The following is a 72089-nucleotide window of genomic DNA, read 5'->3' on the forward strand; positions in this document are numbered from 1 at the left end:
TGAGAAATTCAACAGGGACACGTTGTTGACTTGATCAATGCAAATCTTTGAAGTCCTTGAATGATATTGCTTACTCATTTCCTAGCAATAGTTATATCTAAATAAAATATTGCAATGTTAGCTTACAGGGCTAAGTATCACAATGAGGAAAATTAAAATTGTCAGTTTTTCCTGACAAGGACATATAAAACATATTTTAAACGGTCCCTGCTTATAGTTACATACCCCCACCCCTGGAACACCTAGGGGAGGCCTGGGGGTGCCTAATATGTAAACATAAGGTAGAAGATCACTTTTTAAGTGTCCATACCACCAAAATCTACTTTGCACACAATTTACTTTTAAAGACAGTCTGCAAAGGCAGGCACTCAGTAGTGCACACATGCAAGTGCAGGAAATCTGTTAGCCTCTAAACTTCCATGCCCTATTACATATTAGGGACTTATAGGTAGGTTGAACCCTCTAGCCTTATTATGTACTAGGAACTTATATCAAGACCGGAGGCTCCTATCAGCTGGTTCTCGTGCATTCCGCCCTACGTGCCTCATTTTTCTGCTGTGTCTCTGTGTTGGGGCTCTGTCTTCTTTGCCCTCCTTTGCACCGCTTGCATCCCGCCCCTAGGGGAGTGATATCCTTTGTTTTCCAGTGCCATATTACCCTCACGCCCAGGGGTGGTCCTCAGCTTTTGGTTTAGCTAACCCTTTGCTCATACACTCTCTGCCTAATTAGTTTTAAGATGGAAATTGACAGCTCTCCAGGCTCAGACATGCAAAATGATGAATGAGAAGCATTTAAGAATGATTTTAATGTCTTTAATAATTCCTCTGTGGAGCATGCTGTTGAAGCTTCCATGGAAAACTCTATGCTTTCTCTGATGTCCAAAGTTTTGGCCCATTTTGTGGGGATAGCAGAAAGAGGAAATAGGTACCTCCAGCACTAAATATGATATTTCTGATGCGTCACATATGATTAGAAAGGCTTTCTCATGTAAGATTTAGGACGTGGTGCCTCCCAGGCCTCTTCTAAGGAGGGGATTTCTAATTTGGATGGTAAACGTAAGGATAAGTAAAAAATGCAGACATACCAAAAAAACTGGTAATTTCCCAGATTTTGGACACAGACAATGTTTTTGGGGACACCAATGATTTGGTTGACCTTTTTGACATCAATGACCCTTCTTCCCCTTCACCTAAGAAATCGAAAGCTGATTCTTCTTCCTCCAGGCCCATTTTGGGAAGGAGGGTACTTCCATGTTTGACTTTTCTTCTATTCGCCATCCAATTTCCACGGAGTGGTTCCCTATTTCTCATGTGGCAACTATATTTCAGCTAGACTTCGTCTACCTTTGGAAAAGACCACCAGGTCCAAACTCAAGTCAGAATACCCTAAACCTTCCCTTGCTTCCAATATTCCGGTTGCTCTGTCCATTGACCAACTTTATTAACCTTATTTTCCAACTTTGGTAAAGATTCCCGTAAAGGGGTGGATAAGGCTTGGTCTACTTGTCAAGACACGTTATTGGACATGGTAGGGCCCTTAACTCGCATTTTTTACATGGCAGAATCTATTCGTTTGGATGGCGCTGATTTGGATCCTCAGGATATTTCCTTAAGAGCTTTTTGTCTCCTCGGTAATGGCAATTCTGCAATTATCCATGAACGCAGCAAAGGTCTCCATATTAAATTGGATCCCAAGTTGGCTAACTTGGCTGCCCTTGACCCTGTTATTAAGGCCAATGGACTTTTGTTTGGTGACTCTTTAGTAAGTTCATCACCATGTTTGCTTCCCTTGACAAAGCTCAATCCATAAAGAAAGTTTTTTCTCAATGGGTTTTTGGATGGTCCGGTAGAGGCAGGAGTCGCTTTACCAACCGTTTATACCACAACCAAGGCTCCAGAGGATCTTTCAATTCCAACACCAACTTTCAAGACTTCAAGCCCCAATTCTACCCTCAAAGGGGTCGAGGTTTCAGAGTTTGTGAACAAAAGAATTTCAAGAGCAATTCCCAACAAGGTAAGTCCCTCAGACCCTCCCCCTGTAGGGGGTCGCTTAAGTCTATTTGTTCCGAAATAGCGAACTCTGACTGCAGATCCTTGGGTTCTAAACTCTATCTAAGTTTATATTATAGAGTGTTACGCTCCACCTTTCCGAACAGTTTTCCCTCCTCCTCTTGTCTTCTCAACCGACATGTCAAATCTCTTTTCAATAGAGGTTCAATCCCTTCTCCAAAAACAAGCAATTCAAATTGCACCTCTAGATCCTTCAGGGTTCTCCAGCTCCATCTTTCTTGTTCGCAAGTAGAACAAGAAAATGCGTCCGGTCATAAATCTCAAATGGTTCAAATAATTTGTGGTTTATCTCCACTTCAAAATGGAAACCATTATTCATCTCAGGGATTCTCTTCTTTTAAACGATTGGATGATCAGAATAGATTTACAGGACTCCCTATTCCTATTCATCGTGCTCACAGAGCATTTCTCCAATTTCAATGGCTAGGAGTAACCTATCAGTTTTGCTCCCTCCCCTTCAGTCTGTTGTCAGCACCATGGTGTTTTATGAAGATAATGAAACCGGTTGTGACAGAGCTGAGGTCTCTTGGAGTCAGATTAATAATCTATCTTGGCGACATCTTGATAATTAATTTAGACAAACAAACTCTGTTGTCCCCTTTGAACATCACTCGATCTCTCCTTTCAGAACTGCGTTTCCTTTTAGACCTCGAAAAATCCATGCAAATCAGCTTCTTAGGTTTTCTGGTGAAGTCTTCCACTGCATCTCTTCATCTTCCTCAGTCAAAAGTCTCAGCTATAAAATCAGAAATCTCCCAAGTGCTTTGGACCTCCTTGGTCTCCCTCAGATCTCTTGCAAGAATTGTAGGTCTGTTGTCCACCTCCATTCAGGCAATCTTTCCAGGGCCTCTTCACTATCGGACCCTCCAGCGCCTAAAAATACGACATATGCATCAAGGCCTGGCTTATTCTTATCTGATTTCCTTAGATCAGGAATCTTGTCTAGAGCTCCATTGGTGGATAGACCATTTAGATGTGTGGAACAGGAGAACAATCTTCGCCTCAGCCCCAGATCTTGTGCTAGAATCCGATGCAAGTCTGTCGGGTTGGGGCGCCTATTCTGGTACAATGTCAACTGGAGCTACATAGTCTCTCGAGGAGTCGAGATTGCACATAAACTGTTTAGCGATGCTGGCAGGCTCCTTTGCAATCAGATGTCTCGCAAAGGACAAAGTTCGCTGTTCAATCCTTCTTCGCATGGACAATGTTTCTGCGGCCTGCTACATAAACGATCTAGGTGGCACCAAATCCAAACCCCTTGCGGAGTTAGCAAAGAGCCTTTGGGAATTTAGCCTTCTCAACAAGATCTCTCTCAGAGCAGAATACCTCCCAGGCAATTTCAACTCCATAGTAGACAGGACTCCAGTGATTGGAAGCTCCTTCATCCGTCTTTCAATTTCAGTTTAAAAAATGGGGCCCTTTGCACATCGATCTCTTTGCATCTCGCCTCAATTCCCAACTTCCAAAATTCTTCAGTTGGAGTCCGTATCCTTTGGTTCTTGTCACAGATGCTTTCCTCCAGGATTGGTCTCCTCATCCCAAATAGACCTTTCCTCCTTTTATCATGATCAACAGGGTTCTGGCCCAGACCAGATGCCAGTTAGCCTCCCGGGTGATAGTGGTCCGCTTTTGGGAATCACAGATTTGGTTCCCCTCTCTGCTGGAGATGCCGGTGGATTTTTTTGGTTCTCCTTCCTTCTTGCACCAATCTTCTTTTAGATCCCTTGGGTCAGCAACACAATCTCATTCCGGACACCTCGTGAATTCTGTCCACTAGGAAGGTTTCGTGTATATGCAACCTGACCTCCTCATTTTGCAGGAAGCTTCTCTCTTTATTAGCAGAGTCTGGGCTCCAAAGTTTACAAATCAGCATGGTCTTCATGGGCAGGCTCGTGTTTGGGAAACAAATCAATCCCTTTTCAGCACATTTAAACTAAATTGTCAATTTTCTAACTTCTAAAGCTAGCTAAGGTAAGTCTTACAGAATGGTTAATCTGTACAGATCTGCAATTTCTCTTAAACACAATGCTATTGATGGCAAACCAGTGGGTAAACACCCCCTAATTTGTCACCTACTTAGAGGTGTGAAGTTCTCTGAACCTGCTTTGGCAAAGTACTCTAAGTTATGGGACGTGAATTTGGAACTCAAACTTTTTATCTGATAGGCCAGATAATGCAGTACTTTTTTTGAAAATGCTTTCAGCCAAACTGTGCTTTTGTGCTTGGTTTCTATAAAACGTGTTTCTGATGTCAAAGCTGTGGATGTTTCCTCTCGTTAGATTAACCCTTCAGGTGTGGTTTCACATTAATAAGCGTACAAAAACTAATTTGATCCCTGTCTTTTATCCGTATTTTCCCTCTCAAACTAAATTATGTGTGGGTCAATGCCTCAAGGTGTACGAACAATGGACCTTCGATCTCAGAACGTACTACCATTACCAACTTCTCATTTGTTTCCGTAAACCTCACAACATACCCATTTCTTCTGCCACTTTAGTATGTTGGGTTCGCTGGGTTATGTCCCTCCCACCAGGGTAGCCATGGCCTTCAAAGCTTTTTGGGCAGGCTCCAGATTGGAGGACATTCTGAGATCGGCTTATTGGTCTAATGACAATGTGCTTCGAATGTTTTGGTGCAATCCTACTATAACTGCTGCTTCTTTAGTTGTTGATATGCTTTGAACAAGCATAATAGGAGCCTCCAGTTGTGACATAAAATTTAGATTTTCCTAGTAATTTATGACGGAAAGTCATATTAAAGACACGGAGGCGAGTATTATTCCACTGCAACACCTTTTAATATGTGTTCTTCTCCCTCCCTATAGTGACTCAAGCTCTCCCACCAGTTTCTTCCTGATCGGTGCCATCGCCTGCAAAAGGACTCTGTTCTCCAACGTCCTGTTTCATCGTTCAACACTGATTCTCCGTTCCTCATTCTGACTGCAAGAATGACCTTTTTGGACTTTAGTCAAGAGTTTTTTGTTTGGACTCTAGCATTTTGTATTGTTCTCTCTATTTTTCCTTTGTTTATGGACAGTATCTAACATGCTCGTCGAAGAAAAGAGGGCTGTTCGCAGTCAGGACAAGCGTTATTCATTGTTTATTGGTTCTAGATTCCATATTTCCCCATTGGTCAATCTTTCGCTTGGCCTTCTGGGCACTGTAGTTTTATTGTTTATCTCGGCTGCTATTGGAATAAAGCAAGATTAGAAAGCATAATACTCGCCTTCGTGTCTTTAATAAAATTAAGATTTTCCGTCATAAATTACAAGGAAAATCTACATTGTGAGAATTTACTTTTAAAGGCAGGCTGCAAGGCAGGACTGCCTTTAAAAGCACAACATGCACACAGAAATGTACTCATGCAAGAACAGGAAATGTTCTTGGCCTCTAAGCTTCCACGCCCCATTATATACTATGGATTTCTAAGTAGATTGCACCCCCTGGCCCTATTATCTACTAAGGACTTATAGGGTCTTTCATTGCCAACTGTAAGCATACCCTAGCACTGGCCTTGGGCCAGGTCAGCAGAACCCAGGGTACAGTCCGCGTCAGTTAACACCTAATTCAATCAGCAAAAAATGGGGGTGAACAGGACAAAAGGATGCCCATCGTGTTGTCACTTTCTTTGCAAAATTTGTAGCGAAAAGCATGCAGATTTGCAAGTAAAGCCAATCTTGCACGATATTTTATATGACAAACATTCTGGACTGTTTGCTAATTCATGATGAGCATTCCGTACCATGTCTAAAAATTACAACTGCGTAGAGAAAGTGCAGATAAAAATATATTTAAATAGATTTTACCATATAAGTAAGCTGAGCATTGTGTAATAGTCGTGACCATGCTGTTTAAACAGCTCGTTTGAACGCTGGAGTTCCGCTTTTGTTTACTGCGCTATTACTATATCTTTTATTTCTCTGACGCTGCCCAAACTCTGTACCCAGGAACACATTTGCCAAAAAGGGTGAACCGCATAAGCACGCGTAAGCATATTAAAAAAAACGAAATCCAAACTTGAGCTGCTTCTGTTGGAGTTCCATAGCACTGAGACTGGTTATTATGACTTCGTGTCGCGTGGGTTTGTGACGTCAGATGTCTCGAGCCCAGCATTCTCTCCCATGGGTCAGGACTGGCGCGAGAGCAGGAATATCTCCGTTTTCCTCAGAGAGGTGATTTTCAACCGAACAAACCGCAGTACACAAGTCTGACGTTGCTTCCCTTGCAAGTTGTCCCCTTAAAAAGATTGTTTCTTCTACTCTTTTTTTTTTACCAGTTGTTATAGAGGTTAATAGTGCATGTTTATTTTATTGCAGCGTTAAACTCTCCCAATTTTTTTTACATTGGGAGATTATAACACCTATTTCTTCTATCATGTAAGGATTGTCATGGAAGCGCGTTCTTTAGTTAAATAATACTGGGTCCAGTACGTAATCTTACTATGAAGAACATTTAATGAACTTCAAAGTGCAATCCCTATACTCCAAATAGAGCAGATTTTATATTTTGTATTTTATTAGCATAAGAGTCTGCCATCGGTGAACCCCAGAGCCCAAGCCACACTGTAAATATAATTTGAACTGAGGTAACGTAGCTAACTAATTTCTCTATTTTTCCTTCGCTTGTTAGTGATGCTATGTTTATTGAGCACTATATTTACACAAAGGTAGGAGAGACATAGCAACTGAAATGTTCATGAGGAGTTAATATTTGGAGTGTTTTGTAGGAGCACTATGAACTGCTTCATCCTTTGTGGTGAGTGGGTATAAACCGTTTAGAATTTGCCCCGCTTCGGTTTTCGTCCTTTAGTAACGCCACAGTCTTCTTGTGTGTATGTGCTTGGATGCAGGTGTCGTGTTTGTGAGCTAGGAATTTGGTTTGGAGTTCTTTGGGGCGACTGTGTGGATTGCTTGTACCTAGGTTCTTGAAAATGCATTTATATCTTGAGTGGGGCCGTTTTTGTAGGTCGTCTTCTCCCCCCCCACGCTGTCATTGCATACACTAATATTAAGGCCATTGCTCCGGTTGTAAAAAGCTCGATTGTGTGTTCAGATCCGTTTTGCAGAGTGTAGGTAAGGGATGTTGCAATTGTGGGTGTGTAGACAATGTAGCAGTCTCATGGGATATGGGTGTGACAAACTAGAGAAGACTTAGCAAAGCAGAGCCAATGTGTTGGTTTGTATACGGAGCCTGAAAGGTGGCATGGGGGTCACACCGCAGTTTCTGATTTATGTGAGTCAGTATTGATTCAACAGAAGCTAAACACTTACATTAGCAACATTCTTTGTCCACAGAGAAATCAGATACTACCAGAGGAAGCAGGAATACTGGACCCAATACCCCTGGTTATTCCTCATTTTACGCTAGTTATTTATCAAAGGATTTAAGTTGCTTTCAGTAGCATACATTTCCATGTGGAAATTGCACCAGATCAGTGACCCAATTTCTGATGGTGATTGTAACTCCAGCTACCATCGTCATCAGAAGTACAGGAAACCACGCAATGAGTGAGACCCATGGTAGGAATAAGGGCTCCAGTATCTTGGACATAATTTTAAAGAATTGTTGCTGTGTTAAATATTTGAATATAATCTTGTAGTGGGGGTTCTTCAAATAAGGGATGACACTTCAAGGTGGTGAACTGAAGTCTTCTTTATTCAGTTACACAAACAACACAGTCCCGAAACCTCAGTCTGTTTTGAAGGTCTCCGGAAAAGTGCCAGACCCCCGAGCCCTCAGCTGGCACCCCCGTACATTCCAGCCAGCATTCCAGTTGTCATAGAAATGACAACACAACACATCTTTCCCCTTAAAACCAAAAATAAATGAAACATGACCTCTGCTAAAACAAAATCAAAAAGCAATAAAAGAAAAAAATACAAAGAAGCAAAACATAGCTAAACACGAGATAGAACAATAGAGGAACTATTGCAAAATATAGTTTATCAAATAATAAGGAGCACATACCCTTCTCCTACTTTCTTCAGATCTTACTCCTGAGGCACAGCCGGGAGCACTCTGATGATAAAGTAGCGCTTTGTTTTTAAAATTGTGTGTTCAAATTGTTTTTAAAAACCCACCTCCCTCCCTTGCCTGAAACTCTGAATGGAGCATTATTCCTACCTTTCTTCAGCCGCGCAGCCGAGCTAAACGCTGCAGCGGGATCGCCAAGTCCATTTCCGCCATCAGCGAGTGAGCCGGTCTGTGGCCACGCCCACTCGCTTGAGGCCACGCCCCCACCGCCTACTTAAACCTAGCTGAATGCGAGCTCTTGTTAGATCTTACTCCTGAGGCACAGCCGGGAGCACTCTGATGATAAAGTAGCGCTTTGTTTTTAAAAATTGTGTGTTCGAATTGTTTTTAAAAACCCACCTCCCTCCCTTGCCTGAAACTCTGATTGGGGCATTATTCCTACCTTTCTTCAGCCGCGCAGCCGAGCTAAACGCTGCAGCGGGATCGCCAAGTCCATTTCCGCCATCAGCGAGTGAGCCGGTCTTGTGGCCATGCCCACTCGCTCGAGGCCACGCCCCCACCACCTACTTAAACCGAGCTGAATGCGAGCTCTTGTTAGATCTTACTCCTGAGGCACAGCCGGGAGCACTCTGATGATAAAGTAGCGCTTTGTTTTTAAAATTGTGTGTTTGAATTGTTTTTAAAAACCCACCTCCCTCCCTTGCCTGAAACTCTGATTGGGGCATTATTCCTACCTTTCTTCAGCCGCGCACCGAGCTAAACGCTGCAGCGGGATCGCCAAGTCCATTTCCGCCATCAGCGAGTGAGCCGGTCTTGTGGCCACGCCCACTCGCTTGAGGCCACGCCCCCACCGCCTACTTAAACAGAGCTGAATGCGAGAGGCACAGCCGGGAGCACTCTGATGATAAAGTAACGCTTTGTTTTTAAAAATTGTGTGTTCGAATTGTTTTTAAAAACCCACCTCCCTCCCTTGCCTGAAACTCTGATTGGGGCATTATTCCTACCTTTCTTCAGCCGCGCAGCCGAGCTAAACGCTGCAGCGGGATCGCCAAGTCCATTTCCGCCATCAGCGAGTGAGCCGGTCTTGTGGCCACGCCCACTCGCTTGAGGCCACGCCCCCACCACCTACTTAAACCGAGCTGAATGCGAGCTCTTGTTAGATCTTACTCCTGAGGCACAGCCGAGAGCACTCTGATGATAAAGTAGCGCTTTGTTTTTAAAAATTGTGTGTTCGAATTGTTTTTAAAAACCCACCTCCCTCCCTTGCCTGAAACTCTGATTGGGGCATTATTCCTACCTTTCTTCAGCCGCACAGCCGAGCTAAACGCTGCAGCGGGATCGCCAAGTCCATTTCCGCCATCAGCGAGTGAGCCGGTCTTGTGGCCACGCCCACTCGCTCGAGGCCACGCCCCCACCGCCTATAAAAAAATGTGCACTTCACGTACGCACAGCGGACGGGCGCAGCAGGCCTAAGGCAAGCCCGTCTGGGCCCGTCTGGGCCCGTCCGGGCCCAGCCGGACCCAGGCCCAGGGACTCTGCCCGTTTCATCAGAAGACCGTTTGGTATACACGAGTGACATGCTCCGGGCTCTCCACCCGGAAAAAAATCAGGAGTGTCGCTACATCTATGTAGAAAGTAAACCCTATATTAACTGCGAACGTTGTAACCCAGACGCTATGACCGCTGGCAATCCTGGACTACAGATGGGCCTTCTTATTTGTCGGTCCCTCCCTAAGCATGCTCATGAAACTAACCTGCTGATACAGGACCAAGGTTTGGACGTGCTGTTTCTTAGAGAAACTTGGCTCTCTGCTTGGTCAGATTCTGATATTGTCAACGCCCTACCCCCTGGATACCTTATTCAAACTCTTCATAGACCTCGGGGCAGAGGGGGTGGCCTTGCGATAATCCACAGAGAACACCTTGTCTGTAGAACTAGTAATGCCAACATTGAAGACTGTGAAAGCTGCCACTTCACTCTTCAAATATCCCCTGCACACTCCCTCTCAGGGCTGTTGATCTACCGCCCACCGGGAACACCAGGGAAATTCCTCAGTGCTCTTGTTGACACTGTGTCACAGATAGCTACCTCCTCCCCCAACTTCCTCCTCGTGGGTGACCTCAATCTTCACCTAGCAGACCCTACAGATCTAACTGCATCTGAACTCCTTCTTGACCTTATGTCGTTTAATATTCGGCTAGTCAATACAGGACCTACCCACGACAAGGGGCACCTTCTGGATCCTGTCCTCACCAACATCACGGACATTACCACTGCCCCCCCCCCCCCTTCCCCTCCCTTAGACAGACCACTTTTTAATCCCCATCTCTTGGTATTTCCTCATATCACCTACCCAACATCCCAAAACCCGGGTCACCGACCGGCGCTGGCACAAACTTGTGCCAGGCGAATGGACCACCATTCTCAGGGACGCTATCCCTGCCTTTACCACCGATCCAGTCAACACCGATAAACAGTTCAACTCTTGGCTTACATCTTCATTGGACAAACTCCTCCCCAAAACTACTACCCTCAAGCATACCAAAAGAGTGAGCCCTGCCCCTTGGTACACTCCGGAGCTCAATCTTTTACGGAAGGAATGTAAAAGAACGGAGCGCTCCTGGAGGAAGGATAAGTCAATTGTTAAGAAGGATGCCTACCATACCTCATTAAAAAATTACAAGATCGCTCTTCGCAAGACAAAAAGTATATTCTTCCAACAAAGGATAGAAAACTCCTCTTGCTCCAGCAAGGAATCTTTTATCATTTTAAAAGAACTTCTTAAGGTCCCAGATTCTGGACTTAGAACTCCTCCAGACCCCAAAGCAGATGAGGAAAAATGCCTTAAACTGGCCAACTTCTTCGAGGAGAAGATCCAGAAAATCCTTGCCTCCATCCCATCCACTAACTGGAGCGAGGAAAAAGAAATCAACACTACTCCCATCTCTCCCTGTCTAACTTCCTGGGGATCAGTGACTGTCGAAGAGGTCGAAAGCACGCTAGATACCATCAAAAGCGGATCTCCCAGGGACCCTGTTCCGCTACGTATCCTTAAGAAAGTAGCCCCCACCATCGTCCCCCCCTTACCCATCTCATTAACGCCTCACTGCTACAGGGAATTGTTCCCTCCAGTTGTCAAGGCGCTATTGAAAAAACCCTCCCTGGACCCCTCGGACCTGGCCAACTACAGGCCAATCTCCCTTCTCCCCGGAACCAGTAAGATTGCTGAAAAGCTCGTGAATAAAAAACTTTCACGTTATCTGGAAACCAACAATCTGCTTAAAAGCTCGCAGACTGGATTCCGCCCAGGGCAGGGCACTGACATCGCCCTTCTCGCAGCGGTGGAGGAGGCCAGAGCACTTCTGGACGCGGGAGGATCAGTGGCAGTGATCCTCCTGGACCTCAGTGCGGCCTTCGACACCGTTAACCATCGGCTCCTTATTCACCGATTTAGGAATATCGGTGTGGAGGGAACTGCGCTGACCTGGCTTAATTCCTTCCTGGGCCAACGCTCCTTTCAGGTCTGGGAGAACGACACCCGCTCCCCCGAAACACCCCTCCAATGTGGCGTGCCTCAGGGTTCTTCCCTGAGCCCGACATTATTCAATGTCTACATTTCCCCATTGGAGGAGGTTGTCAACCCGTTCGGAGTGAGTATCGTCAGCTATGCTGATGATACTCAATTAGTGGTGTCCTTTCTCACCCAAGTCAAGAACCAGCGGACTTATACAACTGTCTGACGCAAATACAAGGATGGATGAATAAATAGCTCGTCCTTGAAACTTAACGGGTCAAAGACAGATATTCTCCTCCTTGGCCAGAAGGGGCTGTCCCTTTCACAGAACATCTGGCCCCCCTGCCTGGGTGAACCCCCTGATCCGAAGCCCGAGATTAAAAGCCTGGGTATTTGGCTCGAAAAAGATCTGTCTTTCAAGACGCAAGCCAAAAAAGTTGCTGGGACGTGCTTTGGGCTTCCCAAATCGATCAGGAAGATTCTGCCTTTACTTCCTCCTACCTCCAAAAAACTGTTAATCCAAGGCCTTATTTTATCAAGGTTGGATTACAGTAACACCATCTACCTAGGGGCTCCTGAGGCAACCTTGGACAAATTACAAAGGATCCAGGATTCCGCGGCCCGGATCCTCACCAATACCCCGGCCAGAGCTTCGGCCAAACCAGCCCTGAAGCTCCTCCACTGGCTCCCAGTGAGAGAGCGAGTGACGTTCAAGGCCCTATGTCTGGCTCACAGACTTCTACAAGACAAAGGCCCCCCTATTTTAAGAAAATTTATCAGACCCTACAAAGCCCCAAGATCCTTACGATCCGATCAGGAATATCTTATCACCATCCCTAGAGTTAAGAAGGTGCGTACGGGTGGAAGGCGCTTCTCTGTCCACACTGCCCGTCTTTGGAACTCGCTACCCCGCGACCTTAGAGCAGAACCAGACTATCTCTGATTCAGGAAGCGGCTGAAAACGCACCTTTTTCCCTAAATTTGACTCCCCCCTTCGCCCCACTGACCTTCAGATGTATGATTCTTAGCACTGGGATACTCACAGGTGACTACGCGCTTTATAACATTTAATAATAATAATAATAATAATAACTTTCACTTGGTACCGAAACTACATCTCAAAGGGTAGAACTGCCTGGAGCAGCATCTGCGCCATTACAAACTCTTCCTTCCCTTTCCAACAAACAGGGATCAGTTTGATCATGCTCAAATAAGGAACAATTGTCATTTAGACTGTCTAGACAAGGCATGGCATCACCGCTACCAGTACTGTGATTAATGATTTAATTTGATTGATTGTTAGTTGTAACATCAGGTAAAGACAGATTAGAGGAATTTGATGCATATTAGATACTTGGAAATCAGAGCCCACACGCAAATTGTTCTTCACCAACACAACATTCCTTTTTTTTTAAATGTATTTATTAAACAGCATCACATATAGATTCACAGTCATGAATATAACATAATCATCCATATAAGCATCTTCAAGTTTATACAGAACAGAAAGCGTAAGGAGATAATAAAAAAGAAAAGAAACTAATCAGAAGGCTGTAAAACACATCTTCTATACTTGACAATTTTACCTATATGCTCAACTTGGTTAGGTAAGTTTCTTTCTAAACAATATAACTGACGGTTAGGTAATTCACCCCTTAGTCCCATTCATCCATCTTTCAACCGGTTCCAAAATTTTCTGACCCCGCGTTCGAGACCGCGATCCTTTAGCTGCGTGTATTGCTGTTTCTTGATTATAAATAGGCAAAAATCTTGCCAGCCACATTTGGTAGGTTGGGGGATTTGCATCCTTCCAACTAGCTGCTAATAAAATTTTATATACAGTTACACCAATGCATAAACATGATTCTTGAATTTTATTCAATCCCAATGTATTATCAGAGCCCAACATGAATAGCATAGCTGACACCAGAAGCTGTTGTCCAAATAGTTCTTCCCAGAATTTAATCAAATCATTTTTAAGTGGAGTTAACACCCGGCATCCATAAAACATATTAATTAAATCAGCGGGCCCCTGCGCGCATCTTGGACAGAGATCATCAGATCTTTTACCCCATTTAAACAATTTTGCTGGAGTGAAATATAAATTGAAAATCGTTTTATAAGTCTGAGCTTTTAAGTTTGAAGACATAATTATCTTAGATGTTAATAACAAACTATAGCCAATATCAACATTTGGATCATTTAGTCTAGATGCCCATGATGATTCCGTATGTTCTATATCATCTTTTATTTTTTCTAGGAGTAAATCATATATTTTCCCTATTTTTACTGTTTTAATAGTCAATATATTCAAAATAGGTATTGTATCAAATCAAATGATATCTCAGGAATTTTTGCTTTCAGGATCACTTTGATCTGATAAAATTTAAATTGGTGACTATTGGGAATATTATATTTCACCTGAATATAAGAAAACTGAAGGTCTACAGTATTCTCGCATAGATCCGATATTGTGCTTATACCAGCTCTGTTCCATTTCTTGGCCATATCATCATTTACCAACCGGGGAAGAAGGAAGGAGTCCCAAAGAGGAATATATATATTATGTCTCAGATTGATAAGAATTTCGAGATCTTTACCCAAACTTTCCAAAAACTCATAATTATTCAAAATTTTATTTTTTTGAAATAGCTTGATTCTATCTGTTTCAATAGAAGACCTTGGTGTTTATTCCCAAGAAGTAATTCATATATGGAGGGTACTACTGGTGTTATCGTTCTGGAATCTAGCGTTTTTGATGAAGCATGGGAGCCATTTGTTGGAGAAAAACCGCCCATTGATACAGCAGAATATTAGGAAGGGCTAAGCCTCCTCTATGCTGTGGTAATGATAGATATTTAAGAGACCTCCTGATTTTCCCATATTGCCACATAAAAGATTAAATTAGTGAGTCTATTGCTTTGAGAGTACTGTCCTCTACTGCTAATGGTATTGCTCGAAATAAATACAAAAGTTTTGGGAAAATATTCATTTTTACAAAATTACCCCTGCCAATAATCGATAAATGTAAACTGTCTACTCTCTTGAGATCTTTTCCTATAGTTTTAATTAATGGATTAAAATTCAAATTATTAATCATTTCAACTTTCGGTGTTAAGCATATCCCTAAATATATGGCCTTTTCTGCTCTCCTAGGATCATTATATTGGGAGTAGTAACATCAGGTAAAGACAGATTAGAGGAATTGTGATGCATATTAGATACTTGGAAATCAGAGCCCACACGCAAATTGTTCTTCACCAACACAACATTCCTTTTGCTCCACCACTCACCATTTTCCACCAACACTGCGTGTTTAGAAATTCTAATAACATGTGTCATAGGGGGAAAAAAAATGTATTATGGCTTTTGACTCCGATTGGTCTTTTCACCTTGACAAAATTGCCAACAAGGAGTTGAACATCTTTCACCTTCTTATTCGTGTCATAGTTCAATTTGAATGTCACTTGTGCCTTTTCCATAGTATTACCTACCTGATTAAAATCAGGAATCTTCTTAGAACACTTGGTTTGCTCCAACACCCAATTGAGACTAAGTTTGGAAGAACCATAACGTCCTTTTAAAAGCACAAAATGAGGGATACCAGTCACGGAGTGAGGAGTATTGTGGAAACTCCACAATCTTTCTTGGACATCATGGTAAACAGACTCCTCCTGACTAGAAGCAAACTGAATAGTCTCCTTTAACATCCTGTTCACTCTCTCAACCATGCCATTACCTTGTAGACTATAAAGAACCCCAGTTAAATGTTTGACTTCCATGGTTCTTAGGAAGTTTAGCATAGAACGTGATTTAAATTATGCCCAATTGTCTGGGACAAAAACTTTGTGGTCATCTTCTCGTCGAAACAAGTCACTGAGCATTTGAACTAGAGCAGCGGTAGAAGGTTCAGACAAAAATCTACACTCCACCCATTTTGAAAAATAATCAACAATAACTGGAGCGAATCTCATGTTGGCTTTGAGATTGTACATGGGACCAATGAAATCTATCCCCAGTTTTTCTCAAGAGCCATTGGGAAAAGCAACTGGATAAAGTGGAGTATTACCTACTTTCACTGATTTGTCAGCCATGGAGCAGCTAGAGCAACGTCCCACAAAACTTTCCACCTCAACATCCATCCCTGGCCACCAATAGAAAAGTTGCAGACTTTTTTTTGTGCCGGTCATGCCAAGGTGACCTTGTTGGGCAAAGTTGATCAATCTTAACCTGAGGGCTCCCAGAGGAATCAGTAAACTCCCTCTCATGATAAAATTATTTTCCATAGTAAGATCATCTTTCACCTTATGAAAAAGGAGTAAACCTTCATTCATATTCCTTTCATCAGGCCACCCTTTGGTGATGAAACCCTTAATAACTTCTTGTGATTCATCGCTTTTTGAACAATCCAACCATTCTGAACTGCTGATGGCACCTTCCAAAATAACCAAACCATCAACCAAACCAACAACACATTCAAGCTCATTATCAACAGAAGGGTTGGAGTTTACGTCATATAGAGGACACCTTGAAAGAAAACACGCACAGGCATTTTTCCTTCCAGGAATGTGCTTAATGACAACATTAAATTCAAACATCCGGGAGAGAAGTCTAAACAGTCTAGGGCTGACCTTGTTGTGATCATTTGTTGACAACAGGAAAACAAGAGGTTTATGATTGGTGACTAGAACAAACTTTCTGCCCCATAGAAATATTTCAAAATGTTTGGTTGCCCAAACACAGCCCAAAGCCTCCCTTTCAATGGTGCTGCAGAGGCGTTCTAGGTGAGAAAGAGATCTGGAAGCAAAACCTACAATAAGTTCTGAACCTTAACCGAGTGAGGACAGCACCTAACCCAACACCACTAGCATCAACTGTGACAATGGATTGGACATCATCTCTGAAGGGATGTAGGAGCTTTCATAATGAGACTTTTTAAATTGCTAAAGGCTGATGACTGAGTCTCTTCCCAAATGAACTGTTCACCCTTCCTGAGGAGTTTCCTTAATGGTTCAGTTTAGAGGCCAAAACTGTAAAGGAATCGTGAATAGTATTCCCATAACCCGAGAAAAGATAGCAGCTGATCTTTATTCTCAGGAGGAGGGCTGTCAGAAATTGCCTTGAAAATGTCAGACTTAGGCTTAATGCCACATTCAGCAATGCGGTGACCTAAATAATCGATATTACTAACCAAAAATTTGCATTTTTCTTTTTTTACTGTAAAACCATTTGATTCCAAAATTTGTAGCATATCACTCAAAATTGCTAAATGCTCTTCAGTATTTGCTCTTAAGTAAGAATGTTTTTGCATTCCCCAAATAATTTAAACATTAGCTTTTGAAAAACAGAAGCGGCCGATGCTAGGCCGAAAGGCATTCTTAAAATTCTGACAGCACCAAAAGGGGTGTTAAACGCCCTAAGGGAGCACAAATCTTCAGCAAGCTCCACTTGATGGTAGGCAGGACTTAAGTCAATACAGGAGAAGACTTTAGTGTCTCCAAGATGAGCTAGCATTTCTTGAATTTTTGGGAGAGGGAAGCAATCAACTACAATATTTTTATTCAGAGACCTCAAATCGACTCAGAGTCTAATGTCTTTTAAACCCTTCTTTGCAACGACAATCGGAGAAATCCACTCTGACGAATTGATCGGTTCTATGATCTTACCAGTGCATAAATTGTCCAAATGCTGCTTCATTTATTTATTTATTTTTTTTATTGACAGATTTTTCCCACGTTTTTACATACATACAGGGCACGACAATAGCTTTTGCATTACAGATATCTAAACATGTTAACAGAAGAAAAAAGAAATACAATGTTTTTTAGTTTCCATACAAATCAAACAATCAAACAATATTAACATATTCTATCCGAATCCTTCTAAACCAACAAATACTTAAATCATATCTTTCATTCCAATCTCTCTTCCTTCCACCGAGTAATAGGGCCCCAGATCTGCCTACCAGTTTTCCTACCCTTTTTCCCTTTCTTGCATAGATCTCTATCTCCAAATTATATATTGAGAGTAGTTTAGCCAGCCATTGGTAGTATGTCGGAGTTTTAGGATCTAACCATGACGATGCAATAGTGAGTCTTAATACTGCCATAGCCAAAAATAGGAAATATTCCCATCTCTCATCTACCCTGATGTTGCTCTGTTGCTGTTCATCCCCTTCTTCTTTTACCCCCAAAAGAATAATTGACGGAGTGAGAATCGCATCTATTGCTAAACCTTGATTTATAAAACCCTCAATATCTTTTATCAATGGCTGCAGGTGAGGGCATGTTGCAAATATATGTATTAAATCTGCTTCACAGTCCCCACATCTAAAGCAATTAATTCCAGTTGTACCACCCCATTGAGCTATTTTAGCAGGCGTATGATATAAGTGATATAATGTTTTGTAATGTTGTGCCTGTAAAGGCGCTGAGCATAACAATGTATATCCCATTTCTAAGGATATATCAAAACTTTTCTCACTAATTTCCAGGCTATGTTTCCACTTAGTTGCCCATTTCTCTATATCATCCTCTTTTGAGGTCAGCAATTCTGCATAAAATCTCTTAATGGTGCAATCCTCCCCTGCTTGTATCACTTCCATAATTGCATTTTTGTTAAACCCTGATGGACCACCTTTCTTATTATATAGTAAACTCCTAATTTGTAAATACTTGATATAGCATTTTTTATTTCTTCCTCCAAGAAAATCTCCTCTAAACTATCTGCCTCCTCTCCCGTGAATCTAGCCACCGGAATATCCTGTAAATAGTCCCTGATTTTCCCGGGATCAGTCCTTATCGGCTCCTCATATAACTCTTCATAAAAAGATCTGAAAACTTCCCTTATTTTCTCAGTCTCTGTATGTATCCTGCCAGAAGAATCCTTAATCTCCCTTACAGTGCCTAGTGCTTCTTGTTGTCTTGTGCGGACTGCTAAAGTTCTTCCCACTGTTTCGCTAAACTCGTGACATTTTTCTCTTTTACTAGTATAAAGTTTTGCAGCCTTTCTAGCAATATCCCCTTCAGCTTCACCCTTCACTTTTAATAGTTTCAAATACACATTTTCTGCAGGGGCTCCACTCAAAATACATTCCTCTAAATCCTCCTCAGCCTTAAGTACTGCCTCGGCTATTTCCACATTTTTCCTTTGTTCCTGTTTTCTCTTATACGAACTAAAACTCAGAGTCTCTCCCCGTACCCCCGCATCCCAAACCACCCCCACAGAAGTGCTATCTCTATTGTTCTCAAAAAATTCTTTAATCCATAACTTCATGTGCTCCACGTATTTTTCTTCCAATAATAGTGCCCTTTCAAAAGTCCATTGCCTTTGCTGTTTGGTATTTATTGATTTTCTCACTGTGAGAGTTAGGGGGTTGTGATCGCTTAAAATTTGCGGGAGTCTATCTATCCTGGATTCTATTAATATTTCATTTGAAACAAAGAAATAATCCAATCTCACGCATATTTTGTGTGGGGCAGAGTAGTATGTATAGCCCTTATTCCCTGGCATTCTTTTCCCCCAAACATCATTTAAAACATTATTAGTCGCTAATTCTTGTAAAGCACGACACATTCGTTTTTTTCTGCCACAATATTTGCCAAATGAGCATAAACCTAGCCCATCAGCACCATTAATATTCAAATCTCCTGCCATTATAATTCTCGGAGCCCAAGTGGCTAATTCCACATCTAGGTATTGAAAAATCTCCGGGTCATCCTCGGTTGACCGATATACACTTATCAATGTTGTCCACTCCCCATCAATCCTTCATTCAACCATTGCCCATCTTCCCCATTGGTCGTGTGCCTTTTTTCTCAAACAGATGTTTTTATCTCTGGATAATATATCAACTCCTCTTTTTTTACCATTTTGCTGTGAAGCTACCAATACTTGAAAACCCAATTGTTTCAAAAAGAAATCTTGTGAACTCATGACATGCGTTTCCTGAATAAAAATAAAATCTACATTTATTTGCCTTAATAACAGTGATACCTTAAGTCTTTTTTGGGCCTCGTTTAACCCACATACATTCCATGTCACATACTTCGTTCCCATAAGTGTTTCTTTGTATATCTATTGTGTACCCAGCTATACTTGTATTCATACTCATACTCATGCTTTATCACTCTATGTCTTTTTTTCCCCCTTCATCTTATCAATTATGTTTCTCCTTCTTCTTTTCAACCTCATACCTCTTATCTTATATCTTATTTTATCTCCTTTTCCTCTCACTCCTGTCCTTGCTTTCATCAAAAACTCTATCTTTTTCTGCCTTTTCTGCCTTGTCGTGCCCTGTCCCTCCCCACCCTCCCCCTCCCCTGGACCCCATCCCTCCCCCCCCTCCCTACTGGCAAAGAGGTCAATATTGACCTCTGCCTGACAGCCGATTCTCCCCAGAGGACCTCTCCGCTCCCACCCTCCCGAAGTATCATTTTGTACAGTCTGTATCATTAGTGCTATTTACCCATACTGCTCCACCCTTGATATTTTATTTTCTTCTTATTACATTTCATTTTTTCTTTTTTTGTGTCACATACTCGGTTTGTCTTATGGCTAACGCTCTCTCATTTTGTGTCTTCCCATCTCTTTGTGCTTTCACTTCTTTTAAGTAGTTCAGGTACTCCTGCGCTACTACTTCTGAAAAGAAAACCCTGAATTGGCCGTTATGGCCAACTTTGAGACGGCAAGGAAACATTAGATATACATCACATCCCAGATTCTGAAAGGGCGTTATTAGTTGCCTCATTCGCCACCTTCTCTCCACAGTCGTGTGGCAAAAATCTGGGCGGGTAAAAAATGTTACATCCTTATATGAACGCTTAGTCATAGGTTTTGCCTTTTTGATTATTTCCTCTCTCAACAAGAAATTCCCGATATATACTAAAATAGCCCTTGCTTTCGGATTTGTGGTTTTCTTTTGCATTAAGGGAAACCTATGTGCGCGCTGCACATCTTTGTCCCAATCCCATTTATCAAGCTCTGGAAAAGCCCCCTTCAACAATTCCACAACAAAAGCCCGTGTGTCCGACCCTTCCTTCTCTTCATCAACGCCCAGTATTCTTATATTATTGCGTCTCTGTCTGTTTTCAAAGTCTTCAAGTTTCCACAAGACATCGGATGATGTTTTTTCTTGTTCATCCCTGAACTCCTGTAACTTTACCATTTCATCCTCAACTTTGCCTGTCCTCTCCTCAACTTCCGCCAATCGCTCAGCCATTTCTGTATACAATTTGTCAACCTTGCGGAGAGACCCTTGTATTTTTTTGTTCGCCTGCTCAGCTCTTTGACTCTCCTGGCGGGCCTCTCCCTGGATCTGTTTTAAAGTTGAGAACAAGAGTTCAAAGTTTGCTGCGTTGCTATTTTCCTGTGTCTGTGGGCATATCCGCGCCTGGTTTCGCGATTTATTTGGTCGCTCACAGCCTCCGACTGCGCCCTCTTGATACATCTGTGAAGTGGCTGCATAGTCCCAATCCAGTTCTTTCGCCACCCCAGATTGTATTACACTCCCTCTTTTCTTTGTTCTTCTACAGGTCCTTCCCTTAGCTCCCTTTTTTCTGCTTAACTTAGACACCAAATTTCGTTTTAGTATAGTATTATGTTCAGGGTTTGACTCAGTCTCTAATTCTGATATATCTGTCTCCGAGGTCTCTGAATCACTTTCCGTAGTTGTTGGTGTATCTTCCTTATCGGAGGATAAATTATGATTGGAAGTCGTCTCTTCCGGCTCCTCAGAGTCAATTTCTTCCTTATCATCATCGTTACCAGTGAAGAAACAATCATCACTAGGTGAACCAGTAGCTGCTGGGAGGTAATCAGCATTTCTGTCAACATGTTGCTTATCTACCCCCCTGTTAATTCCTTGGGAGCCATCCAGTATGTCCTCTGAACATGCTAGTGGCATTATTATTATTAATTCCATCTTTTTTGTGCGCAAGAGTGACTAAGGGATTTTCTTTTGGTGAAGCAGAGTCAATCATGGATGTTGTTCCCTTATTACTATCAAGCTGTACAGAGATCTCAAGAAGTTCAGGAGTGCTCTCAGTTAGATAGGATCCCGCCTCTTGCTCCTTACCTAATTCAGCTGCCGGGAGAAATACGGGCTCTGCTGCCTCTCCAGTATCTGTTTTACCATATGCGTCGGTTTCACCCGTTTCACCCTTTCCCCCGCTAACAGAGGTCTGGTGCTCTATAATCACGTTCGGCTGTGTGATCACATTTTCCAAGCCTGGGTAGGTTCTTCCCAAATGCCCTTCCTTGGGCATTGTTGGCGACTCACTCTGCTCGGCATTTTTAATTAAACTATTTTCATTTGTCCCTCGCTGTGCACTTTGAATACTCCCCGGTGCATCGTCCCGTTCTTCCGCCTGACTCTGGGCGGCTGCTCGTTCAGAGAGCTCTGTGCTCCTTCCTTCAATAGCATCTTCCGCCGACTTCATTCCGGCCTCTGAATGGTCAGCTTCTTCTATAAGCCTCGCACCAGGGAGCTGCTCTGTAATCTCGTTCAGTCCGTCACCGCCACTCAAGCTGCTAACATCAGGTATGTCAGGGGCGCCCTCGGTTCTCAGCCCCGGAAAGGATTGAAACAATGTCTGCTGTCTGAGGGAGGCTTCCTTTGATGTTTCGGAGCCTGCTTCTATATTCCTGGTAGAGCCTTTTTTTATTGTTTCTTTCTTTTTCTTTTTCTCTATGTCTTTATCCTGTTTACTTCTCTCTGCTACTGATATTCTCAATTCCTCGCGTCCTTTAGCAGCCTCCCTTCTTAGCTGGGCTCTGTGTCTTGTCTTCACTCTCAACTTCACCGACGGGTTCTCGGTCTCGCTAGTCAGTGGATCCTCTTCCTCTGACCTGACCATATCCTTAGCTGCTCTTGCTGTTTTTGAGGCCATGTACTGCCTTCTTACTTGCCACGTATCCTGGACTCGTTGTAGAGCTTCTTCTATCGATGCTCAAAATAACTGCCACAGACTCCGGGGTTCTTTCTCCAAATTGGCGAGTGCTTGTAATGCGGACCACTTTGCAAACTTAACCCAGGTCGTTAGAGTCTTAATCATGCTCCCGCAATATCAAATGTCGAATTTCTGTTTGCTTTCTCTTCTTAGCAATGCCGGTCGCTCCCTTCTTTCCCTGTTCTCCACAAATGCTGGGTGTTGCAGTTTATTTGCAGTTTATTTCCAAAATTCACTTCATTCTCCAAAGTTTCAACATTCACCTCGGGAGAGTGGACAGGAGCTGCTACCTCCTACGGTCCATCGGCGGCCATCTTGCCTCCCAAATGCTGCTTCAACTGGTCTCTGATACACAATGGCACATTCATAACTTTATGGATAACAGGTACAGCATCCTTTTATAAATGATTTTGTGTTCAAAACCATGCACTAGACCTAATTTCTCATTGAATAGGGCACTGTGTTTGAGTAATAACTGTTGTAAAGTAGGATTGGCTTCAGCAATGTCGACTAAAGAAATAGGACAAGCAGTGCCAGGTCTTAGTACCATGCCAAATTTTCCTTGATCTTTCCACTCTAGGATGTTGAAACCTTTGTTCGCCACATACATTTTGGTAGAAATAACTATATCTTGAAATTTAATATGTTTAGAGAAAAAACCCAACATATCAATGTTGTGACCACCAAAGGCGATGGTATGAATATCCAGTGATGATAATTGGAGAGAGTTCCAATGTTTGTAGAATAGCTCATCAGTAACAAAGGTAACAGGCGAACCAGAGTCCACGGTCACTTAGAGATCCACATCACCAATAGTGACGTTGCACAAAGGACCACCATTATTCACATCCCAATCAATAGAAAGTAACATTTTCCTAAAACCTCTGATGGTACAAATGTTAGGATCCGGGTTGTCTTCTACATTTTCAATTGTGGCTTTCTTGTAAATGAATTTTGCACATACAAGAAAAATGACCGACCTTCTTACAATTAGCACAGGGTTTGCCTAGGGCTGGACAATTTTTAGCATTATCATTTAGCACACACTCTGCTTTACCTGTACTTGAGTTTTATTATATGCAGTTTTGGGCTTGGTACCAATAGCATTGACAGAATCAGTTACAGGATCAGGTTTAAACTTGCTTAATTCTTTTTGTGCAACAATTGATCTCTAGATGCCTCTAGCTATCTCAAGAGTTTCGTTGTTCGTTAAAGAAGGATTTCTACAAAAGAGCAACCTTCTTGAACAGTTAACAATTAGCTGATCTCTTAAGTATGAGTCAATTTAGCCATCAAACTCACAAGTGGCAATTAAAACTCTCAAAACAGCTGGAAAAGTGTCGACAGATTCAAATTCATATTGTTTTCTGGTATAGAACTTGTGACTCTCCACTATTACACTGGTGTCATCCCTAACGTGATTAGAAAGCCTGCAAATGGCTTCCTTAGAAAACATCCCAATCATTTTCATCAGGTTGAGTGACTACTGGCAAGTGGTCAAAAATGTGTTGGCCTACCGATCCTTAATTATTATAAAGCAGAGCCAATTTTCTGACGGGCTCAAATTTGGACACATCCAAGGCTATTGCGTAACTGGCAAAGCCTTTAAACCATTGCTTCCATTTTGTTTTGAGTACTCCGGGTTCTGGTAAAAAATGTGGAGGACATGTTATCTTTTGCATTGTAAATAAATAAGAAATAGGCAAAATGTACATTAAAAATTCAGCAACTACTTCAAAAACGTGTGTGCATTAGACAAGAGGTTTGCACTTCACCGTGAGATGATAATGACAGTAAGTTGTAAACTTGAATAATTATAAAGAGCGCACGTAAGGAAGGCAAGGAGGTGTGTGCATCACTGAATGTAATAAATAAATGTGCACTCAGCTGGATATTTTAACATAAATAAGGCAAGGAGGTGTGCGCATCACCGAATGTAAAAAAAAACAATGAGCGCTCGGCTAGAGACATTTAAACAGCTGACTTCAAAGGGTGTGCGCATCACCGCGCTGAAATAACGAGTAGGGTTGTTTAAATGGCGCTCTTAAAGAAAGCAAGGAGGTGTGCCCTTCATCGAGCATAAAGAAAATGAAGTGCGCTCAGCTGGAGATTTGGAAACAGCTGATTTCAAAGGGTGTGCACGTCACCGCGCTGAGTATCGTTGGTGCCTGACAAGATGGTGGCATTGGCATCCACCGCTACATTCCAGCCAGCATTCCAGTTGTCATAGAAATGACAACACAACAAATCCCTTGTCCATTTTTTTGCGGGTAGCATTATAAATGCCACATCATGTTCAGTTATGTAGTGATTTAGATTTAACCCTAAATACACTATAATATGCAGCTTTCGTGTGTAACTACTGCACTGCTGGCTGCCTTTGAAATGTCAGCAGAGTTTTATGTGCTATTTGTAGTCTGCCCTAAAAAGAGGTCTCAGAAATAAAATCAGGGATTAAAAATTTCCTCTGACTCAGGGGACAGGGGCAGGTGAGCTAGGCTGGGCTGAGAATGACACACAAGGGACGCACAGGGGACGCTCAAGGGGAAAAAGCCCCCCACCAGTTCCGCCTGAGGGCTGAACCAACGCAGAGGCCCGTAAACACGGCCCGGATGACAACAGGCAGCTCAGCCCGAGACGCCGATACCAAGGGACAGCAAGGACGCCTTCCCCTGAGGAGTGACATAGAACGGTGCCTTTCTGGAGGACGTGGATTACTCACTGGGGAGCCGTTCTCCTACCTCGAGACGTGGCCAGGCTATGATCACTGGGGACGCCGGACCCCGGCGCCGGGACACCAGGAACGCGCATGATGGGCAAAAACGATGCCCCCCGGCCGCCACGCCAGGTGCCACTGGAACGTTTTGCCACGACGCAGGCCAACACCGAGACTGCTCCCCCGGACCCCACGACGGACATGGAGAACTTGATGGAAGCCATACAAGCCTCTAGGGAGGACATACCAGCGTCGCGGGCGGCCCTTGAAGGCAAGATTGGTGAGGTGGGCTCGGAGGTCTCCTTGCTTCGCCGAGACTTTCGCAACCTCAAGGAGCGGGTGACCACGGCCGAGACACGGCTGGCCGAGGCAGAGGACTCCATTACCACCCTCAGGAGGGATATGGCGGAACTGCAGGCCACCCACCACCAGCTCCAGTGGAAAGTGAACGATGCGGAAAATAGGGCACACCGCAACAACCTCCGCTTCGTGGGATTTAGGGAAGGAATTGAGGGGAGCAACATGGCGATGTTCCTGCACTCCTGGTTAAAGAAAACCTTCCCAGCGGCGGAGTTCTCCAATTGCTTCCTGATAGAACGGGCACACAGTGCACTGTTGGCTAAACCACCAGAAGGGGCCCGACCGAGACCAGTTACTGCACGCTTCCTGAACTTTGCAGACAGTGACGTGATCCTGAGGGAAGCCAGTAAAATGGGATACATTAAATTGGAAAACACCCACATAATGATATTCCCAGACAATAGCCAGGAAATGCAAAAACAGCGATGCTCTTTTGACCAGGAAAAAGCAAAACTACGAGACTTGCATATCCAGTCCATGCTGCTATTCCCAGCGAAATTGAAAGTGCTGTACAAAGGAGAGACGCTTTTCTTTACTCACCCAGAGGATGCGTGGCAGTGGTTCGAGGAGCGCCCGGCCTTCCGGGGAGCATTGGAGGGGCGGAGAGATGTGGTACCCTCGGAGCCAGGCGGAGGGTCGCAATAGAGCCTGCCTGAGACACAGAGACGACGAAGGTCGAGAGGCGGACGGAGGGTTCAAACGACGCCATATCCCCAACGTAATGCGACGGGCCGGCAGAGGGGAAATTCAGCCTCCCCCACCACAAGAGACACGGCGGGTTCTAGATTTCGGTGCCTGGAGAGGAAGGTGCGCTCAGAGGGAGAGGACGGCCCGGGGAGTCAATAGTCCGCGGAAGAGGAGCCGGTCGCCCAGTCATTACACCCTCTAGTCACAGCTATCCGGGAGATGGAGCAGGACGCGGATAAGCAGACAGGGGACTCTCAAGTTGCCACCCAGGACTCCCACTCATGACCTGAGACGGATCGGGTCGAGATGATTCCAGCTCATAACCGGACAGCACGCAAGTCATATTCACCCCACTATTTATTGTGTATTATTGTTGTACCAACCTGCTGTGTTGCTAATACTAGGGGGACGGCTGTGTTCTATGCTTCATACATAAGTTCTTGAGGGGACTTTGTGGGGGGGTTCCAGAGGGGGGGCGACAGACCTTTCTTCACCAGGAAGTCCTAGAGGCGGATTGGGTGGCTGATGGGACTGGAAGGGGAGGGCGGTGGGGTGGGGGGAAGTTGGGGAGATGACTACATTTGTTGGGAGAGGGGCGGGGGGAGGAGGGCGGAGGGAGATTTGTTCTACCATGTCATGTCGAGCACGCATACTCATATTCTAACAACTTCCATCACAGGGCACGAGATACCATCAGGCCTCCTTCCAAGATAAGCTTATGGGCAACCCAGAAAGATAAATTATGTCTAGAGAGGGTTTTAAGGTACTGACCTGGAACGTAAACGGCCTGGGCTGTAAGATCAAACGAGGACTGGTTAACAACTATGTGAAGCGATCCGGGGCAGATGTAATACTCCTCCAGGAAACGCATCTACAGGGTACTAAATGTGCTTTCCTGGAGAGGGGGCAATATAGAGTCCTGGCTCATGCAGGGTTTACCTCGGGCTCCAGAGGGGTGGCAATATTGATTAAAAAACATCCACCTATGAAAATAGCGCAGGTATGGACAGACCCACAGGGAACATACGTAGGGGTATGCGGACAGTGGGTAGTTCTTTGGGAGGCACCTAAAGTGGTACTCCGAGATAGGGCACAGTGTAGACTGGCGGAAGATAGGAAAAAAGCCAAGGCTGAGATCCAGGAAATGGAAACACAGATACTGGCACTTGAAAACTGACTACCAGGGACCCGGGGAAACTTCAACGTCTCTCCAATCTGTATTTGTATTTGTATTTGTATGTGGGTATTTGTAAAGCGCAACCTGTCGCTCCGGAAGGGGCATCCCGGTGCTGTGCATGTGTATATTAGTGGGTAGAGCTCTAGATTGCCGCCATTACAAAGCTGTCGGATAGCTGGTAGATCCATGTTTTAAGATGTTTCCTGAAGATGCTCTCCTTGTCAATCAGTCTAAGATCTATAGGCATGATGTTCCACGCCCTTGATGCTAGGACCGTAAATGTTTTGCCTCCCTTGGTTTTGTATTTGTACCTCGGGATCCTGGTTAGGTTACCTCCCAAGGACCTCAGGCAACGTGATGGGTCATAGCGAACAAAACGCTTAACGAGGTACTTTGGACCTATGTTGTTTAAAGCTCTGAAAGCAGTCAATAAGAGCTTGTATAGAATCCTCTTGTGAAGGGGCAGCCAATGTAGGGTTTGTAGTGACGCAGAAGCAGAGGATTTTCTTGGCAGTTTGAGAACTAATCTTGCAGCAGCGTGTTGTACGCTCTGCAATTTTCTGCAAGTCCAATATAAGCAATTAGTAACAGGGGATGCTAAGTCACAGGCGCTGGCGACTCTGCATTGTCTCTACGGTGTGGGGGACAAATCAGGGAGGCTGTTGGCATGGCTAAGCAGGAAGGAGAGAGACGACCGATGGGTGGAAAAGGTGAAGGATGTTCAAGGGGGATGACCCGCACAGATGTCAGGATAGCGGATACATCCGCTGAGTTCTATAAAGCATTCTATGATGCACGAGAACTAGGGACGAAGGAAGATGCACTGCAATACATGGCAAACATCAACCTCCCGAAGCTTGAGGAGTTGGATCAAAAAGACTTAGAGGCAGATATAACGGATGAAGAAATTAGGGTGGCACTGACCAGGCTCCGCTCAGGGAAGGCCCCGGGCCCCAACGGCTTCCCGGCGGAGTTTTTTTTTAAAACGGCAGATTTCTTGACCCGCCACCTACTGGGCCTCTTTATGGATGCTGAGGCGGAGGGACATGAAGAACTGAAATCTTCATTCTCAGGGGTCTCACTAATACAAAAGAACTTGGCACAGAAGCTGAAATATCAAAAGACATCTTTATTAAATTTAACAGGTGAGGCCACGTCACCCAACTGCCTTAGCAATTGAATGAGGTAGTCTAAAGAATACAGAACACAGAGGTCTTTTATATGTTTTAAAGTTACAAGCTCAGCATCAAAGAAAGGGGCAGTCCTAGCTTCTGCAAGCATACAAAATACCTAATATGGACATACAAGATCTGCAAAATAGTAGCCAATAGAAAAACATCATGTAACCAGAATGTCCCCCTTACGTCGTGTTTCTGCCCAATCCATAAGTCAATCAATTACAGCACTTATAAGTCAATCAGTAATGGCAGAACATGTCTGTATGCAGTTAGGCCAGCTAGTGTCTAAGATTGCTCTCAAAGCAAGGACAGAGGGGGTTTTTCTACATGTTGCAGTCCAAAGGGCAGAAATACTTCATGAATAGAGCAGTCTGTGTAAAGGCAACACAAATTGATGACAAATATAAGATGGAGTCAAAATTAAAGAACCTCAGACAGTTACCATTGGACCTCAGACAGGCCACCATCATCCCAATTCACAAGCAGGGGAAGCCAGCGGATGATTGCTTGTCCTACCGCCCCATCTCCCTCCTGAACGTGGAGGCGAAACTATATGCAACAATTATGGCTCTCCGCTTGCGACGGGTCATAACGGGGCTGATCCACCTTGACCAAACAGGATTCCTCCCGGAAAGGGCAACCAGATATAACCTGTGGTGGACTCATAACTGGCTCAGGGAGGTAGGAAGCAGATCAGATCCTCATTGGTTCTTATCCCTAGACGCAGAAAAGGCGTTTGATGCTGTCCACTGGCCTTTTCTGGAAGGAGTACTAGTGCGCCTGGGATTTGGACCCAAATACAAGCGTAAAATTGGTCTACTATACACAAACCCTAGTGCTAGAGTTAGGGTTAATGGGACAATATCGGGGGCCTTTCCTATACTTCGGGGCACCAGGCAGGGATGCCCCCTGTCTCCCCTTTTGTTTGCCCTCTCTATTGAAGTAATGGCTTGCGCGATTAGACAGAACGTAGGGATTACGGGCGTTCGGATAGGGCAAGCTGATAAAAACAATGAAAAACTGTCCCTATACGCGGACGATGTCTGCTCTATATTACACAGCCGGAAGTTACTATAAGGGCACTGTTTGCCGAACTAGATCGATACGGGGCCAAGTCTGGGTACAAGATTAATTGGCACAAGTCGACGCTCTACGACCCCCAAGGAGGGGATGAGTGGCCCGCGTTGCCCGAGAGACTGCAGACAACTAGAGAGGGATTTATGTACCTGGGGATATTCGTCACGACTGATGTAATCTTTCCTACGAACAAAATATTAGCCGCGTTATATGTAATTTTACAGAGGACGCAAGCAGATGGCAATCGCTCCCCCTGACGATACTTGGGCGGGCAGCAATGTTTAAAATTATCTCACTCCCAAGATTCTTATATGCCTTCCAGAATGAATACTTCCCCATACAGTGTAGGGTCTTCCGAGACATCCATGCGGAACTGAGGTCCTATTTTTGACTGGGAAAGCAAACTAGAATAGCGCTATCGACCCTACAGAGACACCAATATGATGGAGGGATTTCACTGCCCGACCTAGAGGCCTACTACTGGGCGGAACACCTGGCCCCCATTAATGAATGGATACATGCACCCGCCACACACCCCACCTATGCACTGGAAAGGCGCACCATGGGCACCCACACATGTATATACTACCTATATGGAGGAAGGGGGCAGGCCAGACTACTGCCAGCTACTAAAATCACGCTGGGAGCATGGAAAAGGGCGACAAAGGCAATTAAGTGGGAACACAAACCAACGGAGCAAACTCCACTGTGGAACTGCACTTGGCTGAAGGAACTTAGCAAGTTGAGTGGGTTTCTGGGATGGGACGCCATAGGCATCCCTACTCTAGGAGACGTGACTAAAAATGGGGCGCTGCAGTCCTTCCCATCATTGCAAAAAGAATTTGGGCTCCACCGCTCCCAATTTTTTAAACATATGCAATTGCGACATGCATGGAGGGCAGAAGGGGCATCGATGGAAGCACTCCCCGAATACACTTCATTGGACGGCCGCCTTTTACAGGAACGGATACCCGGGAAGGCAGTATCCCTGACATAAAACTATCATGAATAGTAGACCGAACAAATTAGAGGGCCTCAGGAACACATGGGAACGGGAAGTGGGGGACATGGATGACGTGGACTGTGGTATGGTACTGATGCACCCTAGGGAAGTAGCGATTAAATCATGCCTCCGTTTGATCCAGTTTAAGATCCTACATAGGTCCTTTTTCGATAGAGTGCGGTTGCATACATTGGGTAGAGTACCCGACCCCTGCTGTCTGCGCTGCGGCCACGATAGAGGAGATTTCCTGCACACGATTTGGTCATGCCCGCGCATTCAAACATACTGGGTGGAGGTCCTTACCAAACTGGGAGAGGTGTTAGAGATGGCCATTCCATCGGACCCGAAGCTAGTACTCCTGGGGATGACCAATGATGTTTACTTGGCCCGCCCATTGCTGATTTTTCTGGTACTAGCCCTGATAGTGGCCAAAAGAGACGTAGCCAGGAAATGGGGGCGCCAGACATACCACAGCTGGAGGAATGGAGGAGGGGTATGGACCTCAACATGGCAGCCGAGAGGGTCACATACAAAGTGAGAGGGTGCCCAAAGAAGTTTCGCAGAGTGTGGGGCAAATAGCGACACTACCATGGATAAGATGGAGGGCTCTGATGGGTCGCAAAAACTTAAATGTATATTTTTTCACCTCTAGATCCGTATCCCCGTTATGTGACCAAACTGGCACCAGAGATTATGGCCAAACACCTAACCACTATGTTCAATCTGATTTTCAAAACAGGCCAGTTCCCAAAGCATGGAAGGTGGCTACCATGCTGCTTTTAATAAAAAAAAAAGAGCTTAAGCCCTCTGTATCCTAACAACTTTCCCTATATTTCACATCTTCCAATGCATGCCAAGCTAGAAAAAAAGCCATGAATACTCAGCTATCTGTCTTCATTCAGGCTAATCAGCTGTTGATCTACGTGTAGTACCGCTTCAGAAGTGATCTTAGTACTGAATCTTTTCTGATCAAAGCTTCCAAAGAGATCAGAGAGGCCCTGGATGCTGGAGGCAAAGCTGCCTTGATCCTGTTGGACCTTTCAGCAGCATTTGATGGTCAATCATGACCTGCTGATTGACTGTCTCAACAAGATCGGAGTGAAACAGACAGCATATGATATAGCTGCGTTCCTTTCTTTTGGAACGTAAGCAATCTGTAGCACTTGCCTCGTTTGACTCTGAACCCTTTTTATTGCCCTGTTGGGTCCCGAGGGGCACTTGCTTAAGCCAACATTGTTTAACATATATTTATGGCATCTCTGACCTTGCTGATAAGATCCTATGGTTTTTCACTTACTTCCTAAGCAGATGACACACAAATTGTTGTGTCATTAGCTAATTAAGATACAGACACAGGATGTAGAGTCCATGACTGTATGTTGGCCATTAGTAAATGGATGGGCAGAAACTGCTTCAAACTAAATTCAAGGAAGACAGTAGTCATCCTTTTTGGAAACCAGAGTTTCTTCTAGACACCATCTTGGTGGCCGGAGGAATTAGGCATCCTTCCTATACCTGTGCGGAAAGCCTAAAACATAAGCATCCAGAAGGACAGTAAACTCACCTTTGGTGATCAGGTTAATCCCCACTTTCATCACCTTGAGGGTCTCTAAAAAAGATTTCCACTACATTCCCTCCAACTCTCAAAAAACACTTTTCACATCACTGTTATTGTCCAAACTTGATTATTGTAACACGCTCTAACTAAACATGCAGCAGCAGCACCTGAATAAGTTGTGAATTTAAAAAAATGCTGCGCCCAGGTTACTGTCTGGGATTCCCAAATTTAAGTCAGTAACCGTGGCCATTCAGAATCTCCACTGGCTTCCAGTTAGACATCGCATTACGTTTATGGCCTGCTGTACCACCTTTAAAGCACGCCATAATACAGGTCCCTACCACCTCAAGCAAAACTTTAGATGGTATTTATCCTAGATAATGCACTGTTCATTGGGTCTCAAAAACCTGGTTCTTCTTCACAAATTTAAGCAAGCTAACTGGGTGGTAGAAGCTTTCTCACCTGCAATGCCAAGGCTTGGAATCTCTTGGCCTTTTACATCAGCTCCTCCCCTAATCTGCTTGCCTTCAGGAATGAGCTGAAAACTTGGCTTTTCAGAAACTAAGCCCTATACTTGTTCCATGTTTAAACCAGAGCCAGCATCAGGACACCTTAGGGGAATCAATCACTCTATAAATATATTTAACATATCATAACATAACACCCGGACCAAACCCACAAACTAATCGGAGGATTTATGATCTTCTACAAAAGTACGAGTGACTGCACCATTTCCAAAGACTCAGACACCAAACTCATGTAACACATCCATTTCAGAATATGAAGAGGCTACAACCCACAGTGAGAGGAGTAAGGACTTTGGCAGGACAATACCTCGATATCCCAACCGCTCCGTGCCATCTCGTCCAAAATCCATGCCAAATCACCAGGACAACCACTCGAGGCCATCAACGCTAACCCCGCCCCCTTTCATGTGTCTTGACAGGACCCACTCGCAATGCCAGAATCGGAGGAAGGGGACGAACGTAACCGAAACCCTGAGGCCCGTAAATAGAGCCCAGGAAAGGACAAACAGCGGAACCGTTTTTAAGAGGAAGGAGTACAAGCCCTACGAGCCGAGAGAGGGAGGGGATCCTCTACAGGTGGAGCCAGAGCGGAGAGCGAGCCCAGCAGAGGACACAGATCATCTACAAGAGGAGCCAGAATAGAGAGCGAGCCCAGCAGAGGAAGCGGACGATCCAGGAGACGACGATGAGTGGAGTGAAAACTGGTGAAGCCCCACAGAGGACGCTGGAGAGCGTCCAAACCCCGAGACACAAAGACCCACTGGAAAACCAACCCCAAGAGAAAGAACCAAGGACCCTTCATGTTATTTTTTTTAAATACAAAGACTGATTGACGGATATTAATAAAATACATAAAAGATTGCTCACTACATACAGCTTCCTCGTCTGTGTATTTGGCCCTCTCTCCCCACACGCCCAGAGCCACCCTTAAGGGAACCCTCACCTACCACCCCAAGCTGAACCACATTGCAGACCTCATTTCTTCCTGTCAATCAGGTCAACCAACTACACCCTCCTGGCAACCTTAATTTCTACGTGGAAGACACCACAGACCCTAACTTGACGGCCCTACTCAACAGCCTCAGCAACCTCAGAATTATCCAACTCAACCAACGACCAACCCACACAGCAGGCGACAACCTCGACCTTATTTTCTCTTCCAACAACAGAATCAACACTAGCAAAACAACCCCGCTCACATGACCCAACCACTACATCATACATTTCAAGATACTCGCCCACCAAACCACCCCACCAGAAAACCCCAAACCCCATAAAAACACTGGGGCAAAATATCTGAATAAAACTGGATGAAGAACCTACAGGAAACCCACCCACCACACCAGGAACCTCAATGTCTACCCTGAGCTCATCAATAAATGGCTCACCAACTGCACCAACAACACTGCTCCCACCAGAAAAAACGACCTACAAAAACAACAAACAACACAGCTGGTACACAAACGGCCTCAGGGAGTCCAAGTGCCAATTCAACTTAAAAGAAAATGGAGACTCGACAAAAACACCACCGCATGATCCACATACAAAGCCATGCTAAATTTCTACCACCAACAACTATCAGACGTGAAGAAAAATACCCTAATTCTGAGACTTGAAGTCAGCTCCAGCAATGGCAAAGAACTCTTCAACATCGTAAAGGAGTTCTCCAATTCTGCAGCTTTCAATAAAGACAACATCCCATCCCAACTTTTCTGCAACAACCTCTCAAACGTCTTCGAATAGAAGATTGCCCAGATCTAGAACACATTAAACCCGCAGCATGCTAATACGAAGTCCCTTGACAGCCAGATACCTCCTTCATATACAAATTGCAGCTAAGCAAGTGGAAGCCCCTCTTGAATGAAGAAACCATTTTCCTGATGAATAACATTTATGTGGGAGCACCCTCAGACCCTTGCTCCCACTTCATATACAACCTTGGAAGAACCATCATCTCCCCCCGCTTACCGCTAACATCCACACTTTCATAACCACTGCAACTTTGCCGCCTACCTGGAAAAATGCGGAACGGAATGTCCTATTGAAGAAACCAACAGCGGACCCCAACACCCTCAGTAGATACAGAACAATCTTGCTCCTGCTTTTTCCAGCCAAAGTCATGGAGAAAGCCATTAAGTCCCAACTTGAAGACCATCTAGAACTCTATCAACTCCTAAACAGCTCACAATCAGGCTTTTGCACCAACTACAGCACAGAGACAGCTCTTATTGAAGCCACCGATGACATCAGAAGCATTAATGACAGAGGGGAAATAGCCACACTCCTCCTCCTTGATCTCTCCGTAGCTTTTTATATGTTCTCCTACAAGTCACTCATCAGAAAGCTTCAACACTTCAGTATCTGCGGTCCAGTCCTCAAGTGGATATCCTCCTTTCGCACACACAGAACTCAATGAGTTATACTTCCCCCACACACCTCAGAACCTAAGAAACTCATATGCGGAGTCCCTCACGGACCGTCACTTAGCCCAATACTCTTTAACGTTTAAATGAAGCCCCGCAAGGACATTGTCAGAGCCTACGGCATCTGCACAGTATCCCATGGTGATAACACACAGCTCATCCTCTCCCTTACTGACTCAACCTGCACTGCCAAGGCAAACTTCGCCAACTGCTTGAGCATGTTTGCTGCTTGTATGAAAATTAAACTGCCTCCAGTTTAACACAGACAAAATCGAATTCCTAATCTTAGGCAACAACAACTCACCCAGGGATGCTTCTTGGTGGGCCTCTAAGCCTACCACTACAGTCCATGTCAAGACCCTCAGGATCATCCTGGACACCAACCTCTCCATGAGCAGACAGATCAGCTGTCTCCTCAAGATGCTTCCACATCCTGTAAATGCTACACAAGATTTTCATGTGGATCCCACTGAGCACCATACAAACAGTCACCCAAGCGCTTTTCACAAGTAAACTTGATAGATGCCCTCTACATCAGAATCCCAGCCCATGTCCAACGCTAGCTCTAAACCACTCAGAACGCTGCTGCCCGACTCATCCTGAACATCCAACAGACTACCACATCTCTCTTCACTTCAATCATTTCCACTGGCTCCCAGTCCAGTATAGATGTAAGTTCAAGCTACTTACTAATGCCTACACAGCTCTCCACAACGCCAGTCCAGCTTACCTCAGTCCCCAGCTCTACTTCTACCACCCCACCAGATGTTTTTGCTCTGCGTCCCAGGCAAGAGCACACCTCCCTTGCATCAAGATGACCAGAAGCGAAGGACGCTTCTTGTCATACCTTGCAACCAAGACCTGTAACAACCTCATGAAACACCTGAGAACCTACCCCTCACTCATGGACTTCTGAAGGAGCCTCAAGACATGGCTCTTCCAGACGAAACAGGCATGATCTCCTCTCCCCTCAGCACCTGGATACCCTAATGGGTGACGAGTTGCACTCCACAAATTCACTTAACATAATAAGATGGAAATTGGCAGATATTGCCATCCTGTTTATATGAGAGATTGGTGTGAGAGACAAGTGTAATGTGAAGCTTAAGAATTTGCCAGATGAGGCTGGTGTTGGTGAAAAAAAACTTCAGTTAAAAGAGTCCTACATAATTTGGTTGAATTTGCTATTGAGTAATGTTAAGTGAAGGAGAATTTCCATTTTCTGGAGGTTTATAAGAAAGAAGTTCTCTTCCAGTCATGTTTGTTATTGGTATAGATAGCTTCCTAGAATGGTGATTGCCTCGAACATTGAAGTTTTTCTGTATACTTGGGTGTTCTCTGGAAAGTGGTGCAGAACTACACCTGAGCTTTTTAGGATTAGACATAATGGTTCCATGTACAAATTTAACCTTTTCGCTGCGGAGGACATTCCGCCGGGATGAGGCCGAATGCGACATGTTCACAGTTGGGTGATATCGGACGGCGCATCGAAAAGGTTAAAATTGTGGATGCATCAATTGAACCCTCTAACAGCGCATGCATGGTAGTGAAATATAGGCATCAATGTTCACCATTTTCGATTTGTTGGGCAGGTTAAATTTGACCTTCTTAGAACCTAATCTTTAAAGCTGATACAATATTCAAGTGTCTATTTCTCCCTGTCCAACTGCCCTTTAATGCCTTCACCACTGTCAATTTCTCCCTGGCCCAGAGTCTGTGTTTCTCTGTCCCAGTTTCCGTGTCACCCAAGACAGCACTTAGTCTGACAAAAAATCTCTTGTTAAGGTTTTGAGGCTGAGATAGACCTCAAACGAAAACAGATTGTAAACAATAAAGTGTGTGCTGAACTCAACACATGATGACCCTGTCCCATTTAGAAAAGTGCAAATCCAGGGCACGTTTACAGCACTTCAATATGGCAAAGATACATTTGGTAGTCAGTAGATGTAGGTCACAATTGAAAAAGAGCCCCAAAACAAAAACATCCGACACAGGTACAGAATTCTAAAGCAGTATATCAAGGTAGGTTATGTTATGCTATGTTATGTTATGTTATGTCATCTTAAATATTTAACGGGGCACTTGTATTCAAGCACATGTAAGGAGGCATGCCCAAAAGTCTGTATCATTCTTCCAGAATCCACAGAAAATAGCAGCACATGTGTTAGGGCAAAAAAAGATATACTAGTGCAACAGCTCTCCAAATGCTAAAATACTATAAGATTGGATGCAGGGAAAATAAAGAAAAACTAAAATGCTAGCCTTGTCCTGCAAAGCTTCCATTATAGTGAATAAACCACCCATACATGAGGACTAGCTACCACAGTCACATCATTGAGAAAAATAAAAAAACGACTTGTGGGCAGATTTATAAGGAACCAACGCATCTGCATTGATGCATCAGTTTCCTTGCGCCAGTGCCAAATGTCCTTGCGCCACCATGGATGGGCCGTTTTTACAATACAGTGCTCCATATGGCGCAAGGATTAACAGATGCGTCATTAATACTGACACATCTCTTGGCACAAAAGTGACACATTGCTGGAGTTGCTCATGAAAGTGACGCAACCACAACAATGTGCCACAACAGATAGGTGAGTTCCATAAAAAAAGCTCTGTGTCATTCCTTATGCCTGGTCTGGGCAGGCATAGGGATTTTGACGCAGTGAAGGCCTAGAGTGACACAGTGAAATGTTTTAAATTTCACTGCAGCAGTTCTACATGGCTTTTTGCGTGGGAACGTCTAGCCTGCATACATTATCCCTGGCGCAGGTATAATGTTATGCAGGGTTTTACAATGTGACGCATCTCCTTAGATGCGTCACGTTGTATATTGGCAGCGTTGTCAAAAAAAGTGACGCAATGGCGGCGCAAGGGGCTTATAAATCTGCCCCTTCTTCTCTGAGTACCTCACTTAACCACCTCTTGTGTGGGTCCAGCCTCCCCTCCCCTCTGTTCTTATCTCTTGCTCTCTGTGCATATGTATGTGCTTCTTCTACTTGCCTTCTTGTCGTGAACCTTCTGTGGTTCTGTAAACTGCATATACCAGAACTTAACCATTGTGCTATATGCAGTGGTACATTAGTAAAGTAACTAGATTGCAACTGGCTTTTAGAGGCAGGAAAAGAAAATTGCCTACTAGCCAGGGACTACTGTTTTATGCATACACCAATTGCATTGCTGTTTCCGCTGCAGATCAGTTTGCCAGATCTAGAACATTCTTCATGGACTGAAACATCCACTGACACGATGGATCCATGCAAAACAGAGGTATAGTGCTTTCTGTTTTCATTTACAATCTCTGTCAATGTGTGTTATGTTATTGTGTTCACCAAAACAGAGGAAGCTACCTTCAGTCTACCGTCAGTTTCAGGAAATACGAACTTTTTTTGAAGCAATTGATTTGTTATTACACCACATATATAGAACATTGAAGTGTCAGTAAAAATGATTTATTTCTGTTGTCATATCATGGGCTAAACAAATTGCCCCCACTCACTTGATTAGTCATGATATGTTAAAAATGATTTCATAACCTAATATTTTTAACAAATTATTTTAAAATGTGGCTCCCGTTCAGAAAAGTATCAGGTCAAGTGGATAAATGTGCCGATGGTCTGATCTTGTTATAGTTTCACAGTGGCTGCGGTGAAAGTACGCTGGCCAATTGTTAGGACTTTTTGTGGGTAGCAAAACCATACCTCAAACTTTAGATACCCGAAAATCTCTTTACCTTGTGCGGTTCTCCTATAGGAAAATCTTGCACCTCAAGACAACTCCCCAACATCAATCAGCAGAGTATCAAGTTCAAAATTAATGGGGCCAACTCAATATTTTTTTTAAATCAATAAAAAGTTAAAGGGAATTATTACAGATTTATAACATAAGAATAAGGCTCTTATGTGCAGAGTAATACAGAGAATCCAAAATCAGAAAGGTATCCTAAGTCCTGAATTAGCAGAAGCAAAATCAATCAAAAAAAGGTCAAATAGCATCCCTCGTAAACAGGAAGGTCTTTGGGCTCACACCCAAGTTCAAGGGGTTCATATATTATACACAATTCTTGCATAGAAAATTTGAGAAACTGCTAAATCTTCATGGGGTCAGCGAAAGTAGAATCCCTTTAACAAATTCTGTGGGATTTGTAAAGCCCATGGCTATTCAACGGGGCTCCCAGTGCTAAGAACAACATTAGCCACAGGACTCAATTGCACGACTTAATAAAACGACTAAAAACGTCTTTAGGTGCTTCCTAAAGCTGAGTTCTGATTCGTTCATTCTAAGATCCACTGGGTGTTCCAGAGTTTAGGCGCTAAGAGACAAAGGAACGTCCCCCTCATGTTCTCTTGATCCTGCAGCAGCTTTTGATCCCTAGAGCATAGCGGCCCCTCGGAATAAAGGGATTCAGCAGGTGCTGTATTAGGTGCAGACCAGTCCTGAGCGTAACACAATGGGCTAGACAGAGTGTCTTGAACTGGACTCTCTAATAAACAGGTAGCATGTGCAGAGCTGCTATGGCTGGTGTAACTGACTGTTGCTTAGGATTCCTTTAAAGAAAATCCAAGTAGCAACGTTTTGAACCACTTGAAACCTTATTATCACAAACGTAGGACTTCCTTAGTAAAGAGATCTTTCATAGTCCAGACATAAAATCACCAGCCCTTGCACAATCACTCTCCACAAAGGACACGGAAATCAGATTTAATTGTTTTCTGAGAGTCCAAAGAAGTCCCAAGCAGCTTGATGCTAGTTTCCTGGCCTGTACTTCTATGGGGAGTTTATTATCAATCCAGAACCCAAGGATTTTGACTGTGGATGTAGGGGATGATGTGCACCTATCTTGTCAGGCCAGCACAGTTCCAGCCAACAAAAAGAGTTGTTACTAAGAACTAAGGCCTAGATGTAGGTAATAGCAATTTACCGAATGGTAAATACCGAATTTTACAGATTCGGTATTCACTATTCGGTAATTGCTATGTAGGTAAAGTATTCGGTAAAAATACCGAATCTGTAAGATTCGGTAATTACCGATTCTGTAATTACAGAATCGGTATTTGCCATTGATTCCTATGGGCCTTGAAGCCCATAGGAATCAATGGCAAATACCGACTCTGTAATTACAGAATCAGTAAAATTACCGATTTTTCAAGGGTGACAGCCTGTTTCTGGCTTGTGTGCCATGTGACACACAGACATGCCCTTAGGGCATGTCTGTGTGCCACATGGCACAGGTGTACATGCACAGATGTGCATGTACACTGGAATTCGTTATTTACCATGGAATAGTATTCCATAGTAAATAACGATTCGGTAAGGGTCTGTGGCACTGATTACAGTGCCACCTACATCTTGATTTACAGAATCGGTATATTTACCGATTCGGTATTTTACCGATTCTGTATATTTACCGAATCGGTAAATATACCGATTCTGTAAATAAAATGCCCCCTACATCTCAAAAGCCAAATACCGGTCGGAAACGGCCGAAATCGGCCGTTTCCGACCGGTATTAAGGCTCCTACATCTGGCCCTTAGATCTCTGTCATTTCACTCTTTTAATTTCAGGCTTCTGGCACACATCCAGTTAGTTACCTGTTTCAAACAGGCATTTAGTTTATTGGAGACTTTATTGGTATTTGAGGTGAGAGATATGATGATCTGTGTGTCGTCCGTGTAGGAGACCAGCACTAGGCCATGAACCCACACTATCTCCGCCAGTGGGAGCACATAAAGGTTGAATAGCATGGGTCTTAAGAAAGATCCCTGAGGAACCCCACATTTTAAAAAGTGGGTTGTAGAAAGCAGGTATTCTTCACATACCTGGAAGCTCCTGTTATCAAGAAAGGAGGCAAGCCTTTTCAGTGTGGGTCCAGTGATTCTCGCCTCCTCTATCCTTTGAATTAAAATGGGGTATGATACAGTCAAAGGCTGCACTCAGATTCAGCAAAATCATAGCCCATCAGCTGGCTTGATCAAAAATTGCTCTCAGTTCTTCTGTGGCTGCTAGTAGTGCAGTTTCGGTACTGCTTCCAGGTTTAAAATCTGTTTGGGTTGGGTGTAAAATAGTGTGTGTCTCTAGAAAAGAGAACAGGTGCTAGTTTACATAGTTCTCTGGGGGTTTGCTGGCTCCTGGAAGGAGAGAACTTGGTCTGTAATTCTCTGCGTGTAAAGGATCAGCAGAGGATTTTTTTCAGCAGGGGTCTCACAACTGCATGTTTTCATGCAGAGGGACTGTCCCTTTTTCCAAGGAGTAATTAAAGATATCTGTCAAAATGGACAGAATTTATCTGGGGGGGGGGGGCTCGATCCAGAGTTGAACCTGATTTAATTGACTTTAGGATCTCCTCAGTGACTTTCCAGCGATATGTCTTTTCACGGACGTACTCTGCAAGGTATCTTGTTAGGAACAGAGTCCCTTGGTAGGGAAAGAAGTATATTGTTTACTTTTGGGCCAGATTGACTCCAAGATGGTTTTATGAGGATGTTCACCAGTTTAAACGATTTGGGCACATTTTCAATTCTTGAGGTAAAATAAGAGCCGGACGTGCAACCCTTTTTTGCAGCCGCAAACGTGAGTTCAGCCAGTTTGCGACCGCAAAAAAGGTTCCAGGCATGTACAAACATTATTTTGTGAGTCACTGACTCGCAAAATAGCATTTGCGACTCTCGCTATTAGGAAGGGGCGTCCCTTCCTCATAGCGAGTCACCATGCCATGTACTCTTGTTTTGCGACCGCAAAATACTTGCAGTTTACCACCAACTTCAAGTAGGTAGTAAACCACTCGTAAATGGGGAGGGGTCCCCAGGTGACCCCTTCTCCTTTGGGAATGTGTGCGTAAATATTTTTTACGAGCGGGCAGTTGTCCTAGGGAAAGTTTCATTTTTCTTTTTTAAACGCATCCCATTTTCCTTTCAGGAAAATGGGCTGCATTTAAAAAAACAAAAAACAACAGTTTATTTAAAAGCTGTCCCAGACATGGTGGTCTGCTGACCCCAGCAGGCCACCATCCTTGGGAGTGCTAGCCATTCTCAATGGGGTCGCAAATTGCGCCAGCCTCATTATTATTCAAGAGGCATACAAATTGCAGGCCCATTGGGAATCGCAAACAGTGTCTGAGACACTGTTGTACATTAAGTTTAGCGAGTTGCAATTTGCGAGTCGCAATTTTGCGCAATTTGCAAATCGCTAAAATGAATGGTCGTACATCTCGCCCCAAAGCTTCTCTTATTTCATACTGGTATTTTTTCATGGCTTTATTGTAGAATGCCTTACCAGGCCAATCATAGGTTTTCCTTCAAACTCTTCCCAACTTTTTTGCTTCTTTTTTTAGTTCAACAAGCTCAGCTGAGAACCACGGGGTGCATCCAATAGGGTGACAAGCACCTTGAAGTCTCAAAGGGGGCCACGATGTCCAAGGAGTGGCAAGGCCAACGCTCAGCATTTCTGTACCTTTCTGCAATGTCCCTTTCCATTGTAGAGGTAGAATTTGCTAGAGAGCTTTGCCATTTCGCTGCATCAAGTTTTGACCTGCAGTGATTGCGTCTAAGTGAATGAGGTTGATTGGCTTTGTTCCCAGGACTGTGTAGGCAGAACAGCACTATGTGATGATCTGACCAGTATACTGGAAGGGGGGTAGTCTTGCTAATAATATTTGTAAAATAGGATCCAACGAATGGACTAGTTTGTGGGTGTGGAGTTTAATTAGTTGAGTCATCTGTATAGCGGCCATGTCATGAAGTACAATTTTGGCGCTTTCAAAACTATCCTTATCCAAATGCAGCTTTAAATCTCCCAATAATGTAAAGATCACTTTCTGAAGGATGATTTCTGCCACTGGATCAGTTAGACCTTGAATAAATTGAATAGCTGGGCCAGGGGGGCGATACATCTGTATGCCTAAGAAGGTAAGGGTAGTCAAAAGCTCCATGGAGAAAAACAGACTTTCGCTCCCATGAATAGAAATGGACGAGAAGTTCCTTTCAACTCATCCTTAAAGATTATTGCTACCCCCACCCACCTATTTTTGCTTCGCAATTACACCTTACGATTGCGTATCACTGGTAAAGGGACATGGCAACATCTGGTATGGAGTCTTCTCTAAGCCATATCTTTGCTATTAGGCAGATACATCTGCCAGTTGTGGCTGTTTTTGATAACTTCGAGTTGCCTAATTACACTGTTAAATAATTTAAATAATTAAAAATTCCCTACATCAAGTGAGCATGAATCACAACATGATTAAAATACATGTCATTGGGGGGGCGGAGCTTGCCGGTGAACGTGATGGCCGCCTGAACCTGCAGCTCTGCCACGCCGACCAGAAAATCCTGTATAATCCTGCATTAGAGCACACTAAAGAAGGCCCTATGCCCCCCATGCGCCGGGGAGCCACCGTAGAACACAGCGGAACCACCTCCCCCGGACTGCGTAGACACACACATCAGGAGTTCGGAGGCTGCTGATCGCGCCCGGGAAGGCCCTGAAGCCACGGCCTAAAGTAAGAGCGGAGGCCGGTGCACGTCACACGACGTTCGAACACTGTTTAGCCCACTGCCGGTGGGAAGGGAGGCGTGACGCACGCTCTGGTCGCTGCCACTGGGGGGGTGTGAGCCTCTTGCGGGACGCCTCCGGCCCAGGGGCACTCAACGGCAGCACGGTGGTGCTGTTATTGGCCGCGGGGCCCACAGAATTTTGGTAACAGGAGAGGAGAGCCCGTGGAACACGGCGAAAGCCCCCCCCCCTCCCCTCACACTAAATAATTGCAGTGTTTCTGGGCCTGGCAGAGGCCCCCCTCATTGGAAGCTGCCCAGAAAGACGAAGTGCAGCGAGTTGGATGGCAGTGGGCCACGGACTGCTGATGGAACACGGGCACCCACACAGCGCCATGAACCACACAGACAGCTGAGTGACACAGTGGGTGCCACGTACGAGGGGAGCTTGCTGGTACCATCCTAGGGGCTGGGGGACTCGGCAGACTGCGGCCTGCGGCACGTGGCAGGCCTGGTGGTGGAGTACGGGCAGCACAGCCTCGCCGCGGTGACAGCGAGTCGCGCTAACTGGCGCCTGACCGGGTAGAACGGGGACTACGCACATACCATACACAGTTAAGTCGATGATAGCCAACTAGACAAGATGGTGAAGGGGGATAGAACGCAGAGTAAACTGCCCTTTTCACAGAGGCGCTGGCAGCCGCTGGGGACCCCTACAGTGCACAGCGCGCACACTCAAGCAGAGGAGGAGCAGACTATGGGGTCTGATATAAAGACCATGCTCTTGGCAATGAAAAAGGGCCTGCAGACCAGTATGTCATCACTGGGAACAAAGATCGATGCATTAACTTATCGAATGGACCGTATGGCGGAACGCCTCGATAAACATGCCGAAAGACTTGACATGTCGGAGAGAAGGATAGGGGAGGTGGAGGAAGCTCAGATGGAACTTGACACAGAACACAAGAAGCTGGAGAAGGTCATGCAGGGGTTGCAAGACAAGACAGACGACTTGGAAGCCCGCTCGCAACGCTGCAACCTACGCATCACGGGACTACCGGAATCCACACAGACGGGCACCATGGAAACATTCGTGGAAAAACTCCTCACCACACTTCTTGGCGAAGGGATATTCTCTACTATATTCGTGGTAGAACGGGCGCACCGCTCCCAGGGCCCACGCCCGCGCCCTGGGGCTCCACCTCACCCCATAATCGCTAAACTTCTTAATTACTAGGACAGAGACACTGCCCTTAGGTTAGCTAGGGCTAAATCATCACTGCAATATGAGAGCTCTGAGATTTCACTATACCCGGACTTCACAGCAAAGGTCCAGGAGGCGCACAAGCTCTTTATTCCCCACAAGAAGCAACTCAGAGATCTTGGCTTAGATTATGCGATGTTATATCCGGCTATACTTCGCGTTAACCGGCAGGGCCACTCGCACATCTTCACAGATCCACGGGCGCTCCAACAGGTGTTGAAAGGCTGGGCTAAGGAACAGAAAGGCCGCCCCGCTAGATCGCCAGAGGAAGGTGAAGGAAGCAGCAGGCGTGGCGGCGGCGGGGCAAGTCATAGTGAGTGACATGGCTTACAAACGAGTAAATAGGCTGCTCGGCGACCTTGGCCTTCGCGCGCAAACGCACTGCGGGGATCTCTTTGTCAAATCTGAGGGAAGGGAAGAAGGGGAGGGCGGGGTGGGCGCGGGTCCGGCAAGACCAGGTTGGGGGAGGTCTGCTGTGGGATGGGGAGGGAATGTATTGAGGTTCACAGTTCAGCAGGGGGTAGGGAGACTGTTTATGTTTTGTATGCACACACTGCCAGATCCGGCCACACACAATGCTACAATAGGTCAGATCCACGCAATGGGTACAGATGACAAGCCCAACTAATGTGACAAGCCTAACTGATGTGAACAGCTGATCTTAGAGCCCCCACATGTAATGTGAGGGGGCTTAATGACTACCGTAAACTGAGGAAAGTAATGTCAAACTTGCAGAGACAGAGGATCGATTTAGCTCTCCTACAGGAGACGCACCTGCCACTGACCAGCAAAATGCTACTTAGTAGCGGCTACAGGTAGTTCAAAATGTGGCAGCTAGGTCCGTGCTCATGGTTGGACCCAGCTCACACATGTCTCCCCACCAAAGATCCTTGAACTGGTTTCCAGTGAGACAAAGAGTCTTTTTCAAATCTCTGGTCTTAACTTTTAAGGCCCTAAATAATATTGGGGCCCCGTACATTAGGAACAAAATTCAGCCCTACAAACCACTCAGAACGCTGCACTCCTCCTCCCAGCAGCTGACAATTGTGCCTAAGTTTTACCGTTCTTACAAAGGAGGCCGCTCCTTTCATGTAGTAGCAGCAAACTTATGGAATGGTCTCCCTTATTCCTCTAGACAGGAACAACATCTCCTCAGCTTTAGGCGAAGCTTAAAGACCTAGCTTTTTCAACAGTAGTCGCAGTCCAGTTAGCTACCGCTGGCTGTTTCCTCACTTACTCTCTACTGGGGTTAAGACAGCGCCGGTACACTCCTTGGAGTAGCCGTGCGCTTAACAAATACCCCTATAACAGAACATAACATAACATGATGAAATGGTTCGTAATTACAGAAGAAAAAGTCAGAAACCATTTCATGTCAGGTTACACATAAATGAAATTGTTTGACAAGATGACAATTTGTCTCTGGAAGTGTTCAAAGACGTCTGTTCTCTATGAATAGTTCTACTGTAGGCAGATTACTTTGTCCAAAAAAGAAAAACACAAATTTGAAGAAAAAAAATTAAGTATAGGAAAAAGTTCCAAGGTTTGTCTTTTTGTTTTAAAAAAAATGAAGGCCAAATTCACAATCTTCCCGGTACACTGTGTGCTGAATCAAATTTCAGTGTATGGGGATGGGGAAAACATGAAATCCTTTATTCCTGTAGATAAAAAAATCATCCTCCATTGTAGGTGAAAGTTAGAATACCTCGTTTAGAAGATTATCTGCACATAGATGTGAAGCATCACCTTCAGCGTTGGAAGCATCAACAATGTTCGTTTCCAATGTTACCTGTGTGCCCGTTGTTTCTTCTCATACCTCAGCAGCAGTAATTTCCATCTGTGAGCTCTCAATGAATGCCATCATCAGGATTGGTAGCCTCTGGGGACAACACAGAGCGTGGGTCATTATCGGGTCCAGCAGAGTATCGATATCCGTTTGCATGATGATGGGACTGTTAGATAGATGTCTAGCATGCATTCTTCACCACAAAGCAGGCTCCGTATAACAGGTAAGATGCAATCTTGCCCGATTGGTCTGAATGACAGAAACCATGTGGTATTTAATTCTCGTAGACAAGGTAAAACTATGTTGTACTATGCGCTCACGACACTTCCTTTCCAGGAGAGCTTTCCCCACTGGGCTGGGGGTGACGCCAGTGGATTGGCTTGCCATAGCGTAGCATTAGAAATAAAACAGGATTCCTGCAATGAGTGCTAGAATTAGTGGCAGACCACCAAACACCGAGTGCACGAAGTTTGGGAAGATTCCAAGGACTGCTTGAAAAGGTGTTAACAGTCCTGAACATACGTTCTTAAATACATGAACAATACCGCTCGTATCAGACATGTTTAAGATACGTACCAACATTTCTGTGAAATGTGCAGGGCATTTTGTACTTAACAGAGCCTGTATCTCAGCCGAAGTCCTTGCAATTTGTAGATGATAGGTTTCTTTGGCCGAGGTCAAAGGCATGGTTTGTTGTAAAATAATGGCTTTCATTGTGCTTAAGTATCAATTTGTATAGAAGAGATGTTCAGTGAAGGCCTTAAAGGCAACTTCCTGACTGTGTCTTTTTTGGGGAACAAGACTTGCATACAGCAAGTGATCCTGGAAGTAACCGTTACTAGATACGGGATACCTGGCAACATGTCACAGCAGCTGTGATCATTCAACATAATCTAACTTCCATTTGAAAGTTGTCCAAAAATTGGATTAATCACTGCGGCTGGTGAACCTTGCAGGTGACAGGACAAATTAGCAGTGGAACCGTTACAAGCCCTTTGTAAATTAATACCCTGACATCGGAAAGAACCACTTAGTGCATTTTCACATTGTGTACCGCAAAGAAATACTTCACGCCCCCCACTTCAACATCTGTGTGTGTAAGTAAATCCCAGGATGTCTTGATGTATTCTTTACCCAACCTTTCATATTTGCCTGCTGGTATATTTTTTAGGCAATACTGAAAATGGAAACAGGCAGAGTTATTTTGCCATGAATCCTCAACTAAGTAGCTGTTTTTTTTGCTACCGTAAATGGCAATTTTTCAAGTTTTTCAATGTTCAGCACTGTATACTTTGCTCCCCTTTGTGCCAGTTTGACCTGTTTATCAGTGAGATTGAATTCTGAAAACAGAGACGTTGTGTTGATAAAACACCAAGGCACGTAGCCTGCACTCAAGTTTTGATGTGTGCAGCCTAATAGCAAAATAGAAAGTAGTTGAGACTGGCCTTGTAGCAGCATGACCAAATCTTGTTCCATAATGGTTACGGCAGAGGATACAATGTTGTCCAATGAATATATCCTGGATGACAGAGTCATTAACCCATTGTCGACTACAGCAAGAGATTTCTCTAAATGAATACAATCAATTTCTCGTATTCTTTCTGAAGTGTTCTGCCTGGGTAATCTTCCATATTTCATTATAAGCAGCGTAGATACCGGCATGTTGTTACTACCCCTGGATGCTCTTTGAATATAGCGTGGGTCTGGCCTATTGATAGTGAAACCCTGTATTTTGTTCAGGATTCGTTCTTGACAGATGTGGGTGTCTGTGGGCCAGAGCAACCAATTTTCCCACCCAGGATCTGATCTTTCGTGATTTAATATAGTATGTACGTCGACCACCCCCTGCGTAGTGCTATTACTTGCAGGTGCAGGTATGGACGGAGTGTTCATGTCTTTGAGCTTGGCTAACCCAAGGCAAGACGTTTGTTGGACAGTGGCATTCAAAAACATTATTTGCTGTGGGATGATACAGTTTGTTACAAAAGCACAAGGGAAACCCAATTCAGCGATTGGTCAGGGATCTTGGGTACTTATACTGTTTCTAAAGACAGTGGTCCCTAGACAGTGCAAGTTAAGCATAGAAAATAAATATAGACTAAATAGTTTCTATATTCTTTGTCAAGCAGGACAGAATTTAATATATAGTATATAGGTTTCTAGTCAATTATCCACACAGATTCAAGTGGGACACAGCCTGTGTCCTACTAACGCATATAGAACTGTTTAACATACAGAAGGGGGATTCAGGCAAGGGAAACGTGGGGTCTGTGTACAATAGGATCTTGCAGACTGTTAAAACAGAAGCACACTATTGCGACATGTTCTATAGTACAATCATAGGCATATAGTGTGTACAGTGTCGACTGCGTTTCAATCCCCGTTTAGGAATAAAGGGATTATCCTCAGGACATTTAATTCATGCCTGTATAACTTTGCATTATTGACTAGGGCTGGAAGGGGTATGGCAGGAGCTGTGGTCTCTCGGTGAAGCTACGAGGGTGATGGTACACCCAGTTACTATATTCGCTTAAGGTACAAGCTGGGGTTCCAAAATTGATTTCTACAGCTGGATCAGGAAAGGATATGAACTCTGCAACTAAGGAATGGAGCGAGTGATGCTTACTGGTAGAGCGGCAGCAATTCCTGACCGTGTACTAGGAGAGTTTAGAGCCGTGAATGGGGTCCCGCGCAGACAGTTTAGATGATGCTCAGGGTGACTGGGATGATACAGGCTCTAAACAAAGCTTCTATCCCCTGCACTTGCCAATCTTTCTTACCCAAGACAGATTTTGTGTCTAATGTGTCTTTCTAAAAGTCGAAACAGTTGGGTAATAAAGGCTGTGGAATAAATCTGTTTTGTATTGTTTAACATATTTTTCATTCCTGTTTTGTTCACATTTTAAAAATAAAATGTTTCTGGATTGGATATGTTAAACCCTGAAAAATATGGAAACTTCATTGCAAACGTTTTTGAGCTACCCTTTGGTGGTGTTGGACAGTGCTCCTATTGGTAATACATAAATACATTTCTAGGTGTTGCAGATTTATGCAAGAAATGATGACCATAGTGGTTGTAACAATAAAGATGTTCATATTCTGATGAATCCTCTAAATAATCATGATTAGACAATGCAGCTGATTGTTCTAGATCAGACATCATGTTATTAACAGTCTTGAAGTCCCGATCATCAGAAAAGGTACTAGAGGTGATAAAGTCACTTAATGACTTTTTAAATTAGTGTGGTATCTTCAAAAGTTCAGACGATCCGAACATGTCATATTCAGTTTTGTCCCAAATGATACCATCTTGTATAGGAACGGCTGTGATGTTCACTGTTGACAAGTCTCTTGCTTCACAATGGGAGGATTGGTTTGGTTTCAGAAGTAAGTTCACTTTTTTACTTGCTGTGTCCATTTGAATATATCTTCCATTTATCAGCAGACTCATAGTCATTACTAAAGCTAGCCAAAGCAAAAAGAACAATGTTCCAGAAACAATCCATAGTTCAATCCCTGGTGAAACCAGATAAGTCTTTTTCAGGAGATGAAAACACTGTTGCTTGTTCTTTGAAAGTTCTTTGTCCTGGCGTCGTTTCAAGTTCGCTGGGATCCTCAGAAAATGTATAAAAGTTAATGAAATAGCCAGAGGCAGTTCTGTCACTGGTTGGAATTGCATCAGAATTCGTTGAAATCGCTGGAACCAGTTGATCACGTGTTACAGTGGTGTAGACAGGTGTATCAGGATGAACTGTTATTTGGGTTTCAAGAGGAATAAGTTCCATAGCATTGTTGCTTAGTCCTTCATTTCTCTCTTCTGACTCTTCAAAGGTGATGCTTCTTTCAGTTTGAACCTTTTAGATAGTAGCTAGAGGAGTGTGTCTGCTACTTGGTTGGAGTCCACATGGCCTACTGCTTAGTATTTGCCATATAGTGTGGTTTGATGAGGTCGATGGACACAAATCTTTTCTCCTTTTTTCCAGCAAGGGGAGGCAGAAGTACTGTTCTTGATCAGTGGATGGCTAGGACAGGTACTGGTTGTCTGTAACAAGGCCCAAATTCCTTCTTGTCCGCGATCTTTTCTCTGACTAGATCCCCAAGCTTTGGGATCCAGACAGGCCTTGCTGGGATGGCTGGATTTTTCCCAGTGGTGGTTGGCTTCAGGAACATGTGCCTTTGTTTCGATCTTAGTTCATTTAATCCTGTAAAACAGCCAAATGATCTTTGATATCAAAAGGTTTATTTTCCACCACTGTGCCTTTACAATCGAGACCTGGGACCCACATTCTTGTCCCAAACAGGACCTCGTATGGAGTGACGACCCCCTAGAGAACTTCTTGGCAAATTGTTTCATGAGCGTTGGACCCCATAAAGATGTTTGACCCACCCATCACCCGAACCTAATACCCTAGCTGGTATAGACCGCTTTATGTCCCTGTTTTTCCTTTCCACAACAGAATTTCCCTCAGGATGGAATGAAGAGGAGTACCGCAATGCTATGCCCAAACCGGCCAAGGCTTCTTTGTAAGCTCGAGAGCTAAACGCAGGAACCTGGACAGAGTGTAGTGTGCCTATTGGGTATGTGCCGATAAAGACTTGCAAATCTTTTATAGCAGTATGAGCGTCAGCCGAGCGCTGAGACCACTTCCATAGGAACCTTGACTTAGTGTTTGTGGGACTGCATTTGTCCAAAAGGACGTCTGCACGTAGATAGCCTAATGCTGTCTAACAATGGTGTCTGTACTGGGCTGACTACATTGTAGTCAGGTGTCTGGTGGCATTCTGTACTGCGATCTCTATTGCAGTATGTGCAGTTAAAGACCAAGATGTGAATCAGTGTATTCATCCCTGGCCACCAGTGCATCTCTTTTCACTTCAATATTGTTTTAGAGATCCCCTGATGTGTCAGACCCTCTCCCAGATGTGCTTCATAAATCGAAGCTGCTCTACATTCCATGTTTGGAATTACCCTATCCCCCACTCCAGGGATTCGAGCAAACGGAATGTTGTTCGCATCAATTATATACGAGTATTTGAGTGGAAACTTTTTAGATAACGCTGCACCGCTGACTTTGCTTGAAGCATTGACAGCCAATAATGTCTCACTGTCTATCCTCGTTTTCGAATGAGCGATCGCAGCTACGGAAGCCGTTTGCAAAAGCCCCCTTTGCGGCTTCATCAGCCAATTAATTCCCTGCAACGTGAACGCCATCACGTTGATGACTCAGCGTGTGTACCATGTGAGTGTTTTGTAGTCCATTTCGCAACTGAACTACTACCAAAGCATTTTATGCTTGAAAGTGCCATCTGTTGTATCTTTGAAACCATTCTGCAAATATTCATTATATGATTGAACATAGTAAAAAGAATTGCACACAATGTGTGGGTAATTCACGATCCATATTTTCAAGTGCCAATTTGAATGCTTGTCGTTTAGCTCGCTGAGCTGTACAATCTCCTAGAGATTGTGTTTTTGTGACCATCGGTCGGAATTTACCATCGCGCATACGACCTTTAACGATCACACATGCTGCACTGTAAGCTTGCTTACTTCTCATAGCAAAAGGGGGTGGTGATGAACAGAGTGTCTGAATTGAGCAGACCACTCTTACCCAGTCCAAAGATCAGGGCTTGATCCATCACCGTTATTTATCTCACTGCCCCATCCCAGCTCAGAACCTGGCTATATGCAAATCAGTCTGTCCCTGGCCCAGTGCATCATGGGAACAGGGCAGACTAAACTACCAAGCCAATTCTTTACCAGAAAGGAGACAAGCTACCGGGGACCGGTTTCTGGCATTTCAGCCTCTTCGGCCCGGCTTGCTTGAATCCTGATGGAGCAGTGAGAAAGGGACTCATGTCTGAGTATACCCTGCCACACCTATAGTGGCCAAAATCGATTTACAAAAGGGGGTGGTGATGAACAGAGTGTCTGAATTGAGCAGACCACTCTTACCCAGTCCAAAGATCAGGGCTTGATCCATCACCGTTATTTATCTCACTGCCCCATCCCAGCTCAGAACCTGGCTATATGCAAATCAGTCTGTCCCTGGCCCAGTGCATCATGGGAACAGGGCAGACTAAACTACCAAGTTAAGTAGGTGAATCTGCATTGATCCAGAATGATTCAGATCACAAAAATCGCGTACGTTTATGCGTGTTTATAAATGATGTATTGCTAACATGTCAGCTTGAAGTGAACGCAGGATATCTGTATGTTCCTGTGTCCAACTTTTGATTTTGAAATCAGGTTTGATTAATTCGTAGAGAGGTTTAACCTTTTCTGCATAATTTGGAATGTAAGTTCCTGCAAAATTTAGGAAACCTAGAATCAACTGTAAATTATTCTGCGTTTTTGGAGGTTGGAGCAGCGCACACTTTTCTAAAAAGTTAGCTGCCAGGCTTTTACCTTCACTCGAAAGCTCATATCCTAGGAAAAGGACATTAAGGTGGGCAATTTTTGATTTCTTGAAATTGAATTTGTAACCCTCAGAGGCGAATTGTATTTACCCTGTTCAAGTGCCTATCCAGGTCATCGTCTGTCACAGCGGCGTCACTAGGGTTGGTGTCACCCGGTGCGGGTAACTCATGGTGTCACCCCATCACGACTTACCGCATGGACCTCCTCCGCTCCGAGTCCGCCAATTTCCATTTGCATTTACACTATCAATTCTTTCTGAGAATTTTAATCTTGGTGTAAATCAAATCAATCAATTTCACTATCACACCTGAAAATGGTGAGGAAAAGTCCAGAACTGGAAAAGTTATGTTCTCATGGCATTGAATCATATAGCACTGCACTCTGTGTGCTTGGTCTTATTTATTTCCTTTCATAGTACAAATTCCACTCAAGCATAGTGTTATAAAGTAGTGTAACTTCGCCTGTGCCTTTTTAAAATGTTGCCAACATGCCTAATTAATGTGTGCAATGAACCTCAGGATTACTAATGATAGCTTGACTACATTTCCCAGAATCCTCTGCTGCGAGTTACAAGTTTAATGTGGGTTTGCCCACAAACAGCAAAGACACAGCAGCTCCTACATCTGTAACAGCTGGTACATGCCAGGCACTTTAAGAAAAGGGTGCGCACCTGGTCCAAATTGCATAGAATTTGAATCTCCCCCCTAGTCCAAGTGAACCAAGCTAAAAACTCCCTCTATGCACAATGCTGCGACATGAAAGTCCAGAACACGGTGATCCGATTAGCCAGGGCTTTAAGTGTGATGAAAAAACTGGAGGGTCTCTCAAACGGGAGGGAGTGGTCGATATAATGAAGTGTGTGGCTTAAAAACACCTGAGCTAAAAATCTTAGCTGAGCATAGTGTGCCACCGCACTGGTATTTAGATTTTTCTGTCACTGCAGTGCATCCAGATATATGACACAACAAGTAACATTACACAACAAGCCAGGACTATTGGCTTTGTCAATGGTTGTTAGTTGCATAAGATAAATAAGCAAACAAACGATGGCTTTGTCCTTTGTTGTATATAACTTTGACAATGCTTCAGTTCTGAAATGATGAGACTGTGCATAACGAGTCTCTGAAGTTACATCAAAGGCTGTGAAGAATAGCACTCCTGCAGCATTCAGTTAAGATTTATTTTTCATCCTAAGTGTGAGGGTTAAAAAGGAGAGCCCGATAGGGACCCGTTTTTTGGCACCTGCTATTTAGAATTGATGTTGAGCACCAGCAGGACCCGCCCACTTAAAGCCATGCAATTAGCACATGTGTTACATTAGGATCATCTTTCTCGTCAGACCGTATATCACATTTAGAAATACCAAGCCAAGCAGATAAATGATTAACTCTGTAGGTGTGATGACATTTTACAGCGTGCTTTCTTTTTATTATGCTTTAAGAGATTTCTTCTGAAGGGTTGCAGGGACGGCCGGGTTGGGCAGCAATTTACGACATAGGCGTACTTGTGCTTCCTGGCGAGTCAGGTAAGAGCTGCGAGACGAGCATTAGAGGAGCGATGGTGTATCCTACGGGGGCAGTGAGTGGACGCGGACAGACCCCCTAATGCAAGGGTGGATCACCAATAAAGTCGTAGAGGGCAGGTTTACACAGCCTTACTGCAACCACCAGAAGCGGGGCTGCAGGGTGCCCCCCTCCCGCCTTCCAGGGACAAGAAAGTGCCCCACTGTTGATGGAAGAATCCTGTACATGCCAGCTCTCCCCTTGCAGGGACTGTTCGACTGCCAACTGGTTTATCCCATAGCATTCTCCTTCTTGAAACTTCTTCCACTGACAAATTAACGGGCCGTTCCATTCCTCCGGGGTGTCTCTCGGAAACATCAAAAAGCCTAACCCCTTGCCCCTTTCCTTTAAAGTTTTCTTGCCTTTGGTCCGAGCTCTGCAAAATTTGGAAATCACACCAACCGGGTAGGCTTGCACCGTGCACTAATAACTGCATGTAATGTGTGCACTGTGCCACCGCCGCCCCCAAAATAGTGCCGCCTGGCAGAGCAGAGGCGAGGCTGCAGAGCTGTGTTACACAGCGTAAACAGATTGGTGTCACCCCATGTGATGGTGTCACCCAGTGCGGTCCGCACCCCCGCACCCACCTAGTGACGCCGCTGGTCTGTCAGATAGATGTCATCGACATATGACAATTCCTCATCATCATAAATTTCATTACAAGACCGGAGGCTACATTATGCATTATCCTTTAATGCAACTCACAAGCAGCCGTACTACATCATAAAGGATAAAGGTTCTAGAATAGACATAACACAGGATAAAGGCTATAACCAGGAAACAGACTGCCTCTTTTAAAAGCGGCTCGCAAGCAGATAATTCACCGCCTTTTTTTGCTCTCTATTTACCTTTCTTTGCCTCTAACTTATAGTATTTTATCAATGTTTGTCTATTTATACTTTATAAAATGCCTTTATATTTAATCATTTTCTAGAATGCCTATATACTTAATCACCTTCTAGATTACCCTCTCTCTCGTGGTGGCGCTGACTTTCTACCCTCCCACCCCCCTCTTCCTTGACTTCCAATTTATGGTCTTCTCACCCCCCCCCCCCCCCGCTTGAGCCCCTTTCGATGGATACTTTGACACGGAGAAGTGCTCCCTACCAGTCCCCGCTTTCATTGTTGTCTTCGAGGGCTCCTTGCCGACCTATGCATTGCGCGTTGTGCCAAAATGCGAGAAATGGCCCTTAGCAACGCCTTTGTTGCGTGCCCCTATCCCTAACTACACTCCTCTAACTCTGGCGGCGACTGGCTCGAGGGGAATATCGACAGTTACTCCGCTCTCTCCCAGCCGCTGCCGGAGGTGCTTATTTTAACGCACTGGCCCTAAAAGACAGAAAATGTAGATTTAATACGTTTTTAAAACAGAAAATTTATATTTAATAGTTTTACCATTTAATACCTATTAACATAATCCCAAAATGGATATTTGATAGGTTTCCCATTTAATACCTATTAACCTAACCCCTCATTATAAACAATTAAAACCCTTTAAAAAAAAGGGATGAATAATATTAGACACATTTCATAACAACATTATTATTATTCATTTGAAACACTTGCTGGGACTGTCACCATTCCTTCATTATCTACTATCTTGTCACTCCCTCCCCTTCGCATCATTATGTCTGACGTTGACTCAGACGATGCTGCTGCCAGCTCTCCTGCTCCTATAAACCAGTCCCTTAAAACATTTCTACAATAGGAAATCAAATCCTGTATGCTTGGAACCCTTAAAGAGGTCATGTCCTCAAAGAGACCACTTGATCCCCATGACATTCCACCTAACCGCATCAACCGCAAGAGGACTAAAAAAATCAAAGTTGATCAAAGCACTACAGGAGGCCATAATGCCTCTTTTGACTTGGGAAGTCCTAGCACCTCGCTGTGGATGGGAGGCCCTCATGCCTCACTTGACCCTGATGTCTCTCGCAACATTTTCTTGAGCGGTGACCATAGCGGCACAAATTTGAATGGTGTCCCTAGCAGCACAATTTGGAGTAGTGCTACAAATGGCCTCAACTCTTTATCTTCCGAAGAAGGTGTCTCAAGAGATCCAGACGACGAGTTTTTCTTAGACCTAGATGAGGTCGACCCTGACTATAATAGTCAACCTGACCCCCAACCAACTTCTAAGAATACTATTCTCAACCCGCTAGGGGAATAAATGTTCTCTCCCCTCAACATCTCTTGTCTTAATAGTTCAAAATGGTTCCCCAGGAACACGTCTCCCGTTTTATCACCCATTGGCTTAGAAACATGCTTGACAGACACACCCGGAACACCATGAGATCTGAATCTCCCAGACCCACCATTGAAGAGAAGGTTTGCCAAATGCCTAACCTTGACCCTGACCTGATCAAATTCTTGTTTAAACTTGGGAGAGACCCAACGAAAGGTCTGGAGAAAGCCCTTAAGGGCTGCCAGGATCGCCTCCTAGATGTGCTTGGGCCACTCACTAGGATCCTCGATCTCGCAGAGGAATGTCACCTCTCCTCTACTCCCTTGGATGTCAACCTCGTTCGTGGGTGGAGCCAAAGGGCATTAGTACTCCTAGGAAACGCGAATTCCAGCCTCAATATTGAAAGGAGGAGATCCATCCTCACCAACATCAACCCTAAATTAGGTGACCTAGCTGAAAACGAACCCTCTGAAAATCCTAAAGGTCTCTTATTTGGGCAAGATATGATTAAAACGATTGGCAAATATGTCTCAACCTTTACTGCCCTAGACAGGGCCCAAAATAACCTCAGACGTGTCTTCAACCCAAAACTTTTCGGTCAGGTCGGAAGAAGGGGCCGTTCTTCCAGCCGAGCTTACCAACAGCCCTTCTCGACCTACAGAGGTTCAGGTAGAGGCTTCTACCCATCAAGACAACCTTTCTACCCTCAGAGAGGAAGAGGACCCAGAAACAGAGGTTCAAGAGGACATGTCACTCCCAGCTCCACTAACCTTACAAGTAAGTCTTCCTCTTCCTTCTTCTTCCCCTCCCAAGGTTGGAGGCAGATTAAAATATTTTCATCATGTATGGGAATCCCTGACCCAGGATCCCTGGGTCCTGGAGACTCTACTGGGCTTCAGAATAGTTTTTGTGGAGATCCCCTTCCAATCTGACCCACCCCTGCCCTTTACCCTTTCAACAGAACAAGAGAAGATTGTAGAGGAAGAAATCCTTTCTATGCTCAACAAGGACACCATCGTAGAGGTTCCCTGGTCTGTAGTCAGGTTTGTAAGCACACTTTTCCTAGTCCAAAAGAAGGACAAAGGCTGGCGGCCTGTCATAGACCTTCGGGAGGTCAACAAGTACCTTGTTTATCGTCTCTTAAAAATGGAAGGCATCCATCTCCTCAGGGTCCTCCTTCTAAAGGAAGACTGGCTGGTCAAACTAGATTTGAAGGACGCATATTTTACCATCCCCATGGCAACAGATCACCAACCCTTCCTTCAATTCTCTTGGAAGAACCGTCTATTCCAGTTTCAAGCTCTACCCTTCGGTCTTTCTTCTGCCCCCTGGTGTTTCACAAAGATCATGAAAACCATTTTATCTCTTCTCAGAGAAAGGGGCATTTGTCTAATTATCTATCTGGACGACATCCTTATCATGTCTCAAGTCCACTCAGACCTCATCAGTGATCTGAATACCTCCATAAATTTAATAGAAAGTCTTGGTTTCATCATAAACGTTGAAAAATCCATTCTCTCTCCCACAAAGTCTCTAGAGTTCTTTGGCTTCATGGTAGACACCTCGACCTGCCTTCTCCTCCTTCCTGCCCAAAAGATTGCCAAGATTCGAAAGGAAATCAGATATGTTCTAAAACAAGAATCTCTGACCCTTCGAGAACTTTCCATACTTCTCGGTCTCCTCTCTTCCTCAATCCAGGCCATCTTCCCAGGTTCACTGAACTACTGTGATCTTCAGAGAATAAAGAGAAAAGCCCTCAATTCGGGCCTTTGGTACGGAGACCTTGTGACTCTGGACACGGACGCAGGAGCGGAACTCTCCTAGTGGGTGGAGAACTTAGATGCCTGGAATAGGAAAGCTATCTTCGGTTCAACCCCGGAATACATCCTGGAGTCGGATGCCAGTCCCCATGGCTGGGGTGCTCGCCTGCTCGATCAAAACACTAGCGGGGTTTGGACACTGGCGGAATCCTCTCATCATATAAACTTTCTGGAGCTCACTGCTGGTTTATATGCACTTATGAGCTTCAAACACTCCCTTCAGGGGAGGTCCGTTATTCTGAAAATGGACAACATTTCTGCTGTGGCTTATATATCAATTGCCTTGGCGGGACGAGGTCTGCAGACCTTTCCAACCTAGCCAAAAAACTTTGGATGTTCTGCCTAGAACACAAAATCTCTTTGAAGGCCGAACACCTTCCCGGAAAATCCAATTTGTCTGCGGATTGGAACTCAAGATTCCTCCTAGACTTCACCGACTGGAAGCTCAATGTCAGTGTATTCAAAGCCTTCTTTCAGTTTTGGGGTCCTCTAGACGTAGACTTATTTGCCAGCAGACTGACATTCCAATTACCGAGCTACTTCAGCTGGATGCCAGACCCGGGCGCTTTCGCTGTGAACGCCTTTCTCCAACCCTGGTGTCACCTGCTCGGTTAATCCTTCCCTCCCTCTGCCATGATTCAGAGGGTCCTTCAAAAAGTCAGGACTGAGGAATGCTTTCTAATCTTGATAACTCCCTTTTGACCATCCCAAGCCTGGTTCCCGACAGTACTGGAACTCACTTGCAACATTCCCTTCCTGATCCCAGCAGTCAGAGGTCTGGTTTTAAACGCAGACGGGGAAGATCATCATCTGATCCTCTCAGGGAATTTAAACTTTCTTGTCTGGAAAGTGTCAGGCAATCTAACGAATTGTCTGGACTTTTGTCGTTCTAGGCAATATGTATTGCCCGGTTTGGATACAGGAAACAAAGGGATTGTTCATTGAGGAGGTGCATGTTTCAATCACCCCTTGGTATTCAAGTGGATCTAAGATCTCCCTGGCCTGTTTTTTAGCTTCTTGCTTAATTGGATACTGCCTTTGTGCAGTCAGTTGATTTTTTAACTGCATCTTGTGGTGAGGTGATTCCTCATCCCATCCTACATGGATTTTATATAATGCTGGGTCCTGGGCAACTGCCCATTTCCTGGCATAAGTATTTTTTAAATGTACTGGAACATGGTTGCAGAAGGCTGGCATAATGATGTATTCGCCATGTGGGCACTCCCTGACAAATTCTGGTGGCCAGTCCTGTTCTACTAGAAGTATATCATAACCCTTTGAAAGTCTCTCCCAAATGAGTGCTTTTGCTTTTCTTGGTATGTCTCCCTCCATCAGGAGTGTTTTTTCATATAGCTTTTGTGGAGAACTAACCCTGGTGTCTACAGTCTCTACTTGTATGTACTCATTCAAGTCCACTGTCTCCAGAAGTTCCTTCAGGTTCTGGCGAGCTATTGTTACTTCTGCTGCACTGCCCAGCATTGTCTGAGCCCATTCTCCATTCTTGAGTTGTGTTCTCAGATTTTCAGCATGTCTGATATTCTGACCTGCTACCTTCTTCTTGGAGAATTGAGGTTTTGGTTTATTTTTCTGAACGTGTTGATCGTCTTTGAACTTCACGCGTTCTTCTCTTTGATCTAACCGTCCTCTTCTTTCGGATGTCTGTGTGACGATATCTGAAAGGTACGAGAGGAACGTGTATTACTATCTCGATACCTCAAGTTTTTTCAAATTATCCCTATTCCTGAGATTATACCTTCTTTCAGAGGACTCCTTTTAATTGGGATCCTCGGGATTGGGAACGTTTCTCTTTTGAATTTTGTTTGTTATTTTCCCACTTCTTTTTAGAAGATGTAGGATTTTGTTTATTAGAGTCCTTCTCAGGACCTTCAGACATTTGTGGTTTAACTGGTTTTCCACCCAAATTGTCTCTGCCTAATTCTTCATAGGATTTTTCAATTATTCTAGGTAGTTCATGTAGATGTTCTGTTGCATCAAATTCCCTTTAGCGTTGGTGGCTCGCCACCGATGCTGCCTCCCCTTTAATATTAGATCATATTATTGTTGAGACCTGGTCGAAGTTTTTCAGTAATTTCATACCTATGTTTAGAGCAGGCTCTGCCCGTGTTCGTTTTGAATTTGTTTCAGGACATCAGGTATTGTCGCAATAGACGGGACACCATGTGTTTTAGTATAGATGGCAACAAAGACTGTGCATCAAGTGGTGCAGTCTTCCAGATGTGGTGTGACCCCCATCGGTAAACAGATTGTTAGGATTCTGTGTTTCTCATAAGGGCTAGTATTAGGAAATACTGCTTTGATTTGAATAATATTTTGAGCTATCTAGAATGGAATTTGTTCACATTTCGTGGGCATTTTATCCATGACTGTGTGTAAAGTCTGTGGAGTAATTTTTAGTGTATTACCCTGTTGAGGGGTTTGATTTGGAATGGTTATTAGTGGTTGGACTGTGAAAGTCCGCATTACATATTGGACGAATTGTCTGTAGATTTTTAATAACTCCTTTAGTTGAGTAAGTAATTCATCTTCTGGCATCTCTTCAATGTCAGGATGAGGTGTGTAGCCGGCTAAAATCGGCCACGTTGCTCCTGGTCTACCTAGTTGACCGAGCCTAGTAATGTGATAGTAATGTTTTAGGGCGCCTTTAGACCAGAGCTGATGCTCCTGGTATGTGAGTGGAATTTCAACATCCTCGAAAGGAATATATTCCTCAGGTGGTTCATCTCATTTTGTAGTGTAGTTCATATATTCCCAATAGGCTCTGCGCTTTGGAATAACATATCCTATCGATTTGACGTAGGACTTATGTCTACTACATATCTATCGAATATATTAGACTTAATTGTGAGTGCCAGCTAGCTCAGAGGTCACTAGAAACTTTCTTGAATGAACAAGAAGGGATTAGTTTCTGACAACCGCATAAACATGACAACTTTGTTTCCCCAAGAATAAAACTGATCTTCAGAGTCTTGGAAACAATAGATAAATATTTTACTCAGTCAATCGTGCATGATTCGTTTCATCAGAGGTGCAGAGAAATAGAGAGACAGGCATTTTCAATAATAGGGGTTTATTGAACAGTCTTCTTTCTCATGCAAGTAAAGTGAACTGCTACAATCGTAATACTGATTGCAAAGTATAATGTGGACAGTAAGAAGAGTATTATAACATAATACTGTAAAAGCATTGTATGGTTCCCAGACCATAGATAAATACATACATAAATAACAAAGGCTAAAAGTACTCTACTGGTGCTTCTAAAATACGCCTACCCCAATGTACCTAAACTAACTCTAGTACGAGGGAAGAAGTGAGCGAGGTTTAGCATAGGTTTAGTTTTCTATCAAATGCTAGTCTAACACTTTTCAGGGATAAAGCTAAGGAGGAAACTTATTGCATCCCCCAGACGCTTTTCCCGGAAAACTTAAGAACAAATAAAAGGGGGAAGATTTTGTTAAAAGAACTTGCAATCGGGGATGGTATCATATTAAATGGAAGATTTCCATCTGACGTCCCCGCAAATTATACCCACAATTCCCCCTTTGGATCATCTATTCTGGACTATGCCATCGCCAGTTACAGCCTGTTTCCCTTGATTCTCGACTTAAAGATTATACCCACGACTCTGAGTGACCATAGTATTTTAGCACTATCAATTTCATTAAATTCTCTGAATACGGCATCCTGGGCTCTAAATGGTAAGGAGGCTACCTTCAACCCAAAGGCTGGAAGATGCTTCTGGAATAATGCTGCCATTAATGGGGTCCAGGAGCTATTGCTCGATACACTCAGGGAAATAGAACTGTGGTACGGAAGTGAAATAGTTTGCTTTGAGGCATTCATGTCAAAGATTCTGTTGAATGCTAAAAAATCCGCCCCGCTTAGGAAAAAAGGAGAGGTAGTGCCTCTTCCCCTCCGTAATTTGAATAGGGAGTTAAACAAACTAATCCGTGCACAGTATGCTGATAGGGCACCGGAACGTGGGAAAGTTATCTCTAGGCTAAGAAGAAAGAGAAGCAGACTTAAGAAAAAAATCAAAAGGGACAGGGAGGATGAGGTATGGATTAAATTAAGGGAATCCGCTGTACATGGCAACATGAAAGATTTCTGGGCAATTATTGGGAAGGGATGTGGTACACGCCACGCCCCTCTCCCGATAGCTATATCAGAAGATCTATGGTTCTCCCATATTAGTGAATTATATGCTGGAAATGGGACCTTAGCTGCTGATAACTTTTCGTATTCTGCCCCTGATGACTCGGTTTTCTCTCCTTCCGAGAAGGAAATCGAGTTGGCTATAAAAAATATGCGATCCTCTGGGGCCATGGGACCGGACGAGCTTCCGATGACGGTCCTAAAACAAGACCCATTGACCTGGAGTAAAATCCTGTATCCCCTGTTTAAGGCGTGCCATTCTTCTAAATGTGTCCCTACATCATGGAGAGGAAGCATTCTGGTTCCTATTTTTAAAAAGGGGGCAAGGGACAGTCCCAGTAACTATCGCATGATTGCGCTCCTCGACTCCATTGGAAAGGTCTTTGCGAAATGCCTCCTGAGTTCTCTTTCCGATTGGGTCGAGGAGCGCAATATCCTGCCCTTGGAACAGACCGGTTTCCGAAGGGAACATGGTACGCTGGACAACCTGACTGCCCTGCAGGTTATTACGGACAAATATGTCCAGGTGAGAGGAGGAGTGGTATACGCCGCATTCATTGATTTCTCCACAGCGTTCGACAAAGTAGATCGGGGAACGCTGTGGAGAAAATTGGCGATGCTGGGCCTCCCTTCACACCTGTTGGAATTGGTGCGGGCTCTGCACACTGAGACCTGGTGCAGGGTCTTAATGGGGGGTGAAAGGGGGCTTTCGGCCAAAATTCCAGCTCAGAATGGCCTTAAACAGGGTTGTCTATTGGCGCCCCTGTTATTCTCCTTATATACAACTGACCTCCCTGCTGCTGTGTCCCTCAGCGAGGGGATCGCTCCATCGATAGGTGGGGTGCCAATGGCCTGCCTGATGTATGCCGATGATGTGTTATTGCTTGATTTAACACCTGTGGGACTGGCAAATCGGCTTCAGGCTTTGCAGGGCTTCGCCAGGGAGCATTTTATGAAGATCAATACCAATAAAAGTAAAGTGATGTGTATTGCTGGTCGAAAGAAATGCCGCTCGACAGACTTTCCTTGGGCCATCGGAGGGCATAGATTGGAGGTCGTTACTTGTTATACCTTTTTAGGGAAAATATTCTCGGCCAATATGAGCGAGAGTCTTCATATAGAGCATTGCTCTCGCAAAGCTCTCGCCCATGGCAACGGGTTAAAGTCCCTATACCTGGCAACGGGGAGAAGACATTTTTCTAGTCTCTTGGAAGTATTCAGAGCTAAAATCCCCGCAACCATTTTGTATGGTATAGAAATAATTGAGTTAAAATATTGGGACTTTTGCCACAAGACTGAGGGAAAACTCCTTAGATCCCTCTCGACGCTCAATAATGCCTGTTCACTGGCCGCCTGTAGGCTGGATTTTGGACTCAGGAGTGCCTGGGTGCAGGGTCTATGCGCCTTAATAAGGTGGGTAGCCAGTCTGGCTAGAGCGAGAGAAGGAACCTTGCGAGTTTTGCTCAAAAAAGAACTTTTGGGCAATTTCAAGGAGTTCTCCAAACTCGTTGCCAATTTCAGAAGGGCTGTGAAAATCTTGGGGCTGGAGGAAAGCGCACTGTTCTCCTACACTCCCACGCAGTTAAAACAGGTCCTTAAGGAGGCTTCGTGGGAGTACTGTTTCTTAACCGATAAAAAAACAGTTGGCGACAAAAGGAACGTGGAGTCGTTAATCTCCTCCTATAGGTTGAAACAGCCCCAACCGTACGCCCTGTGGAATTTACCACATGGCATACGCAGGTTCTGGTTTTTATTACGGTATGACTTAATCCCTCTTAATGTGCTGTTGTCCAAATGGCATGGCACCTCACCGCTGTGCAATTTATGTAAATTGAATAACCAGGACTGTATGCATGTACTTTTGATTTGTCCTATGTTACGTAGCTTGCGCAACCGATGGCTTAAAGTGATCTGTCTACGCCTCAGCATCGTCACTTTTCAAGACTTTCTTCATGCACTTTATTGCCCACCAAATGAAATGTTTTGTGCCTATGTTTTTAACTTTTTTAAAGGATTTTTAGCTATTTATTAATCTTCTGGAAGGTGGTCCTGGCCTGGGCTTGTGGGACTGATGGTTTGCAGTGCACCTATCACGATTTGTATAGTATGTTTTTACAATTTTTGTATTCTATTGTGTTGTGTTTTATGTACATGTTTATGTGGCCCTCTTTTGAGAGCCAAAACATAATAAATAAAATTTGAATTTGAATTTGAGTTTAGTTTTCTTTTGCCAAGAATCTATCCAAGATTTCTCTTAGGGTCTAATCAACTCCGTACCTTGGTTTTAGAATGAAGGAGGTCTGGTATCTCTGTCTCGGGACTTGATTTCCCAACACCCCGCGAGGGGAGCTTGGAAACACTGGAGCTGGATTCTCAGCGAGAGAAAGGACAGCTGCTCTCTCAGTGCGTCAGCTGGAGGGTCGGCTTCCTTCGGCACTTGAGGTAGCGACCTACATCGGGCAAGTAGATAGTCGAGCTGCTCCAAACCACTGTGTGTTTGCTAGGGCAAGTGTAGGCATATTTATAACTAGAAGGTGCCTAGTTTGATGTAAAGTCAGACATAATAACGTCACCAAAGAACCCCAAGGGAATGGTAGTTCTTTGAAAACTCCATGATTTCTAGGACAAATCAATATTCATGTAAGGGAATGTCCCTGACTGCTGAAGACGAGTTTTCCAAAAAATCGTTGTGGCTTTTTGGAACTAGTGGAATTAGCCATGCCTGTATTTGGACTGGATGGGTTATGTCTAAATATGGGTATGATTTCTATGTCTATATAAGGGCAATGTGAATGTACCTATATAAGGGCATTAATCGGTAAATTACGCTTGGATCCTAAAATGCTACACAACAATTTGTAGGCGTGAAACATTTTTGTTACTGGATTTGATTCTGGGTATACTATCCATGAATACAATACCTCTGTCTGAAAAGATTAATGTGCCTCTATCACAAAAACTGCTCTACCAGCACTAGGTGTTAGGCTATATTTTATAAGTTTTAGAGTGATGGCTTTCCTTAAATTTGGAGGGATGTTTATAACATCCCCATCGGTTTAATTAAAACCGGTAATATCTACAGCGAGATGTAATGCATCGTTGACTGAAGCAGCCTCAGCATTAACCCAGTTATTGGACATTGTTTAACGAAAAATGTAGAACAAGTTTCAAGGAAACAAAGATAAGGTGTACAATATTTTGGAACTCTATATCCTTCAACGTTAAACAAACCAAACAGCTAATACATAGGATGTTCGTCCTACTTAGTTATGGTGGATATTATCCCTACTCACTCCAGACATCTTATGGAGTATTATGAGTAGGGGTCTCTGAGAAAAGCACAACTGTGTTACTTCAGTAACCTGCATTAAATGAGTGCCTTACTAAACCGTTGGGTGCCATGTAGTGTAGTTCCTATTACCCTTATAGGCTCTGCGCATTGAAATAATATACACTATAGTTTTAGCATAGGACTGAGGTCAGTATGTCCCTATCTATTATATTACACTTAATTACTTAGTGCGCCAGCTAACTCAGAGGTCACTAGAAAGTTCTCGAATAAACAAGAAGGGATTAGTTTCTGACAACCGCATAATCATGACAACTTTGTTTCCCTTTAGAATCGGAACCGTTCTCAGAATCCTGGAAACTATAGATCACAGTTTTACTCAGTCAATCGTGCATGCTTAGTTTCTTCAGAGTTACACAGAAATAGATATACGGCCATTTTCAATAAAAAGGATTTATTGAACAGTCTTAGTTCTCATGCAAGAGATATGAGCTGTTACAATCGTAAGACACAATGCAAGGTATTACATGTACAGTGTGAGCAGTAAGAAGTAATAATACCGCAATAGCATGGTCTTTTAGCTATGACATATATTCATATCAACATACATAAATAACACAGGCTAAAATGTGAATACTCGTCTGGTACTTGTAAATAGTTCTACCCCAGTGTACCTAATCTAAGTGTAGTACGATAAGTAGGTGCTGTTTTCTATAGTATGGTAAGCTATAGTTTGTATGCCAAGAGTTCCTCTAGGTTCTAGTCTGCTCCATTCCTTAGAATGAAAGAGGTGGGAATCTCTTTCCGGATCTCAATCCTTAACACCCCGCGAAGGGAGTCAGGACACTGGAAGCTGGATTCTCTGCGAGCAGGATGACAGTGTCTAGTCAGTGCATCAGGCAGGGACTCGAATTCCCTCTGAACTTGTCGTGGTGAGCCGTATCGAGCTGTGTAGCCGAGCAGTGGTTTGCCATGGTATTTAAAGGTATATTTATACCTGGAAGGTACTTAGGAATGCTAGCATTGACATAAAGTCGGGCAGAGGAAGATGTCATGAATGAACCCTTAGGGTATAGCGGTTCATGCAGAATGAATGAGTTCTTGGAGAAATCAATATTCCAATCAGGGAAAGTCCCAATGGCTTAAGGGTCTGGTTTCTAAGAACTCGTTGTGAGTGGGATGGATAGATGTAGGTGACCATGCCTGTATTTCAATAGCATGGCTGATGCTTAAATAAGGACTGGTACTATATGCCTAAATAAAGGCAATGTGAGTTGTGCCTATATAAGGACATGATTCGGGAAATCTATGTACGGGTATCTAAATTGAAACACAACATTACCTCCTCCCCTGGGTCAAGAAATTCCACAGAGCCTGACACATTCACATCCAGACAGTCAATCCACAACCAGGCAGAGACACACAGAAATGTTAGAGCACAAAAACCCAGCCACTTCTAAAAGAGTGGTTTCTAAACCCACAATGCAAAAAACACCTTCACAAAAAGATGTGTTATTGAATTGTGAGTTCAGGCATACTAAACTTCACCTCTCCATCTTAAGCCTTTAAGACAATAGGCTGGAAACATATCACACAGCCTCCCCCTTCAATCCTATGGGCAAGATGGCCTTTCAACAGTGAAAAACGAAATGGAGATTTTTTCACTGTCAGGACATGTCCTACCTTTCACATGCACTGCACCCTGACCGGGGGGTGGGGGTACCTTGTACCAACCATAGGGATGTCTGATGTGCATAAAACGGAAAGGGTAAGGCCTGGCAAGTGGGTGCACTTGTCAGGACAACATGGCAGTTTAACAAACTGTGCACAGGCACTGCAGTGGCAGGCCTGAGTTCTCTCTTTAAGGCTACTGGTGTGGGTGGCACAATTAGTACTGCTGGCCGACTAGTAGTATTTGCATTACCAGCCCTGGCACACATAGTGCACTTTACTAGGGACTTTACTAGTAAGGCAAACATACCATTATGGACAATCAGTTACCATTAGACTTGATACAGGGAGCACTTGCACTTTGACATTGATCAGCAGTGGCAAAGTGCCCAAAGCATCTAAGTTGGCAACACTATGTCAGACAAAATGTCTAGGAGGAAGGCAAAAGGTTTAGGGAACTTTAGCCAAAAAGGGCCAAGTCAAACAACCCCCCTCATGGAAATTCTTTTAAGTTCAAGTAAAGGTTTATTGAATACTTCGTACAGAAAATCATTTACAGATGCATTGTGAACAGAAAAGGATGCTTAAGAATACTATTGATATACAAAAATATTCAAGGTAATAATAGTATAATTTAGGAAATGACATGAAGACATTCAAAGGTTCATATATATATATATATACAATTGAAAGTGTGTAATAAGGAGCGACAAATTGGACACAATTATGTAAAAACAAATTATAGGAAGTCAGGGAGGCTTGGTAACTTCTTGCATTGAAGGAGCTGGGGAAAAAAAGTGTTCTTTGCTGTTGTATTTAGTAAGTGTGTGAGAGGAGACCAGAGGTGTAATCTTTTCATAGCTAGAGAGAGAGGGTGGACAAGGGCTGTATCTAAGCGATGATTATAACATACTGCATACCACCATGCTAAATAGGACAATTTAGAAGAGTCTTTCCAATTTTTGGAAATCTGCTTAAACGCTACTGCCAGTAACAAGTCAATGAATCTTGATTGGGGTTGATATTCCCCCCATTCCGTTGTTAAACTACCTAGGAAAATGTTGGTAAGGGAAAGGGGTGTTGTGGTATGAAAAATAACGTTGATTTGGTGCCAAACTTGTTTCCAAAATTTAAAAACATGTGTGCATGTAAATAACATGTGTTTGAGGTCAGCGTCACCTTGAGAACATGTCCAGCATGTGTTAGGATTTGTATTGTGGATTTTGTTTAGGTGAACTGGGGTGAAAAACATTCGATTGTAAATAAAGAAAAGTGTTTGTGTTGTGCTGGCCGCTGTAGAGGATTTCCTGAGTTTTATCCAAATTCTATTCCAGAAAGTAATGGGCCAATTTGTTTCCAGATCAGATTCCGCTCATTGGTGGTCATCACACACGGAAACACTTACCTCATAGGATCAAAAACAAAGACAGCACACTTCCAACCATACACCCAGCATGGTGTAACATGATGCCGATGTTAGTTTCAAATATCATCACAGCTGTTATTCCTGCTTTGATGGCAGTGCTGTGGTCTCTGTCATATCATGGTGCCAGCTATGTTTTTTCTGGGCTCTTGCTGTGGTCACTGTTGTCACAGTTGCTGTAACTACTTTTTTTACTTTTGCTGCCGCTGTTGTCCCTGCTGTGGAAGTAGATATGGATGCTCTTTCGGTTCCTGCTGAGGTTACAGCTGTTGCTGCATGTTAATGTGGGAACTTATTGGAGCCCTGCTGCCTGCCATATCCGAAGCTTGATCGGTCCTGCTGGGGGGCATTGTTTGTCTGAGGCCGCTTTTTGCTTCTTCTTGCTGGCCCCGCTGTCCTGTGACGTAGCGCCGGGTTTCCTCCTGCCGCCGCAGCTCCTTCCAGCCGAGCGCGGCCGCTGTGGGGGGGGGGGCGTGGGTGAGGGGGACGAGGACTACAATTACCAGCTGCTCTAGCGGCCGGAAGCCGCCTACGGTTAAACCACACCAGGAGGCGCATACATTTCAGCGCCACCCACCGCGTCGCGGGAGCACCGCGGGAGAAGCCCGGGACAGGGCGGGACCGTCAGGGGCCGGAGGAGGCCTGGCTGGGCCACCCCTCTTGGCTTCATACTACTTTATTGTTACAACATATACTGTGAACTTAAGGTACAGGATTCCATTGACATTGTGATTACAGTTATCAGGGGTAAAAATACTCCTGTGCACAAACGTTCTAGCACCAGACCAAAAATAGGTACTACCACTCCCCTTCCAAGTCTGACGGCGATAGATAGGATAATAAAGAAAACTATAGGGGTATTCCTAACAGCAATCGAGAGTACTGAGAGACGTCTCTCGCTTCCCCCAGGTATGTGTTTACCTGTACTACCAACAAACACTTCTATAACCTTGGCAAATTCCTCTGATTCCATGCTCATGGACTCTTATGCAGATTTTCCAGGGACAGAGAGCAATTACACTATCCTGCTACTCCAAAATCCACCTTTGCAACTTTCTCCTCCGGCTACTAGACTCTCACTAACACCAACTATGCAGCCCCCATACATAAGTGAGGACCCCCCCCTCTTAAATAGTGATGTAATTGACCTGGAGGGGTTGTATGCCTCCTCTATGACTGGCTCTGACTTAATAGGTAGACCAAATGATGAGAGTCCCCCCCAAAGAACAAGAGGGCAAAAAGCTAAATGTAAACAAACTTATAGGAGGAAAGAACAGTCTACAAAAAAACATAGGGGGAAAGGTAAAGGTAGTCGTATACAGCGGAAAGTGGCACCTATTTCATCAGGACAAAATGGGGACAAGTGTGAGGGACAGCTAGCCATTGCTGAGGTACACCACAGTGAAGAGAGGGCTAAGGTTGATCAGGGAACGCTACCTCCAAATCCTGTGAGTTTTTTGATTCATATAGAGCAGTTGATGAAATCTTTAATTCTACCTCTGTTGGAAAGAACAAAAGTTCTAACAGATAAAATAGGGAATTTGGAAAAGTTGGCCTTAACTAACTTTGATCTATTGAAACACCTTGAGATTAATAGCAAAACTGTGGATACACCAAACTCTGGCGTAGTCCTAAATACAGCTGACAGCGCTCCAAAGCTGCCCCATAAGCCAGCTATTCCTGTGACCGAGGGCAATAATCATCCTGATCAGCTCTCTCTGCTTTTAGGGAACAGAGTATAGCCTCCTAAAAACATTGAAAGAAAGGTGGCTGAGAGGGAGACTACAAAGGATACACCGGTGGTAGGGCGGATTATGGATATTACTGACAGATATCAAGGAAAGAACAGTATTGATATAGAGAAACTCAGATATCCACGTATCGACCTACCACCACAGTCCATGCCCTATACCATGGTGTTGACGGGGGTCCCAGAATTGGAAGATGATAGAGGGAAATCTTATTTAGAACTTAAGAATAAGGTAGTTTTTTGGTTGAATACTAACAGACCCCTCCCAGGGTATGTACAAGCAGAAATGTTACATGTCCTTAGAAAGATCTTCCCGGGGATTGCATAATAGTTAATTTTAGAGACAGACGTGCTGTCAGATACATCTGTGGGTGGAATAACTATAGAATGAATGGAGGGATCCAAAGTTTGGATCTGACTAATTTCTACCCACCGATGTTTTCCAACCCGACTACATCAAACTCATGGAGGCAAGAGGACCCTAGGGATAGAAATGGGGGCAGTTATAATATACCAACATTCCATCATTACGAAACACTGCAGGGAATGGAGGATATTGGCTGACTTGCAATTAACACTTTTCCTACTAATCCCACTATATTTAAAACACCTTGCGGTTCAAGGACTGTTCATGACAACGAGGGCATAAATGTGGTCAAGGCAAGGGACGAGGCAGCCCCTGAGGATTTCACGAGAAAAGAGCAGGCTCTCTGGAATGATAGTATTCCAGCTGTAAACTCATTGTTAGGGGTAAATCTGGAGTCTAAGTGTACCAGGGATACCCTGGTTAGCCAAACAATTAGGGAAACTTGGTCATTTGTGAGTTGGAACATCGCAGGTTTAAGATCAAAATTAGGAAATGATAATTGGGTAAACCTTGTGAACAACTATGACGTTGTTAGCCTCCAAGAAACCTAGACTACGGCCCCTGATCATGTCAATGGTTTTAAAACTTATTTCTCCCCAGCTATTAGCTCAGTCCATGGCAGAGCTAGGGGGGGTTTATGCACCTACGTGTCCGACATGTTGTTATGCACTAAAATA

This window comes from Lissotriton vulgaris, chromosome 7, assembly GCF_964263255.1.
Source record: "Lissotriton vulgaris chromosome 7, aLisVul1.2, whole genome shotgun sequence".
In the NCBI taxonomy this organism is placed as follows: domain Eukaryota; kingdom Metazoa; phylum Chordata; class Amphibia; order Caudata; family Salamandridae; genus Lissotriton; species Lissotriton vulgaris.